Genomic DNA, 71,366 nt, shown 5'->3' on the forward strand with positions numbered 1-71,366 from the left:
GCACATGGGCTTGTGCGTTCCTGTTCAACCACCAAGCAGCTTCAACATGCATATGTGTATTGATTATATATGCATGTGTGCACATGCCTGTTAGCATATACAGCGTATGCACGCCTATGTGTGCGTGACATAGCATGAGTGTGCACCCATGTGTGTGTAAGCACTCATGTCTGTATCTGATTAGATTGGGAAGGTCACCTGATCTGAGGATTTAGCCAACTGATGTGGGACTGAGAGTCCTGTCTTGAGTAAAAGTGGCAAAGACATAGGGATGAGTTTGGGCTGTGCTCGGAAGGGACGATGGTAAGTTCTTTCTTCCAATGGGTCCCTCTGGAACATTTCCTTCCTAGATCTGCCATGTAACACACGCACGCAGCACTGTCTAGATGGTTTCAGAGAGTGACACAGTGCTGTTTGGAGATAGATGCCGCAGCCTGAAAACCTCTCAATTCGTCAGTGAAAATAAAAGGCAAGAAAGACATCAAGCACAGATGGAGTAATTCATTATTCCCGGGAGTCTGACCCCATAGTTGTTAGATGTTATTATAAGCAAGCTCTGTAAAGTTTATCTTAAAAATAAAAAACAACGAAGAGTTATTTATTCCTAGGAGACTGGTCCTCAAGATGGGTAAAAGGATACTTGGGGTTTGCCACAGAGAAGCCAGCTGTCTTTATGGACAATAAAAGAAGGTTCTGATGGGATTTAAAGGAGGAGCTCCAAAGATGAATGCTGTGGCTGTACAGAGAGAAGCCAGGGTACAGGAAACAGCCAAGGCTGGTGGAGGAAAGTATGGTACGGACAGGTGAGGGGGTGGGTAGCAAAGGAACAGGGTAGAGACTTGAGCCATGGTCTTAGTTGTGCCAAGTGGATCTTTCGGGGACGTGGTGTCTCTGAAGTGCCGTATTCGCTAGGAACAGTTCCATCTGCCTGCAAATCGAGGTGACAGAGTCTCGGTGACTCCTGACACCTCCTGTCACTTCTCATTTCCCTGCTTCTCGCAGGGTGGATGGAGCCGAGAGAGAAGGCTGGCCAGAGAGCCCGACCCACACCTGAGCCCTCCCATTCCTCAGGCATGAGGGGCTAGGTGGAGACCTGCATCCATACCTCAGGGCGTCTGTCAGGGGATGCTAAGACTGCTCCTAACCCAGGGGACCCTCCAAGGGGAAAGTAGGTGCCTCAGGTATGGGTCCCAAACTCAGCCTGAGACTGTGAGAACCACCCTCATATAAAATCCAAAGATGTTTCTCCACGTGCCCCATCACTGGTTGCCATGGCAACAACCGGGCAGATCCAGGAATGATGGTCAGGACCCACCATCTTTTCCCTTCTTCACATCATGGCTCCTGTCCACTAGCAAAAGGCTTGCTGAGGCTCTCTGGGCTCCAGGAGAAATGCTAATCCTCTAGCATTTCCTGGTCTGTCTCTGGGATACACCTGTCCTCCGCTGGTCGAGAACATAGGAATTGTTTCCCACTTTAGACCTAACTGAACCACACCTTCCTCTCAACATTCTAAAATGTTGCTCATGAGCCAAGGAGATGGCTCAGTAATAGGGAGTCTTGCCACCAAGCTTGAGGACTTTATTTCAATCCCCAAAACCCACGTGGGAGAAAGAGAGAATCAACATGCGTGTGCGTGCGTGCACGCACACACACACGCACACACACACACACAAACACACACATGGACATGTATGCTTACATCCACATACAATGAAAATGCAAAAAAAAAAAAAAAAAAAGCAAAAAGTAATTTTTTTCCAGATTAGTTTTCACTTTGTGTTCTCAAAATCTGTTTTTCCTTTTAAAATGTATTTCTTTCTCTTCTGGGCTGCCCAGGCTAATGAAAGCAAGGTCAGAAGGCTCTTCTGAATTACACAGACACCTTCTGTGTCCCCAGGTCCCTTGCCTGCCACCAGCCCTTACCCACCACCCATCTGTTCTGTACCCAGCAGGCGCTCAAATCTCACAGCAGTGCAGGAATCCCCCGACTCTGCCTCACACATAATCCTGTGTGGGCAGAAATAGAGAGGCGATCCGTGTAGCACCAGCCATGAGCAGACATGCCTTCCCTGTGCCCCACCCTTGCAGATGCTGCCCTAGGTTCCAAGAGAGCAGACGGTGTGAACCCCGGTAAGACCCTTCTGGGAAGGCAGGTCTGAAATCAGAAGGAGGGGTTAACCAGATTTTTCCAAATGAAAGCAGAGCCATGAAGTATCACACACACACACACACACACACACACACACACACACACACGTTCACAAAAGTAGAAATAAGGCGTGTGGTACAGTGGGTGCCAAGGTCCCAGCCAGCCTCCTCCCTTTTAATCTCCACACTCCTCATCTTTCAGGTAAGAATACAGAGCCTCTAGGAGAAGGGACCTGCCAGAGGACAGACACACAGTCATGTGGTCCTGGAGTAGCAAAGTTGCCTGGTCAGCTGTATGCCCAAGACCGCTGCCTTGAGCCGGCTCCTTTCTATTCACTCTCAGTGCCTTTCCCCTTTGTTCTCCTGGGCAAGAGCAGGGAGGACACAGAGGAGTGGGAGGGGGAGATGGAGTGGCAGCCTTCTCTCCTCAGCAAGCATCTTTATGTCCACCTGCCTGGGGCCAGGCACCTGGCGGGTATGAAGCAGGGCTTGCATGCATGCATGCCTTCCTTGTGCAGCTCCTTTCTCCTTCTCTCCAGAGGGCAGCTCGATCCAGCTTAGGGACCTCTAAGAGACCAGTAACTCTGCCCTCCAGGTCCCTGTGCTCCAGCAGTGACATTGCCATGCCCCTGGTTAGTATCAACTCAGCCGTCCCTTCCCCTTGAAGTTTGTTCCCAATCTGAGAGGTTGGTGCGGGGATGGGGAGAAATATGTTTTGCTTGCAATCTAACTATGCAGGGAACGAGCCTGAGTCTCCTCTGGAGTTGCCACAACTATACCTGTGTGCCCCAAAAGTGCTGGGAGTGGGCGTAAGCAGGAGGATAAATATGGCAATAAGGTTGATCACATAGGGTAGGGGTCCTTGAGATCCAAATACACCAAATCTCTAGCCCAGCATTTCTACTTCCTACTTCTATGATCTTGGCTTAGTCATGTAGACCCACTCCTCTGAGCTGCAATTTTCTCATCTGCGAAAAGGAACTCAGATAGCATGCATTGCATAAAGCTCTGGGGAGAGTTAAATAAGATGACATGAAAACATCTCTCATAGGTCACAGCAATCCAGAGATTGCTACCTTCTTGGCTGAAGAAAAATTAGTACCTTCTAGACAGAAAAGACTAGTACCAGCTACAACACACACACACACACATATGTGTGCACACACATGTACACACACACTTGCACACGCAATCATACACATGTGCACACACACGCGCGCACACACACACACATGCACGAGCACACACATACACATGTGTGCACACACATGTACACACACACTTGCACACGCAATCATACACATGTGCACACACACACATGCACGAGCACACACACACATGCACGAGCACACACACACACACACACATGCACGAGCACACACACACACACATGCACGAGCACACACATACATATGTGTGCACACACATGTACACACACACTTGCACACACAATCATACACATGTGCACACACACACATATACACACACGCACGCACACACACACGCACACACACATATGCACGAGAACACACATACACATGTGTGCACACACATGTACACACACTTGCACACGCAATCATACACATGTGCACACACACACACGCACACACACACGCGCGCACACACATGCACGAGCACACACATGTGCGCACACACATGTACACACACACTTGCACACGCAATCATACACATGTGCACACACGCACACACACACACGCACGAGCACACACATACACATGTGTGCACACACATGTACACACACACTTGCGCACACAATCATACATATGTGCACACACACGCGCGCGCACACACACATGCACAAGCACACACATACATATGTGTGCACACACATGTGCACACATACTTGCACACGCAATCATACACATGTGCACACACACATGCACGAGCACACACATACACATGTGTGCACACACACTTGCACATGCAATCATACACATGTGCACACACACGCACACACGCACACACACACGCATGCACGAGCACACGCACACACACACGCACACACACGCACGAGCACACACATACACATGTGTGCACACACATGTACACACACACTTGCACATGCAATCATACACATGTGCACACACATGCTGAATACATACAACACGGATGCACACATACGCACCATTTCTCCTTGCTTTGATACCTGTTCTCTCTCAGCTTTTAGCCTGAGCATAAAACTATGGAAACTGACAGAAAGGCAGAGATTTAATTGCAAGTATAGATTCTTGGAGGGCTTATATATAGGATGAAGGTAGAAATTTGTCCCAGGACCCTGACATATGAAAGTCTCAGAGATCAAGACAGTGCAGAAGTGGGATTTCAGGCAGAAGGGGATTAAAGCGTCAGGAATAGATAGCATACATCCTGAGCTGTTTAGTCCCCATGGTGTAGGGACTAAAGAGGATGGGCTAGAGAGAGAAAGGCCTTGAATGCCCAGCCCCAGAGTCTGGGATAACTCTCTACACTCTGAAAACACCACAAATGTACATGAGAATTGTCAGGTACCCACCCATGTTGAGCAGGCAGCACTGTGGAGGGGGTCTAAGAAGGTGAGAGCCATCCAAACAGGATTTAGGTATGTGAGATGAGGGACAGATGAGATTGAAGGAGAGATAAGCATGTTTTGTTGTTCTTGTTGTTGTTTAGATCAAAGTGGGGGATGAGAAAGAGACTTGTGAGAGAGCAGGTGATGTTTATCCCCTTAGAAGTTGAATCACCATGTGGGGGAGATTGGTTGTTAACCAGCTGAAAAACATCCTTGAGCAAATGCTGAGAGGAGGTATAAATGTGAGCCGAAAACAAGAGGCAGGGCCTTTGGAGACTTGGGATAGTTCTGGCTGTTCATCTCTCCGCTTCGAGAAGCTCCTAGAGAGAACTGCTTGCGGGAAGGCTTCGGGGCTCCTGGCTCCGGCTGAGGTTCTGGGTTCCAGTTGCTCCAGGTTCCAGCAGAAGAAATCCTACTGATTACGCCAGGAGAATCGTTCCTCGGAACTGATATCCTTACGGCTTCATTATTGTATTCTTTAATCTTCTTTTCCTATTGTTTCGGTTAGTCGGGTTATAAGTAAGGTACTCTCAGTTAATAAGTTCATAATAAAATATATTTGTTAAGAAACTTGAGCCTACATGAGATGATGGGCGAGCAAGAAGGGACATGCGGAAGCTAACACTTAGGAGTTTATTTCAGGTCATTGGAAGATGGTAGAACCATGATTCAAGGGGAGATGTCCAGGGGATAGAAGAGGTTCAAGGACAGGAAAGGGAGGCTCACTGTGAGGTCAGGGGTAGGAGGTATTAGAAGCCAGTGAGCCTTCTGGAAAAGAAGCTGGTTAGACAGCTGTGGCTGAGGATAGAGTCAAAGCAGAGGAGAAAGCAGGTTTAGTGGAGAAGACCAGACAGAGAAGAAGACCGGGGACAGAGTTTACATGATCATCCACTTGGGTGAGGAACAGGAGAGGAACTTATGGATGAGGCAGGGAACAAGTTAGGAGTGGAGGATGTTGAGCCTCATGTGGCTGCAGTGTGAGGAGTGAACCTACTTCAGAGTATGGGGGGGGGTGATGGGGAAGCCCCCCCGGCTGACATCAGGGAGGCGTGGTTAGCGTCTGGGCAAGAAGGGGGGCACTTTCTGTCATAGCTGATTGGATGTCTGAGAAAAGGAAGAAGTGGGGAGGCCTCCTCACTGTCCAGTGGGGGGAGTCTTCCTTAGAGGGAGACTTAAGGAAGGAGTATGTGAGCGGGGAGGGCTGGAAATACTAGTGGATATACAGCTGGAAGAAGATGGATCTGTCTGTGGGGAGTGAAGGGTCAGAGCCAGATATGGAGGCTGGGAAGATCTGCCCTTCCTCTCTAAAGGCCCCGCCAGTACCCTTGGGTCACCTAAGATGCAGAGGAGACCGAGAAAGAATGCGTATCCCGCACCTGTGCCCTGAAGATGCCTGGGATGCAGGAGGCATGGCAAATGAAGAAGTGGCTCTTGTATCAGAGCTGTGTGTCCTGATATCTGCCAGTGGCACGTTCAGGGCATTAAGATCTCCAGAATACTATTTAAACCTCCAGCCATCTGCCAGCCACAATTCTGTTGGAACCTCTTCCGTAGAAGCATTTCTTCCCTGCCTTTCCTTAAGACATCGCCCAGCTCCCCCCTCCTGGATCCTGGGAGACAGTGTCTATAGACTCACGATGCCAGCAGCTTCAACAGACCACTCTGGTTTGAGGCACCCACTGATTTGAAGCGAACCTGAAGGCTATCCTGCCTGGACAGCGCTCTTGAGACTGCCAAGGTCATCCAAAGCCCAGGCACCATGAGAAGCCATCACAGAGGACACTGGCCAGATAAGACAACTCAATGTATTCTGGCACCCTGGGGCAGAAAAAGGATGTTAATGGGGAAACTGGTGAGATCCAAATTAAGTTTGGAGTTTAGCTACCAGACATGTGCCAATGTCAGACAAGGTCTTGGTTCTGACAAAAAACAAACAAACAAACAAAAAAAAACAACAACAAAAAAAATGCTGTAGAAATATAAGATGCTAGCCATGGGAAGAATGAATGGAGGTACGGAAGAACCCCATTCTCTCTGAAACTTGACTGCAAGCTTTAACTTATTCTAAAGTGATCTTTTTATACCGGTGCTATATGCAAGAAGTGTGCCAGTAGCTTAATTTAGATCATTTGCAGGTTCAAGACCTTTGGTGACAGACTTACAGGAAAATTTATAAAAAGTGGGGCAAAGCTGAGCTGCTGCTTCTTCGCTGAGCTGCCAGCGTCTGGTGGGTGCAGACCAGACAGGCAGAGAGAGTACAGCGAGGTGGAGGCGCTTCCGACACCCTCTTCTACCAGAGCTTGCTTGCTAGCCTTACGCCTTCCAGTTGATGACAGCCGACACCATGGACTCCAGGCCTACTCCAGCCCCCGCTGGCACGTTGAGGTTCCTCACGGCTTTCTATTCCTCTGAATCACCCAGTTGCTGCCCTTACAGCAACAGAAGATGGAACCAGACATGTATACCCCATCTAGACACCCTCACTCCAGTACAGGGCATGATGTTAGGCTCAATGCTGGCACAGGAAGTTGGAAGGAGCATCAGAGATATGATTTATTACTTTTGTACCAGTCTAGAAGTACCTGGGCATCAGATGTCCTCCCATTTTACAGGCTGAACCAATGATGCTGTAGTGTTTTCTCCATGGTGAAATTTCCTTCCAAAGAAGAGTGAATCCTCTCATACCCCACCTCTGCCTGTCAGCCAAGGTGATGCAATTTTCCTGATCCTGGGCCATTTTGGCAGTGTCCGCATCATCTTCACCAGAGCAGATTCCATCCAGAGAAACTGCTTTGTTGATCATGAGACAGGAACTCTCCTGCCTCTGGCACCATGCTGAGTTCTTGTCACCTAACTCTGCCTGTCCCACCATAGCTACAGCTAGTGATGTCTCAAACTCAAAGTCATCCATGCAGTGTGGAATGGCTCCTTCCATACTGCAGCTAATGTTACTACTCTGACCTCTTCTGTGAATCCTTAACATCAACAATGGGATTTAGAATTGCTAATGCTTTCTAGAAGGTTCTTAGATGACTTTTCCCGGATCCATGAGCAGTAACACTAGCTGGAGTAGTCATGGCCTCATGGGGGGGGGGGCGGGGAGGGAGGAGGAGTATTCTTAAATAGTAAGACTGAAAGTTGAAATTGCTCCTAGATCTACAAGGCGCAGACTAGATGCTGTGCTGGTGGATAAGAAATTAAAACTAAACAAAACTAAACTAAAACATTACCTTCTAGAGAAGTGATGTGCTTTCCGCAGCGAGCACCAGGATTCCGAGGCAGGAGCATGCACCAGGCGTCACAGCCTTCACAGGTCTTGCCGACAAAATTAGTCTTTTGCGCGGTGCCCTTTGGCCACCTCTGAGTTCCTGTAACTTTCTGGGGGTTTGTGGCCCATGCCTTGGGAGTCCATCTTCTCCGAAGCTGGAGCAGCACTCAGGGAGTCTGCCTGGTCCCAGGCAGGCACAGGCTTGCTGCCCTGCTCCACATGCCCACAGGCCTGCAGTCTGCAGGCCCATCTCAGCATGGGATGCAATTACCATCTGTGTGTAGCTGGTATCTTCACAGAGGCACATTTAAGTTACTGCGGCACTCACGGGAGAAAGCAAATAAATACCCACAGCCCAGCCAAGTGCTGAATCCAGCCTCAAGTCTCACCGTACACACAGACGGGAGGCATTCATGGCATCATGCAAAAAAATGAGGAAGGAGAAAGAAACTGTCTTTTCTTCAGATGTGGCCAAAGGTTCTCTCCATCCCTGAAGGCCACATCCTCAGAAAATGTACAGGAGTGAAAAGTAACCTTCACAAGCTACTTGGGGGACTATAACCCCCACAGGACCCTAAAGGTCAGGGCAGTTTAGCAACAGCTGAGTGGGTAAAGAGGAAAACCTCAGACACAGGTGCTCAAAAGTGTGGATGGGCACTGGCTTCCTCATTTGGGCATAACCTCCTCCCCGACAGTGGACACCACAGAGTGAGCCACCAGCTTTTCTCCAGGGTCCCCATGGTGGTTGGTTGATTCTAGTAGCCAATCACAAGATGGCTGGGGACCAACAGAGATGTCCGCAATCAGAACAAGAGTAAGCAGTTTCTTGAGTTCTTCAGAAGAAATACAGCGTCTATTAGGAACCTGCCAGGGTTCGTGGGAAATGTCATGTTAGACTCACTGAGCCTTAGAAGTTGATGATGCTTCAGACGTGGTGGCTTATCTTGTTGCTAAGACAAAGTATGGGGCAAAAGCAACTCAAAGGGGGAAAAAGGGGGTTATTTTAGCTCACAGTTTCAATGCACCTTTCAGTGGTGAAGAAGCCACGGCAACAGTAACCTGAGGCAGATGTACACATTGTATCTGCTTTAGGTTAGCAGAGAGCACTGAATACAGAGCTTAGCTCACTTCCTCCTTTCTGTATGCCTGTTGTGGCTGGCAGAATGCCATCACCCACACTCAGTGTGTCTTCTCATCTCAAGCTAATCTTGATGATTCTTCATAGCCAGGGCCAGAGACTAGCCTCATCTAGATAACTCTTTACAGGTCTGCCCAGAGACTTGTCTCCTGGGTGATCTAGATCCTCTCAAACTTAAAAGTGTTAACCATCAGACTGGGTCACACCTGTAACCTTTGCACAGTGGTTCTCAATATTCCTAATGCCCTGACCCTTTAACACAGTTAGTTCCTCATGTGTGATGTGACCCCCCTCATCCCCTGCAACCATAAAATGACTTCATTGCTACTTCATAACTAAAACTTTGTTACTGTTATGAATGATAATTTAACTATCTGATAAATGCAGTTATCTGATAGGCAGCCCCTGTGAAAGGGTGATTCTACCCTCAAAGGGGTCGTGACCCACAAGTTGAGAACACTGCCTTAGCATTTGGGAGGCTGAGGGCAAGAGGATTGCTGGCGAATTCAAGTCTAGTTTGGGTTATAGAGCGAGATCCAAACTAGTTTGGCATATGAAGTAAAACTGTCTCAAAAGCCAAATGGATGGATGAATGAGTGAATGAATAAAATATAATGAATATTGAGTGATATATGAATATATGAATGGATATTGTGGGTACACTAAAGATTATTCATCCAATAGCTCTATATGAGAGAAATTCCTCCTAGCTCTCTGGCCTGTAAAGCATACCAAAAAAAAAAAAAAAAAAAGGACAATGAGCCAGCAAAGATGTAAGGCAAAGGTAGTGGTCAATCTCAGGAGGACTGGGAGGGAAGTGGACAGTGGGTGGACCCTCGAGGTGACTTCCCTGCAGGATAGGCCTCCTGGGCAACGTGCCATTTGGAGAGTGAGCAAACACTACAAACCTGGTGGGCCCGGAGAACACTGAGCAGCGTGTGGTATTTCTGGTCATCAGGAAAAGCCCCGGCATGAAATACTTACAAAAATAGATTACATGCTGTGTCTGGTGCTGTTTTGTTTACACACATACTGGCCCAGATTTTGGGTTTGATTCCTTGTCCAGCTGTCCATGCCGGATGCTTCTTTACTGAACTGGCTCAATGGTCTCCAGCATTCACCAAGATTCTAACACAGGATGAGGAGTCTTTCTCAGTGAGTAAAAGGAAACACAATGTGACAGGAAAAAGGAAGGGAGGGCAGGGCAGGGAAAGGAAAGGAAAGAGAAGGAAGGGAAGGGAAGAGGAGAGGAGGGGGAGGGGAGCGGAGGGGAGGGGAACGGAGAGGAGCGGAGAGGAACAGAGAGGAGGGGAGGGGAGGGGACAAGAGGGGAGGGGAACAGAGAGGAGGGAAGGGGAGGGGACAGGAGGGGAGGGGAACAGAGAGGAGGGGAGGGGAGGGGACAGGAGGGGAGGGGAACAGAGAGGAGGGGAGGGGAGGGGACAGGAGGGGAGGGGAGGGGATCGGAGGGGAGGGGAACAGAGAGGGAGGGGAGGGGAGGGGACAGGAGGGGAGGGGAACAGAGAGGAGGGGAGGGGAGGGGACAGGAGGGGAGGGGAACAGAGAGGAGGGGAGGGGAGGGGACAGGAGGGGAAAGGGAAGGAAGGGTACCTAAAGGGAGAGAGAGGGAGAGGGAGTGGGGAGAGAGGGAAAATCCAGGAAATGGTGTTAAGTCAGCAGGCAATGCACACACTTGGGATCTAATGATAAAGTCCACAAAGAAGAGCAGATGGAGTGAACAGGCAAACAGAGAGACAGGAGTAGGGTGAGCTGAGACCATTTTAATCCCCAGCCTCCCAGGGGAATCAGGGTGAACTCAGGAATAGCTGAGTCTGTGTCAACACTGTGGTGGGACCACCCTAGACGTCCTTGAGACACCAGGGTGTCTTTGCCATATGGGGACAGGTGATAGGGAGACATACCAGTGGTCTTAGCTATATGGAAAGATCTGGGCAGAAGGAGGGGCTTGGCATGATTTGAAAGGAACTCTGCTATCAGGCCTGTCCAAGCTGGCTTCTTGTACCCTTATCTGCAGCCAGTGCTAAGGAGGAGCGCTTCGTCCCAGCACAGAAATACCCCTGTCCATTTTGATGCCCACACTGCCTTTCCCACGCCCTTCTCAGCTAACTACTCAACGGGTTCCTCTGTGCGCCTCCTTTCTTTGTGTCAGACCTGGCAGGCAATCCTACCTGTCTTGGCCCGCGGAGACCAGGGGTGTGCTTCCTGGAGTGCTGCACATTGCAGGTGCAGTCAGACAGAAACTTTACCTTAGCGTCCCCTCCATCCTTCATAATAATACTCCGCACAGACAACTCAGTTCCATGTCTCAGTGGTGGCTGCTAGAGGTGGCATTTCTTCCCAAGTGCAGCTGCAGGGGAGTGCTTGGAATTCTGAGGAGCTGTTCTGGAGGGTCCCTGGGGCTGTCCTTGCTGCAGCCTGTGGGCAATCGGCTCCCTTTGTGCATCAAGAACTTCCTCTTTGAAGTGGATGCATGTGAAAGCAGTTTATCTTAACTACGTTGGCTGTTTTCTTTTGTTTTATTTTTGTGTAGCCTTGGCAGTCCAGGACTTGGTGTGTAGACCAGGCTGGCCTCGAACTCACAGAGATCAGCCTGCCTCTGCCTCTGCCTCCCTGATTGCTGCTAACACACCTGGCTTATCTTAACAATTAAGTGAGACAAAGGATATAACAGGGATATGGATGGCTTCACAGGCCTAAGGCCTGTGCAAGACACAAGAATCTGAGCTCCCTGGTGACCTTGCACTTTGTTTTAAAATTATACCTTTGTGTCTTGAAGTTCTAATAATTATTTTTAGCACAGAGCCCACACTTTCCTTTTGCGCTGGACCCTATAAATTATGTAGTCAATCCCACAGAGGGTTTAAACACAAACAATGTTGCAAGAGGGCACAGCCGCAAGTTACTATTGATAACCATTATTAAAGGGTGTGGGGAGGGTACTCTCTTTGCGAGCCTGGAATGCTAGGATAGCACAGAATTCCTGCCTCCCTGTGCTCTTACCTGAGACTCCCAGGGCTCCAGAGAGCTCAGCCTTCAGCCCCAGACCCAAGGTTCTTCTGTGTGAACTTCAGCCAGATCTTTCCTCCTCAGGGTGTGCTGCCACTGCACTGCCAGCAGCTTTCTTCTGGTCCCCTCCTAGGCCCCTCTGAAGCCCTGCACCTGTTGGAAGAGCACTTCTCTGAGTGGCTGAGCAGCTCTGCCCCTAGCGGAAGTTGGAAGTATAAAACTTCCATTCAGGAAGTAGGTTCTTAGAGCCACTGCCACTGGCTCCTGCTGCCTCCTCTTATCCTGTCCTCAACCCCCAAGAGCCTCTCAGCTGTCAGTCCTGGGTGAGAACTGGGCCCACTGTTGTTCCTGGCAGAGCAGGGTAGATGCTGTGACTTGGGGGCTTGGCGAGGGGGAGCGGGGCTTCTCAGTGGGGTAAGCCTTTAAGGTTAGGTCCAGCCTTTATGCAAAGAAGCTCTACATGTATAGACCTGTGTGGCTGTTTTCTCAATCTCTGTCTGAGTCTCTATTTTTGTCTCACTGCCCCCCACCCCCGTCTGTCTGTCTGTCTACACACTATATCAAGAAGCATGTCTGTCACCGTATGTCAGTGTGGGCAGGGTGATAAGCTGCTCGCAGTACCCCGATGTGTAGGGAGATGGTGTGAGTATCTTTGCCATTAGGGTTGTCATTCTGTGGTACTGTCTCAAAGTGTGTGTGTGTGTGTGTGTGTGTGTGTGTGTGTGTGTGTGTGTGTGTTTCTAGCAAGTGCTTCTTTCTGAGTGGATCTGTGGGTGAAGTGAATGAGCCTAGCTCTGTATGGGACAGTAATACAGTGTCTTGGTGTTTACATTAGAGTGGTACAAACTGCGTGGTTGTGTATGTGTGTGCACCTGTCAGTGTCCTAGCTTGTTTCTGAGTGAGTGGAGCAGAGCCCACAGAGTGTGTGAGTGTGGGTGTCTGGTGATTCAGTGTGTATTTGTATCAGCCACTGTGTGTCTGCCACCACTGTCTGCATCTGAGCGTGGCGGCGTCTTGTGAGTGGCAATGCCCAGTGTATTCCTGTGTGCTTCTGGTGTGAGCACCATGGTGCATGCTAGAGCCAGCTGGGCTGCAGTGCTAGGCTGCATCAGAGTGGTGTCAGCGGCTTTGCTTGGCGGCGGTGGCGAGCAGCGCGTGTGACCCCGCGGTGTGTGCGCTGTCTCGCAAGCCAAGACAGATCGCAGCCACTCCCACCCCCAACCCCACCGCACCCCGCTACGAAGCCAAGCCGCTGCGACCCTTCCAGGGAGCCAAAGCCAAACAGCGAGGGGTGCGCGGGAGCCTCTAGGACCCGGCGGAGGCCGGCCGCTGTCCCCGGGCCGCGCGAGTGAGCATGTGCAGACTGGGCGCCCGCTCGCCCGCTCCGCGCCCGCCGCCCGCTGCACTCTGCGCCCGCGGCTCCGCTCGGCGCCTGCCCGCCCCGCCACTGCTCGGTGCGGAAGCCCGCAGCCTGAGGGAGCTGCGTGGTGCGGGCCTGCTAACGTGGGTGCACTTGCCACCGGCTCCGGGGGAGTGCGAGTGTCTGAGCTCCGGGCACTGCGGGGCTGCGGGCTCCGTGCCCCGGAAGGCGGGTGCCCTAGCCAGACGCGATCGCGAGGTGAGTCCTGTCTTTGGGGTCTCCCAGCCAGGACCCTGGCACGAGCTGCGAGCCGGATCTACCCTCGCCGCGGGCAAATAAGTTTGTGTAGACGCAACAGAGAGCGCGCGGGGCTGCACCTGCTGGGGTCTAGGGCGCACCGGTGGGGCTCCTTCCTGGGGCCGGGCGCTTGGCACTCCGGGACTCTGGCGGATGTGTGGGGAGCATCTCGCCAGGTCTGGGCTTAGCTGGGGGTGCACAGGCAGTTGCACCAGCCTCTTCTCCTCCAGGAGGCCGGGGACAACGAGTCCAAGTCCCCGGCCAGGCTGAAAGCAAGATTTGGGGTGCGTACCGCCTTCCTTTTAGGTAGAGAGAGACATTTACCAGGAGACCAGGAGCTGCTCCCCCTCTCCCGGTCCGTTCCCTAGCCAGGCTTCCGGTCAGTGGAAGGTTTTCTCCGTCTCTTGGTGAACTTGAACACAGGCAGAGGCAAAGCCGAAACGTATGTATTTTGTTGGGAGAATTACCCGGTGTCGCGCTTTACATCTTCCTAAGGTGTGGATGGAGACTCGTGGCTGGATGCTGTGTTGTGGTGTTTTTTCTTTGCTAGTCAGAAGCGTCCCTGGCTCGGTCAGCCGCTTCAGGGTAGCCTGTGTAACTGCTTCCCTGGGTGTCTGTGCCCCGCTGATGGCACTTAATTCTAACAGCTAGTCAATAGGAAGTCAGAACGCTGAGAGGACCTCTGCCCCGTTGGCTTATTGGCAGACTGGCAGTTTCCAACCCCCACAAGCCCTACCCTGCGACCCAGCCCTGGACACTCCATCGCAGACTACTTTCCAGACAGAATGGACAAACTCGGAACTCCGCTGGACTTTTGTCACCCTATCTCTCTCTCCCGTTACTGGGACAGCATGCTTCTGTTTAGGGAGACCTCCTCAGACCAGCTTTTATGGGGACCCGTAGGTGGGATCAAGATCACAGCATCAAACACAGGAAGTGAGGGCTGTAGGGACTGAAAGAATTCCAGAAGGCTAGTGCTTGGTGGTCCTTCTGTCTACATTTTCCCGTTTGTTAGCTACCCAACTTAATGGCTTCAAGTGCTGGGCTGAGAGCTGGGGAGAGCTTCCTTGCTGTAGGAGCAGGTTCTGTTTCTTCCAAGCATGACCTCCTACCACACACATCACATTGGCTTAGCTGAAGTCCCCTAAGAAGATGCCTGTGGGGAGAGGCTGCCGAGCCCCCAGATTCTGTGATGAGCAAGACATCTCTCTAGCAGTGGTTGAAGGCAGCTGGCCAGCTGCTGAGCTGGGGGTTGTGGGAGCAGCTGTCTCTTTATCTTCCTGACATCATACCTGCCCCCAGCCATCCCAGAATTGTTCCCATAGAGATTTAGAAGGAACTTATCTTAGGATGAAGGATCTTTTTCTCAGTGACCATTGAAGTCCCGGCATGGACAGTATTGCCCCATGTCCTGACCAGAAGTGGAGAGCAACTTGGATTTAGACGGAAGATGGGACACCTGTCTTTTTCTTCTATCTGCCTCCCCCCAGCAGAGGGCACGTTCCAAGCCATCATTTGGCCCTCTGCTAAATGTGAGCCTCGGCCTGGCCAGTAAGTTCAGTGAGTCTCATGGGTGGTTCTTGTAGAGTCATTGATTAGAACCTGGAAACCCACAGCCTCCAGGCTCAGGCTGAGCCATATGCCAGCAGAGGCCTCTTTGCAGACACTCCCAGCTTGCACTCCCATCTGGCTCCTTCCTGGCCAGTCTCCCTGAGGCCAGCTCCCTGTGAAATCAAGACCAAGTATTTGGGGTTAGTGGGGGTGGTGCAGCTCAGCATTTAAAACTTGGGGATGTGTGCCCATGCGACATGACTGGCATACTCAAGGTGGGGGGTCCTAGTATCTGATCTCAGGCTGGTCTGGAGGTCAGCCCTGCTTATTTGGGGCACATGACCTGATCACTCTCTGGACCTCTTAATCTTACTTTCTCCCTCTCTTTCCTAATTTCTCCACATCTTGACTTTAATAACCACCACATCGACCAGTATCTAAAACACTATCCCTGTGTGTGCCTGTAAGGGGCTGTAGTCAGGGAGGAACTTTACACATGTACCGCCTTCCAGTAGGGTTAGGAGAAGGGATGGCAGTTGGGCTGGAGTAATCTTGCAGATCATACGGTGCTGTGTGTCTCTTTCGTAGCTATTAAGGTTCCTCCCCTCCGCTGGGACCATGAGTGAGGACAGGGGTGTGCAAGGTGTCTTGGGTCATCTCTCATAGCTTGAGGAGCTGGAAAGGAGGCGGAGAAAGGCAGGGATAACTGACTCACCAGCCCAGACTTAGCCAAGTCCCTCAAAGCTGCTGTAATGCCCATGTAACCTGTCACCTTCTGTGTGAGGCCAGAGACCACCTCAGGGACTCGCCATCAGTGGGAGAAGCACAGGGACAGATGAACAAATGAGGGGGGCTGAGTTGAAGGGGTTGTGATTGGCTGTGACACATGGGGCTGGACCCCGGGTCAGCCAAACAGAAAAAGAAAAAACTCTCCGCTGCATATGGACGTCACTCCAGCAGTGTACAGAAGGATCCCCGCCTGATCTCGGGGAGATGAATGCCGCTGTGTGACAGGGCAAGTGATGATGTACACTTGGAATCAGGAAGCTGGGGCTCTGCCTAGCATTATCTCTTTATCTCTGTTCAAGATAATGACTCAAAGTAATGAGCCTGTGGGAAGACCATGTGCTTATCTGCTAACTCATGCCATACACGTGGTATTATCTGGAAGCACCTGTAACCTCTCTTGTGACATCTAAAAGTTTATTGTTCATGTCAACTTCAGCCATGAGCCCACTGAAGGTTGCATGCCCCATTTGCATCGAGTGGAGTTCTGGCCTTAGTAATGCTGTCTTTGGTATTTGTGATTGACAAGTCATAATTGTGTATTTTAACAGGCTGCCACGTGATATTGGACCTATGTGTATAATGTGAAATGAATGAGCTAATTATTATGTTTTATACTTTTTAAAAGAGACTTTGTATGTGGGTGTGGAGTGTGTGTGTGCATACCTGTGTGTGTGCACATCTGTGTGTGTATCACCTGCAGAGACCAGAAGTCCATCCCTGGTGTTTTTCTCTGTTGTTCTCTACATCATTATTGTTGTTTGGGTTTTGTCTCACTTGAGACAGGCTCTTGCTACTTAACCCTGGCTGGCTGGAGCTCATTTTGCAGTCCAGGCTAGCCTCTGCCCTCCAGAGTGGTGAGATTAAAGGCACGTATCACCATGGCTGGCCTCCACATTACTTTACAGGCTAGAGCCTGGGGCTTGCTGCTTCAGCTCTACTGTCTGGTCAACAAGTCTCTAAGTTCTGCCTGAGTTCCCCTCCTCAGCAACATTGAGGTTATGGATACGCTACCCAGCCTGGCTTATGCCTAGGTGCTGGGCATCTGGACTCGGGATCTTATGCTTGCCCAGGGAGCGTTTTGCTCACTGAGCTATCTCCCTAAGCCCCTAGAAGCATTTCTATTTGAATTTTTTTTCTTTTTGAGTTTTGAAGTTTTGCCTCTCCAAAGATGGAGTCCTTACCCCTATTCCTGCAAGGGCCCAGCAGGTTTGTACTTTGTGGGTACCTTGCCCCTCTCCCTTTCCAGCCTCAGTCCAGGAGGGCGGGCAACCCTGGAGTGAAGGCGATATTCCAAGAAGCGTCAGAGACGTTGACTGTGCCTGGGAGTGGCTTGCAGGCTGGGAGAGGATGTGGTGATGTTAACAAGCAGCTGGACTCAAAAGTAGAAACCACTCCCAGCCACCACGGGTCACTGTGCATCCGATCCCTCTGTCCATGCTCCAGGAGTTAAGGAGGCTCTATGGATGAAGTGTTATTGGCTTGAGCCTTGAGGGCGGGAAAGCAGTTCACGCTTGTGAGTTGGACAGAGCATCCCTGGCTGGCTGAAGTACATGCAACCACAAGGAGGCTCAAAACATCTCCTACTGGCCAGGAACAATGGTTGGGACACAGGGCTTTGTAATAAATAGTCTTAAGGAGGGGGCTAGAAGTGATACCAAGACAGGACACTGAGTGACTGAGCATGGAGGGGTTTGGACCAGTTCCTCCATGCCCTGGGGCTCCTGCAAGCCGGAGCATCGCTAATGCCATGCACTAGGATACCTGCTTTCTTGGGATGCAGGGAGGACAAGGTCCCCGAGAGAGGGATGGGGTTCAGATGACAGGCATCGAACAGAGCAGCAGAGGACGGAGAAACGACGGGTGGGAGAACACTGGAGCCTCATTTACAGCGTCACTGAGGTCCCAAAACACAGAGCTACTAGCTTCTGGTTTGTCAGGGGCCTGGGACTCCGAGCAGCTGGGGCATGGGTCCTCGTCTTGATTAGGGAGTAGCCTTCTGAAACCACCAACCCCTCCCACCCACCCTCCAGCCCAGTGCTTTATCCCTTGGGTGCTGCCCTATGTACGCACAGCTTTGAGTCACCCTTTCTTGGTGGCCACAGTGGCTAAGATCCATGTGGGGTGCACTGGTCACTTGCCTTCCCACTAAGGCCTTTCATCTCTAGCCAGAGGGTAGAAGGGAGGTGGAGTCACGTGACTGAACCCTGGGAGCCAGTACTGGCTGGCCTTGGTGATCCCTTCCTCTCCTGTCTTTTCCTTTCCTCTTTTTGCTGCCACTCCTAGGGCTCCAACCCCAACCTAGCCCACAGGTAGGTGCCACCTGCTCCCTTCCGGAGCCCAGGTTTTCTGAGTTCCCCCTCTCTGAGACTCCTAGAGGAGCCTTCCTGGGTGGTGGTGGTGGTGGTGGTGGTGGTGGTGGTGGTGGTGGTGGTGGTATCTCAGGAACTCCTTCCCTAGGCTCTAAAGTAATACCACTGAGTAAGGTGGCAGACAGACATTTGTCCAAGTGGGGCAGAACATCAAATGGAGATTCTGGAAGGGGAGGGTGTTTAACAGACCCTTCACCCAAAGTACTCCATGGCTTCCAAATCAGGGAAAGCAACTGTGAATCAAGCCCGGGGGGGGGGTGGGGTGGTGAGGGTGTGGTTATTGGAGACTTCCAGTAGAGGGGAAAGAGTTCAAAGGCAGCCTTCCAGCCGTCTCATGGCAGTGACTATTAGGTCTGGTTCTGGAAAAGCCAAAACAGGAGGAGCTTCTGCCTGGTATAGTTTCAAACCTGTGATGGAGACCCACTAAAAATTTAAGACTAAATCTTGCTGGGTGCAGAGCCAGAACTTCAGTGAGGAAAGGTGCGGGGAGCTGATGGCCATAGGGTGGCTCCAGGAACATGGTCCGGGTGCAATCAACTAACCGGGTCAACTAGTCAGGTAGGAGGATAGTTCTCAACTGGTAGGAAGCAGGGCCTTCTGCCTCCCCTGAGGATCGAGGGGCCCCCGAGAGGTGCACAGTTCATCTAACCTATTTATGTATACTGCAGGCGCTTAATAAATGGTGTCGTAGAAAATTAAGCAGTTGCCAACAGCAGTTAGATCAACTTCATGCAGGAGGAAGCTGTCCTGGGAGTAGGAGGCTGGGAGGGGAGGAGACAGTTTCCCAGGAACACCTGCTGTGGGCCTGTCCTCCCTCATCTCCCATGCTCCTCTTTGGTATTCATAACAGGTGTGTGCCATAGTCTAGGCAACCAGTCTGTGGAGCTGTAACCATTCGAAGCCATTCACAGGCACGGTGGGGGGGAAGGGGGCGCCTGAGGCTCTGCCCTGGGAGCAGGTTTGCTATAGGAATGCCTGATGGCTTTGGGATACGGTGGGTCGGCCAAGTCTTACACCTCTAAGCTTGCTTGTGAGCTGCATGCATGCTACAGGTCTCCCTGTCCCTGGCTCGGCTACTCTCAAGTTAACAAGTTCTCGCTGTTGCTACAAAACTAGCTATATGCTGGCATCTGGGGATCTGGAGAACGGCCAGGGACGATCTGTGAGCTGGTGGGGCCTCATCAACCAGACAGGTGGAGGTGGCGCTCGGCAAAGTCTGGTGGGGGGCCAGGGCAGGCTTTAAGTGTGGCCCCCTGCTACCCTCACTCAGGGTTCTGGCACAGGAATCAGCCTTGCCTTCTTAAGACATCAGAATAAAAGCCTGGCCTGCGTGTGACTGTCAACGCCACACCGATCAGAAAGACCACTCCTGGGATGGGTCTAGGGGGCTATAGGAGGACTTGAGGGGCCTTGGAGAGCTTAGGTAAGTTTGAATCCCGATGGCTTGATGCTGGCATCTCCCCTCCCCCCCCCATGCCCCCACCACTTGTCTCATGTGTATGGATCTACTCTGTCACATAAGCTGGAAGTCACACCACACCTTGGATGCAGGGGTGGGACTGTCACCCACCTGCCTGTTCTATCGCACCAGAAACTTCCTTTCCACAGTAGATGTGTCACCTTTTGCCTGTTATTTCAGTTTTCTGGATTTTATACCAGTAGGATGCTAACCTTCTGTATCCAGAACCTTTTCACAAACGTACCTGGGAACCTTCTTAATAGCACAGAAAAGACCCAATGTTTAAGTGTCCCTGATAATCCACACGCGCACATTACACGTCAACTCTGTGATGCTGAGACCATTGGCTGAGCACATGTTCCCAGCATCTCGGCAATTCAGGCTTCTTCCCACCTATGGATGAATGGGGTTTGAAGTTTGGCTGCTCTCAGACCCCTCTGGAGCAAGCTTCTGTCATTAGGGTTCTCCTATCCACTTAGCCATCCTTTCATTCATTAAAAAAAAAAAAAAAAAAAAAAATTCTTTTCTGGCAAAGATGACTGAGGTGTCACTTTGTGCCAGGCTTCACGCTGGGGGACTGTGACAAAAGTGAATAGGGGATGGCATCTACTCGGGTTGATCAGTGTCCTTTAGAGATGATCGAAAAGTAGATAGACAATGCTAATCGTGCCAAAGTGGTGCATGCTGGGATAGGCTTTGCACAGGCTGTTGGGGGGCCAGGGAGTCTGTCTATCTCTGTGGGTGGATGTGACAAGGGAAAGCTCCGAGGAAGTGACATTTATGCTAAGCCTTAGGAGTCACACACACAGTCACCGGGAAGAGGGAAGACACAGAAGCTGACACGCTATAAACACAGGAGGCCCTGTTGCTATCATAGGACACGCGTGTGCGAGCATGCTGGAGACACTGAGGCTTAGAGGTTGCGCTTCGATGGGCTGGATCACAAGGAGACCTTGTGTGACATCCTAAGGAGCAGTTTATCCCCAAGCTCTGGGGAGCTATTGAAAGGTTTTAAGCAGGAGAACACCAACTATGATCAAATTCGCGTGTTAAGGAGGCTCACCCTGGTAGCCTGAGCGCTGTGGATTGGAGAAGCCTGGGACGGGGGCAGACAGATCAGTCCGGATTTCGTGGGATTTTCTCTGTGGTTTTCCAAATCTGAGGGTGGCAGGGGTGGGTCTGGCGACACACCAGCTTAGACAGAAAGGAAAGGCTCTGAGACCATCTGCAAAGGCTTCTCTGTTCAGCTGGATTCCACTGTCACTTGCTGGTGAGGACCTGTGTTACCCTAACTTTCTGGAGGCTTCAGACCTCCTAGCTCTCAGAACTTAATCCGGAGGGCCCAGGCTGGTCTGGACCCCTTTGGATGGTCTCCTGGGCCCCCAGTCGCCTTGCAGCCTGGAATGCTGGGCCCCAGAGCCAAAACATTGTCTTTCTTCTCACAGCCAGCAGGCCGTGTCTGTGCACAGAACAGCCATTGAAGCACTGCCCTCACCATGTTAGTTACGGCCAGCGGCTTAGTCACGCTTCCAGGGGCCTTTCTTCTGGGACAAGCCTGCCCTTGTGCTCAGGGCCCTCCTCACACAGCAGCCGAGCTCCTGGCAGCTGCAGAGCCCCCACCAACGCCAATAGCTGCTTTTGAGATGCCGCCGATGGAAACCACAGCTTAACACGAGTAACCATGGCCTAGCCAGTGAAGGGCACCATGCAAACCTGCCCAGCACACCTTCCCTCTTCTCCACACCAGCTCCCCCAGCCTCTTGGTGCTGTCCCGACACCCTGGCAGGAAGTCCACGGAAATCCATCCCTCCCTTGGGCCTCTGTCTTAGAGTCAATGACCAACCAACCTCTGTAGAAGCTGCTCCCGGAATACAGATCACAGCTTCACTGCATCACCGGGTGGCAGTTCATTGTGTGCATTTATTAAGCGCCTTCAGTATACACCTGTCTGTGCAGGGCACACTTGGCGTTACAGTAAAACTGTGCTTCAGGCTGGGCTGTGTTGTAGTTGGGAAAACAGATCTGCAAAGAGGTTTTGGAGTGATTGGTCCTTGTGTTTGCCAGCTGTGGAGTTTCAGGAAATTACTTCTGCTCTCTTTTGCTCGTCTGCGTAGTGAGGACAAGACAGTATCTAGCTCATTAGATTGGTGGGAGTAAAACTGAGGTGGCGGCCTAACTCATCTTGATGGCCGTGTGAGACTACCGAGGGCTCAGTGGAAGCCACGGCCATTTGCCTTCCTTCTACTTATTGCTGTTGCCGTTACTGGACCTTCACTGCCACTGTCCAAAACAGTAGCACCCTCAGGTCACAGATGAGGAAGCCCAGAGAGGTTCAGCAACTTCCCCAGTGTCACACAGCTGGCCATCAGCAGAGCTGGAATCTGTGTCCTTTGCCCAGTGTTCCTGAGTCATTTGTCCAGTTGGAAAATAAGGCTGTGGGGAGTACCCTGGCCCAGGAGGGGGCAGTGGATCCTATGTTGCATCTTAATGTTATTTCTCCACTTTTCTAGGTTCCTGAGACTGAAGACTGCCAAGAGAGCTGAGAGATGGGGGAGATGGTAACCCTCAGGCAGAAGCTACCAACAAGGAGCTTGCCACTGCTGGAGAGAAGTGATGGTGACATTTGAAGCCCACAGAGACAGCAGTCCACAAATGTGCTGACAGGTGTCAGGAGCCAGGATGCTGGGATGACGTTTCTCGAGGCCCTGGTGTCCCTCCTGCCCAGGTGCTAGGAGCCGTCTCCAGGCTCCACCTGGGAGCCCTGCTGCCCAGGGGCATGGCCAAACCTTTCTTCAGACTCCATAAGTTTCTCCGCAGAACACAGTTCCTGCTGCTCTTCCTCACGGCTGCCTACCTGATGACCGGCAGCCTGCTGCTCCTGCAGCGGGCCAGAGTGGCCCTCCCACAGGTCCTCCGGGCTCCTGGCAGCCTACAGGCCTTGCCAGTGGCCACTGTAGCACTGGGTGTGGGCCTGCTGGACAGCAGGAGCCTTCATGATCCCCACAGTAGCCCTGACCTATTACTTGATGTGGACACACTAAGGAGTCCTCTGGCCCGACTTCCACCTGGAATCCGCTGGCCCCGGAGGAACCGCAGCTCACTGCGGCGGCGCTGGCTACACCACCTCACCAGTGACCCCCAGGGGCCATCCACCCTGGGCACTGAGGCCCCTGGACCGGCGAGCCACAGCCGAGGTGAGTGCTCCACCGTTGCCACGAGCCCTTTTCACGGTTACGTGTATCGTCCTTGGCCCATGGCAGGTGAGAGGTGTGATATTGTCCCCCAGAGCTCAGACTTTGATCTTGGCTCAGTCATACCTTCCTGGGTGACACCACAGGGATATTGTGCAGATGTATTGGGATGGCTTTGAACAGTGTCTTGGGGTGTCATGGGGGTGTCCCAGAGCAGCAGTAGCTGCTGTCTTTGCACTGGTGACCAGCAAGCACAGTCTCAGCTCCTCACACATCTAACGAAGAAGATGCTCCTACTTTGGTTGCTGCTAGTCCCCTTATCTACTCTCTAGAGCAGAGGTTCTCACCCTTCCTAATGCTGTGACCCTTTAATACAGTGCCCCATGTTGAGGTGACCCCTGACCATAAAATTATTTTCATTGCTACTTCATTACTGTGATTTTACCACTGTTACATCAATGGTAATGTAAATATCTGATATGCAGGATATGTGACACGTGACCCCTGTGAAAGGGTCATTTGACCCCCCCCCAAAGGGGTTTCGACCCACAGAGGTTGAGAACCACTGCTCTAGGCCATCCTGTTTGCCTCATAAGCCAAGCGCCGCCGCTAGGCAAGGGTTCCTCACAAATTGCTTGGCTCTCCTACTGGAAGCTCTTATTGCTTACAGCATCGCCCTGCTGTGATTCTGCCGTGCCTGACACTATTATGAAGACATTGAGGCCTGGAGTAGTTGAGTGAATGGCAAAGGTCCTCCTCATAGTTTGTGGTTTCTAGAAGCTAACCCTGAAGCCAGAACTCAGAGGTAGACTAGATCTGGGCACTGCACTGACCTCAAGAAACCCTGACTCGGGTGTGACAGGGAGACCAGGGAGGAAAGCTGCCAGGAAAGATGTACTCTGGAGCAGGAGCAGGCTGAGGACCCTGCTTGAGTGGGAGTGGGATGGAGATAAAACAGGACAGACATCTCAGAGCAGCCTGGAGTGGCAGGCCTGGGAGTGGGTGGTGACGGGGATCAGCCTTCACACGGCTGGGAGCCCCCAGTCAAGATGGAGACTCTGACCTGGTCCTCTTTGCACTGAGTTCTGTCAGGTCTCTGTACGGGACCCAAGGCACATGCTGGGTGCCCGAGGAGCACACTGGAAGTGCTGAAGTTGTGCCTGACTGGCACCTGAGCTCAGTTTGCTCTGATCATCCCGTTACCACCTCTTCTTCGGTCCTCTGCCCTAAGCCATTAGAGGAGGTGGTGCTCCTGTCCCTAAAATAAAGTGCATGGGTTACCAAACATAGAGTACTGAGCATAGGCTACAGAGCACCTAGCATAAGTAGCAAGCATAGAGTACTTAGCATAGAGAGCTGAGCATAGCGTACAGAGTATCAAGCATAGGGTGCAGAGTTCTTAGCCTGGAGCGCTAAGTGGAAGACTGTAGGAGGTGAGGCAAGTGGGGCATCAGGCTAAGGGTGGGGAAGGCCTAAGAGAAAGCGCCGTACCTACGATTTGGGATTGATTGATTGGTTGGTTGGTTGATTCATTGATCAACTTACCCATTTTGTGCCATTGGAGTTCAGATCTCAGGCCTTTTGGGATACTAAGCCCATCCTCCTGTTGACTCACAGGCTCAGCCCTTTATTTATTCTGAGAATGATAAACCCCAGCTTCTCTTTGCTTTGGGGAGATGACTCAGTGGGCCCAACAGAGTGACGGCTAGAAGGCTGTGGGTCCTTGTGTTTCAGACACTATCCAGCCGGTGTTCCTCACAGTGGGTTCTTTAGCAGGGCCTGCGTGTAAGGAGACAGAGAGACTGGTGGCATAGCTCATTTTATATGTGTATGTCTTCCGTAATCTCCCCAACACACCAAAAACCTGGGTCTCTATGCAGGCATTAGCAGGGCAAGTAAGTTAGCCTAAAGTGCAAATGACCAGGAGAGGGCCCGTGGGCCGCTTGAGAGGAAGTTCTGTGAGGTGCATCCTTGCTGAAGACAGAGCTGAGCTCCTTTCTTACTGGTGCGGTTTCATGGCTCTGTGGCCTCGGACAAACTGACCTGGAGTCTGCTCTCCATTCTTTTCCATCCTCACTTACTGAAGAGCGTTAGTCTTCGGTATGTGGTCAACATGCATTAGCCTGTGTATGCGCTTTGCACTGGACCCTTGAATGCTCTGTCTGAGGTGGAGTCGGTTATATATCCAAATAACACTGCACAGACCTGCTGAAGGAAGGTTAAGGCATGGCCTGGGGCTTGAGGGAGAGCAGACCTTTTATGGTTGGTCTTCAGAGAAGGGGACTAAAGGGCCTGGAAATCTGGTTCTGGCCATACTTATGTCCAGGAGAACCATTTAGTTACCTCCAAAGACACAGTAGCGATGGAAGGGCCCCACAAAAGCAGGTGAGATCACAGTTAGATGCAAGCGGGACAGTAATACAATGCTGTTCAGCAATATGGTTTTGGGTATGAATAAAGATGGCATACCTCCTTACCTGTTGATAGCCCCTGTCCCTGCCCTCTGGAGTACCCTGATTACCAAACAAAGAAAGGGTTAACTCAGGTTACACTGTGTTACAGCGCAGCATCCAAGGTCCAGTCTTGGTTTTGGGCCTTAGCAATAAGGACTTGGAATGGCCAATGGCGCCATCACTCCATGGGTGATTAAATATTCTGAATCTTCTGCAGAATTTTAAAGACAAAGTTGTCCTCCCTACAGACTCTAAAAGAGCAGTGTCTGAGGAAGGTGTGGTGACAGGCTGGAAGTCTTCAGAGAACACAGAGGGAGGTAGAACACTGGCCTGGGAGCCCCTGCCCCTTCCTCTGATGGGACTCTCTGGCCCTACGTGGTCTAGAGAGTGGCCCACAGTGTAGCCCTCGGCCAGCTGCTGGGACTGCAGACAAAGCAAGTGTCTCTTTGCAGCCCGGGCATCCCGCCATCCCCTGAAAGGGATCCTGCAAGCCACGGAAGCTGCAGGAGTCTCCATCAATCACCGAGCATTTCATTGTACCTTGGACAACATCCATAATGGAATAAAATGTCAGGAAGTTTACTAGGGGAAAAATAGTAACTTCTCCATAGCCAGTTTGTTTTTTATTGATAGTCATTTCCAAAGACATCCCGATATCTCCAAAGCCATCGTTAATGGCCTCACGACTTGTCCATTCCGATGTGCAAATGCACAGATGCAGAGTCACAGGCGGTAATGCATCGCCTCCTTTTCAGCCCAAAGTAATAAATCCGCCTCAGGAGCATCCCAGTCCCAACGCATCCCTCGAAAATTCTTGCTTTTCTGCACATTCCTGCCTCTGTCAGGGATTTAGAAAAGCCATTTGTTACGTTAAGTGACAAAGGGCTCCTCTGCTCCCCCACAACCCAGAGGGACCATCTGTGTCTCAGGCTCTGGCTGCACCCCAAGATAGGACTGCTGGGTGGCACAAGGTGGGGCTGGGGGCTTCCTCTGCAGGCTGTCCAGACACGGAGTCCAGCTTCTGGCCGCTCAGCCACTTCTTTCAGAAAGCCAGCCTGGCTGTTGAAACCATTGCTTTTCTCTCTTCTATTAATGTGCTAATTATTCAGCTAATATTTACTGATCCATTGTCCCACTAGGTCCCAGGTTACGATATAGGATCAGAATAATAATAGATGTTATTTATTTGAGCATCTGTTATGTATGGAGCATCATTTTGTGTACTTGTCCATCTGTCGTCTTGTTTAATTTAATCTTCAGAGAGATTCTACTGATGTGAGTGGTGCTCACGCCTCTTTAACAATGCAGAATCTGAGTTCTGGGAAAGTAAAGTAATTGAGAGTTCTTCGTTATTTAAAATGAACTATTAAACATAAAATCGTCACTCCTGGGTCCCTGACACTCCAAGCCTTTTGTTAGACACTGGATATGTGTTACCCGTGTGGAATTCTCACAATCTCCAACCTTCTGGAATTGGTACCATGTCCCCGTTTTGCAGGTGGGGAAATCTGCATCTTAGAGAGGAGGATCTGCACATCCCAGGTCACAGGGGCCCTGTCCTAGTGGATCAGGGATTCGAACCTCCACCGTCCATTTCTCAGAAACAGCAATGTGCCATTCCAGTATGGGCAAGTCAAGTCTTGATCTGAGTGCCTTTTGAGGTTTGAGTTTCCTTTTCAGCTACAGAATTTGTGTTTGGGATATTTAATTGAAAGCTGCAGTGGGCTTTTGTCTGTGCCGACCAACACATCGGAAATTTCTCAGACGCAGCAGCTTCTTGTTTGCTAAGTAGACAGGCAGAGAATAGTTTATGCCCACTGCTCTGGATAGGTATTTTCTGCAACCATATGGGATGGATCCAGGGGTCCTGAGGCTGCATGCTGGGTGTGGCGCATGCTGGGTGTGGCCACAGGTGTTGATGGGCCTCAGGAGGTATGGAGTTTTAGAAGGGGCCATATTAAAGAAAGTTGCTGTTGACTCCCTCTTCCTGGCATCTTCTGACCTGAGAATCCCCGGAGCCCTGGGTGGTGAAAATACAGTTTCCTGCTGTCCTGGATGTTACCTGTTCCAAGAATTCAGACTTCTGGGGCTTAGAGCCAGGTGTGGTCAGCTGGGCCGCCCTTCTTGTACCAGAGATCCTCTGCTCTTTCACCCGAGACCCTGGAACTACCAGTGTGGTCTGTAGGAGCTGTGACCCGCCGTTTCCAGCCAGGTTGATAACACCGACGTCCTGCCTAATGCTGTGAGTCACTCGGGCTAACCTTGTTATCCCTACCCTCCAGGAGGCTTTAGGCTTAGAAGATTTAAAAAAAAACAACAAGTGGATGGCTGGAACTTGGCTGGCAATCCCAGGCATTAGCTTGCTTGTATTTTTAAGGCAACATCTTAGAGTCTTGAGACCCTGTGGAGAGCTGGAACAACGATGAGGGAAGGATTCTGGGCTCAGGACAGCTGAGAAGCTCTGTCTCGATGGAAGGAGGGCATTGATCCAGAGCAAAGGTGTGTGTGTGCATCCACTTCGACAGTCAGGGAGACTGAGGCATGGATAATTGAGGTGATTCAGCTGAGTCCAAAGTAACCTTTACAGTGGAAGCGCTCACAGAGAAAAAGAGCCCCTCAGGAGTGAATGGTGTGGGGCCTTTCCCCACACTGTGCAGCTGGAGCCCCTGTTCCTTGTGAGGAGTCATGGCCTCAGTCTTCTCTAGCCAGCCCTGTGAAGCCACGAGCTTCTGGAGAGCCAGCCGCCTGCTCCTGGTGCATGCGCACGCTCAAGCTGTGTGCAGCATCAGTGCAGGTGTCCTATCCAGCCCCCAACATAGTGGTTGTGGATGTGCCTTCCCAGTTTGGGCACCATGTGAGAGTGTGTTTGCAAATTCCCAAATGCCATTTCTTCAAAACATTGTGTGTTTTGAATGCGTGCGTGCGCGTGTGTGACATTTACACGCCCGAGGCTGGCTGTGCTTGCGTTCTCCAAGTTTCTCTGCAAGTCTGGGAGGCATTTCCTTCCTGTCTGTGACGGGCAGGGCTACCAGCAACTCCCACTGTGCATGCTTGGGGCAATAGTGACACTACCCTATGGACTCATCCCCAAGCGTTTCTGACTGGGGAAGTGCCGAGGTTATGGCAGAGGGTTCCACGGTCACTCGGTTGCATCATTTCCCACATGGACACCTGTCTTAAAGCTGACAGACTCTGTTTACATGTGCTAGCAATACACTGCATGTTTTTTGTTTTAAAGATGCCCCTTCTTATGGACAACATTGGGTTAACTAATTCTGGACCCCTCTGGATCCCAGCCTCCCTCTGGCTCATGTGAAGGTGGTGGAACGGTGTCCTGGAACCATAGTCGAGGCAGAAGACCTGAGCCTAGGAAGGGGAGAGAGAATATGAGGTCATTAAGCCACAAGGAAGCAAGTGTATAAAAACACCAGCCACCATGATCATTGCACACTTATATTGAATCATCACACTGTACCAGATCAATACGTACAGTGAATAATAATTTAAAATAAAACGCATGTCCAAGCACAGGGAGGAAGGGTGGTGGAGAAAAGCTGCAGTCAGGCTGACTGCCTCCTGGCCACTACCTCTGGGTGCACAGTAGGCCATTAGCCAGGTACATAGTAGGCCATTAACTGAGAAAAGGGGCAGAAAGCTGCCCAGGTGCCAACTTGGCTCTTGTGCTGAGGGGAAGTTGACGAACAGCTTTCCTTCATCTCTACTTTCTAGAAAAGCACATGTGCCGGGTGGGGCTGGAGATCCCGGCTTTTCCCACTGGTGGCAGGCGGGCAGACTTTTCCAGAGAGGAAAGCCAATTGCTGGGGCCTCCCTGACTCCCAGGTCCCACCCCGAAGCCTATGACCTATGACCTCAGTTGTGTTCCCTCCTTGCAGGCAATTACCTGGGATGCTTCAGTGAGGAGGGCCAGGAGAGAACTCTGAAGGCGGCGGTGTTTTATGACTTGAGGAAGATGACCGTGGCCCACTGTCAGGATGCCTGCGCTGAACGGTGAGTGTTGGACTGAGCCGTTGACTGCGTTGGGATGGGGTTAGAAGACAGTCCCACAGCCAAGGGACATCGTTGAGCTGGATGGCCATCCATTTGTCAGGACTCTAATCTCCAGGAGAAAGGGCACCAGCATCCGGCCAGGGGGCTGGCAGGCACTTGGACACTTGGCTTCCATCCCCACTGTGCTAGGGACTCACCCTGTGACCCATGGGAGGAGTTCTTTGAGCAGGCTATAGAAGAGGGTGAGGCCCCATCAAAAGTCACTCCCTGAACTCAGTTTACTGAGTTTAAAATAAAATAAAGGGACCAGTGGACCCCAATTAATATAAAATTGAGGACCAGTCCAGTGGTTTAAAAAAAAAAAAAAAACATTTCTACTTATGTTTACAACAAAATTTGCCTCTCTAGATACTATCAGCTCTCACGGTGGTTGTCAGACATCTATCACGTGCCAGGAGTGGTCTCTAAAGGCAGGACAGTCACAGCTCACTGTGTGTGCATGTTCCTGTTGGAAGACAGGCAGAGCAGCGCTCTTTACTTCTTTGTATCACCTTAGGTTCTTTTACAATTTTTTCTATAAGTAAAGTCCCACCCAGTTCTTGTAGGTGATCATAAACTTTATACCTGGGGAAAGCAAGGGCAGGACCCACCTGTCCATGCTTGGTAGCTCAGAGGAAGGTGAGGCGGAGCATGATGATGTCATCGCCTCATTTCAGCCTCTTCCTGTGTAAGGAAACTGAGGCTCCAGGCAGCAAGTGAGAGCATCTGCCATCCCACAAGCAGCCAAGTGGGGCTCCATCGCTCTGTGGAGTTTTCATTCTGGGCTTTTTCACCCCAGAAAGGGAGCATGAGCACGCGGCCCACTTGCTGTAGCTGCCGCCCTGTACAACTCTGTACAGGTTCTGTTTCCTGGGCCACTGTGTCCATCTCCAGTGGTGACCTGTGGGTGAGGAGCAGGAGAAGGGCCCTGCCAGAGGGGCCCCGTAGTACCATCTGTTGCATGGCTTCAGGCCAGAGCGGTGCTGGTGCTGGGCACAGTTACGTCTTAACCTGTGGCCTGTGATTGGGCACCTGGAGGTCACCTGTGTGAGTGTTTGCACCACAGCAGTTGGCAGACACTGTACACCAGAGCTCTGCACGTCTACTGAGAACCCTGTCCCCACTCATTTCTGGTGTGACCCCTTGTAACTTGAGACCGTAGAGGAAACAAGTTCAATCTCCAAGCTGACGAGACAGACCAATGGGGCTAAATAGTTTATTCCCAGGAAAACACTGCGCCCTGCGCTTAGATGACTTTAGCTCTGGGTGAGGCCTTACTCCCTAGGTCAGTGGTTCTCAACCATCTTAACACTCTGACCCTTCAATACAGTTGGTCATGGTGTAGTGAGCCCAGCCATAAAATTATTTCGTTGCTACTTTAGAACTGCAGTGTTGCTTCTATTACAAATATCTAATATGCCACCCCTGTGAAAGGGTTGTTTGACACGCCTCCCCCAAACGGAGTTACAACCCACAGGTTGAGAACTGCTGCCCTAGGCCATGCCAATGGCCAGGCCCCTCTCTACTCAGGTCGGCTTCAGGTCTGTCCGGAAGGCCCAGCTGCCATCACCTGGCTCTGACCTCCCCATGGCTTGGACTCCAGCCTCAGCTCTGGGCCCAGCCGGGATTCACTCCCATTCTGTGTGTATCTTGCAGGTCCTATGTCTATGCCGGCTTGGAGGCCGGTGCAGAGTGCTACTGTGGGAACCGGCTGCCAGTCACACGTGTCAGCCTGAAGGAGTGCAACTACGAGTGTAAAGGGGAGAAGGGCTCCGTGTGTGGGGCTGTTCACCGGCTCTCTGTGTACAGCGCGGGGCTGCAGCAGCTGGGCTCCAGGAAGCGTGAGTGTGCCAGCCTCATCCCAAGTTTATATGTCAGTCATATCCCTCACCACAGCCACGTCCCATAGGCCGGAGTCTACGCCCTGTTTTCTTGTCACCGACTCCTGACTGCTGCAGAGATAGTGAGGACCATGAAAAGCTAACTGCCTGGGCTCATGACTAGGCACCTCCCTTGTCCCTTGCAGGAGAAGCTGACAGGAAGTCTAGGCATGCTATGTGGTTACAGATGACTCATTTCTCTTCCCTGGGCTCCAGTCTGTAATCTTAACTTCTCTGTGTGGAGCTAGATCTCTAGCGCTAGGGTGGTGGGACCTGAGAACCTGAAACTGGTTTGAGGAGGAGCAAGCAAGACACGAGAACATGTAACTACAGCTCTGCGCCTGTGTGCATTTGGGGGTTCAGCTCTGTGCCACCTGTCTGACCCTATAAGCGCAACACAAAAGTTGGTTCTGGGAGTCCTTAGAGGAGCAAGGAGGAGAGCTATGCCAACCAACCTAGGTGTCGAGGCTTCTCATAGTTGAGTTCTCACCAACGATGAGCTTACAGTTCAAAAATTACACAGACTGAGAAGAAACAGTCCTAAGGGCCAAGGTAGGCCACAGTCACTGTGAATAGGGCTAGAGTACAGGGAGACTCACTGACTCCTCTCTGACTGCTAAGCATGTTCAGGTGTTTCCTGTTCTGGGTAGACGTTCTGGGAGCCAAGAGGTCCAAATGAGCCAGGGGCCTGGGAGGAAGACATTGACAGTATCAAGGATTTGCTAGTGAGAGTGCTGACTCAACAGAAACCCACTGGCACCTAGTATGTGCCAGACACGAGGTCTACGCTGCCCCATGGATGCCTATGGAGGCTTTCTGAGGACTGGACCAGCCACCCTAGCCTCTTGGGTCTTTTATTTCTTTGGCCTCCAGTGATTAGCCTGCTCCCTCACTCCGGAGCCACAGCAGGACCAGGTCTGAGGTGGACATTGGGCCGTCCCTCCAGCTTCCCTCTTTGCTCATTGACTTAACTTAGAGACAGCTGTTTTGCCTCTGCCTCCGATTGGCTGAGGGACAGATGGTCTGGTCACTCAGGCCAGCCTTTGTGAGTGAGTGAGTGTGTGTGTGTGTGTGTGTGTGTGTGTGTGTGTGTGTGTGCCAGAACTGTTGCCATGGTTTGTGTTGGCAGTGGTGTCTGTGGCCAGCTGTGAGGCTGACCTTTACCTTCCACTCCCCTCTCCAGGAGCTACACTAACAGGCTGTCAGAAGTGACCAGGTGACCACCTTTTGTAAATTGCAGCTTTGGCAGCCGCTAGGACATACTCGCCAAGCATGCTTTTGCGTTCCAGTTGGGATCAGGGTCAGTCCTGACACTTTATCAGTGTCTTCCTTTGACAGCGTTCTTGTGCCCTGACTGGCCCCGAGGCTCTCACCTGGAGATAAAGAGTGAGGGCTGCAGACCAGTGGATAACTAATGGCATCATCCACCAACAGTCACATCAGTGATGTGCACAGACCACTTTTGTGGCCTCCCAAGGCTTGTGAGTTGCTTCTCTGTTGTAGGTGATGCCGAGGTCCCGTACCTTACCTCATTCCATTTGTTCACTCGCTCATCACCCCCTTGGCACCGGCTGGGTTTCAGTGTTGAGGCTGGTTGCAGGGAGCCAAGGAGACCACACACGGCCCCCTTCTGAGAGCTCCATCCTGAAGTCTCATGGCCCCCACTGTCCGCCAACCCTGCCATGGCCTAGACTCCCTGAGATACTGGCTACTTTCCTTCTCTGTGCTTTGTCTTCCCCCGATGACCCTCCCTTCCCACCTACCCCTCAGCGTCTGTCCCGTGCCAGTGGTTGAGCTCTGTGGCCTGAGCCGAGTCTTTGTCCTTTGTGGCCTGTGCTTGCCACAGGACAGCACTGAGTCTGGTGGGCAGTATGGCGTTGGCCTTGGCTGTCCAACCATAGTCTAAGCAGCTGTGTGGGCCCGAGGGGACACAGCTGTCTGGAGCTGACATTGGGACACACAGTGCATCCATGACAGTCCTAGGAGCTTGGAGGTTGGAGGTAAGACAGAGTCCTTGAGTCTGTGACACAGGGCTAGTCACAGGTTAGACACCTCAGGTCCTGAGGACTCAAAGCCACCTGTTTTCTCTGCAGCAGGTGGCTTCCTAGTTCTGTGCACTGATTCCCAAACCCCTAGTTCTGTGGTCAATCAGGATGTGCTTCTAGGCCCAGATCTTGGTCAGACTTGACAGTTTATAAGGAAAAATCCTCACCCTGCCCAAGGCTGGTGAGAGTTTATGCCGCTGGCCAGGAGACATGACAGGTAGAACAAACTGAGGGCAGATGCCAAACCTCAGGAGGCCTTATGTGAAGAGGATGAGAATCAGATGTCATCTCAAGAAACTTATCCCTAAACAGTTGGTGCTGGAACATCCCAGAAGGTTTGCTCAGTACCAAGGGAACCAAAAAGCAAGCTGAGCTTTTCCACCAGAAGGCTGAAGAACAATTTGGCAAGAAGATTCCTTTGTGACTCGGGATCGATTGAGTGCTCCTAGAATCCAGGCGGGCAGGCCTGCTGGGAGGCCCGGGAGTACTTTGTCTAGATACCTGAGTTCATGTATTTCTCCGTGCATATTCTCGTGAGTCATAGAACTTCCCAGACCATCAACCTGTCAGACCACCACCTACTGTGGAAGCTAGCATGACCCAAAATGCAAAATGAAGGAAAGAAAAACAAACAGCTACTCACCCCCCTCACCCCCACCCCCACTACCACTTGCAGGAGAAACAAGCCCTTAACTCAGCTCTGCAGCCACTTAAGCTTCGTCAGACACCCTGGTGGCCACAGTAGTTCCATAGGGCATTGTTCTCAGATGCTTGGCTCAGCCCCATCTGGACTCTTTACTCGCCGCCCCCCCCCCCGCCCCCCCGTGATATCTGTCCTCCCCTTCGCCTCCGGTTATATTTGCATAGGTCTCAGGACCCAACACCAACTATAGATGCCACTTCTCATCAGAACCCCATTCCTTCCCTGCAGGACGAGCTGCCACCTACCGAGGGTGCTTTCCACTGCCAGACAACGTCACCCATACTTTCTCCTCCTCCATGACACAGGCCAACATGACTGTGGAGACATGCTCTGGATTTTGTTCCCAGAAAGTAAGAACTATTTTGCCATTGTGTGATGCTTCAGTCTTACAGCGTGCATGGTGGTCTTCAGAGCACACGCTGGGCCACACGCATGGACTCTGACAGCCCGGGTGAGGGCCAAGGAGTAAAGGGCATGGCCAGGCCGTTTATCCAGTGTCACACAGGGTGTGTCGGATAGTTGCCCCAGGGAACACCTACCTGAGTGGGTTTGAGGCTGGATAGGGAAGGCTGTATGGCTGGGAAGAATGCCTGTGTGCCTTTCTGCAAGGAAGCTCTTGGCACAAGTGTCACGTGTTAAGTTGGCCTTATTTGGACTCAGGGAGATGCCAGCTCAGTTCTTAGGGACAGGTGATGGATTTTTCCATTGTCTGTGCAGAGGGCTGTGACTGGCTGCAGGGACAGTGCCACGACCGTCGCTGTGGTTTACTCCAGGCTTCAGAGAGGACTGGAGTTCTGCTAGGGCTGCTGGGCAGGACACCAAAGCCACTGTCCCCATACCACCTACTTGATCTGTGGTAGGATGAGGAGTGGTCAAAGGCAGGTGGGCATTGCAAAGTTCCCAGTCAGGAGTGTTTGAGGTGTGGTAGGGAGCACTGTGTCCACAGAGCACAGAGGCATTAGGCTGGCATTCAGCCATCTCCACATTATGGTGGATGTTGGGTCTTTGCAAGTGACCCTGGGTGACAGCAGGCTGGGAGCTGGGGCTGATGCACTTGTGTTGGGGTTCAGTAGCCTCTTTGCTCTGTGGTATTTGACAGCATAACAGAACAGAACTGAGGGGAGGAGAGGGCATGGCTTGTGATGATGATGATGGTGGCGGTAGTGGTGATGATGATGATGATGGTGACAATGTTTGTGGACAGAAACAGCTGGTTATTCACACTGGTTATACACACTGTACGTGGTGCTATTTCGAGTACTTCCCCTGTGTTAAGTCCACCTTCTTAAGGCCTAATGGGATGGGTGTGGTGATGCTCTGCATTTGGCAGGTGAGGAAAGTGAGACACCTAAGGTAAAGGGCACTCAAGCTGTCTGCAAGGGCTGAGCATGGCCCCTTGTGGCCTGGGGGAAGGGGGAGCGGGGTGATCAGAGCCAGCTTCAATGAAGTGATCCTGACATCCTCTCACCACCCACCCACCCACCCCTGCAATCCCACTGGGTGCTGTCTTCTTCCTGCTTCCTTGGCTGGCTCTCTGGAAATGCTTCCCTTGCAAGGTGGAGTGAGAACAAAGCTTTTACAGGCGGTTTCCTCTCTCCCGAGAACAGCGTTGACGTACTTCTGCTTTGAGTCACCAGCATTTTCAAAGCCACTGCCATCAGGGCCCGCAGGTCACAGTCCAGTCACTTCAGAAGTCACATTGTTGACTTGCAGGCGTCTGGCCTGGGAAATGACTTCTCCTCTCATCCTCATGGTGGGAACAGAATTCAGTGGGAGAGGAGAAAAGGGGGCAGCCACAGAGCTGCTGGCCCTGCCTGTGGCTAGAAGGAAGTACTGCACCCTAAAATTTGAGCCCCACAAATTTCCCCACAAAGGACCCCCAACCCCAGCTTCCTTCAGAATGTAGACTTCCGCTGGCCTAGAGCAAAAGAGAGACTAATCCCCCTGCATTATCAGCTTTAGAGGAGCTGGGGGCTTCCCAGGGACCATCTGCTTTAATCTTCTCAGCAGGGGACCTCCTCCTATCCCCGGTGGCTGAGGGAGGCAGCTCAGGTTTGCAGAGGGATAAGCCAGGACTCCTGAATCTGCCATCTGTGCTTTTAGACTGCACCCTTACCGCCTTGTGACAGAAGGTGAGGGAGAGGTGAGAAAAAAAGAACTGGAAAGAGGGAAAGTGCGTCGCCCTGATTGCAGGCTTGGACACCTCTCGGGATAGCTCTGAATGACATGTTTGTGTAGAACGCAGGTAAAAAAAGTTTTTAAAGGTACCAAGGTAAGGGGGCTGTCTCCTGCCTCTCTTCCAGCCAGCCTCCTCCCTGGGAGGCAGCCGGTTTGCCCTGGCTTCCCACAGCCAGTTTCCGAAACTGAATATTCAATCAGTTGCATCCTAGGCTGGTCGATTACAAACCCCAGGGCTACCCCAGGTAACATAGTGCCTCCACACTGCCTGAGCTGGCCCTGTTCCGCCAGACCGGTGACTCCATATGGGTGTAGAAAGTGAACTCCAGTCTTTCCCAGCCTCACAGATGTCCTATAATTTATTTAACCAGTCCCCTACTGTTCAGCTTTTAGATTGTGTCTAGTCATTTGCTTTTACAAACAGTGCTGCAAAGACTATGTTTAGGTCATTTTGTAAGGAAAAAGGAAAAAAAATTAAAAAACCAAAACTGCTCTCCCGGGTGATGCAGGGTTCAGGAGGTAGCTTTGTTGTTCAGTCTCTGCGGCCAGGCTGCCCTTGGCAAAGGTTGTACTAACTTTACACCACTCATGGAGGTATGGGAGGGGACATAGCCACTCTTGGAGGGTTCTCCTTCTTTGAAGAGGGGGCGTCCTAGGAAAATGTTCCAGTATTCTGGATGTGTCTACCCCTGGACAGCCCACTAGAACCCAGAGAGCTCTGCCTTGTGGTTACAGACAATAAAGATGAGAAACTCTTTGCTATTTTCAGCTCTCCTTCATATTTACTGGCACAAATCCACATCGGTACAGTTTTACAGTGAAGTGTGCCAGAAGATCCCCGCAGGCTCCCCGGTATCATAAGCCATTTTGCACCTTAGCACCTTGTCTGACTTCCCTGCAGATGCATCTCAAGGGCAAGTTACTGGCTTAGCTCTAGTGTTTGCAGCAGGCAAGGCTCATCAGAGCCACATGGAAAAGGTGCCGGAGGTTCTCAGCCATGGACCCTGTCCTCAGAGCATCTGGCGTGGGGACCAGTTCCTCATCTCTTGCCCCAGCCCCCACCCCAATGGATCAGGAAGGGACATTTCCTTGAGTCCCATTGTTGAGAGCTGCAGGGATTTGCAGCTGTGGAAGAGCCACCTTTCACAGCGCTTGAGTTGAAAGTGGCTTTTAGCAAAGCACGTTTAGCAGGATTTAGCCAAATTGCATAGGTTGATATTTACCTACCTCGGTTAAAAAATAAAAAAAAAAAAAAGTGCTGGGTGCTAGCAATGAACGTAGCGCAGCACACTGCAAGTTAGACAGAGCTTATGGCTGGGACGAGCCAAGGTGCCTGGCTGAGTGAGGCTAGTGGCTGAAGGAGAGGAAGATCACTTGGGAGGAGGAGCACAAGTTCTGGGGAGGATCTGGAGCACCTAGGGCAGTGTGAGCAGATGGATAGGGGAAGTGGACAGTCCACTGCAAGGAAAAGGCCCTTAGAGTAGGTATGAAAGGGTGGGTGAGGAAAACTTACAAAGAGCCTTGGATGTCTACTTTAATGTTCAGTGGGGTGTCTTTGTTTGTTTTGAGTTTTCCGCAAGAGGAAACAGGAAACTGCTGACGGTATCGCAGGGGGCAGGGTGTTATGAGGGACATGGCACTCTCCATCTGTAGACAGGATGTTTTGGACTAACAAGAAGGGTAGGGCTGATGGAGAAAGGGGTCAAGCTGAGAGGAACTTTGCCAGCCAGATCCCCTTGAGAGGACGTGCCCCTCCCCCTGGGGAAATGATGAATTCCGATGGATCTGCGAGGTCCAGTCCTCCATAGATTGTCCTAGAAGGCAACATTGCCCACGGTCAGCCTCAGAGACACTTGGCAAAGCTGCTACAGACGTCAGCCTATGATAGGGCTCCAGAGTAACAGATTCCAGCTGTGGCCAGAACAGAGCCAGCAAAATACCGTCAATGCAACAGAGTGCACCTCTGGCCCCCAGGCTGCCATCCTGCCTCCCGTGTCTTCCTCTGAACACGTTGGAGTGATGGGACTTTAGGCCTCAGCCTTCAGGTTGCTGGGTTTGGCTTCGTCGCAGAGCGAGGTCTCAGCCTTGGACTGAGGTTGCAGAATTTATTGTTTCAGGAGCTTTTGTTTGCGCTATAGGATATTTAGCAAGGACCCCCAGCTTCCCCACCCATGGCATGCCAACAGCAACTCTCCTCTCAAGGGTCACAACTCAAACTAAAGACATTGATCCGTGGAAGTTAAGACCCACAGCCCTGGAAAGCCAACAGGAATGTCTCCAGTGCCCTCCCTTCCCCATGGCACTGAATACTAATTTCAGCATGAAGGCCCCGGGTAGGGAATGTGCCGGAAGTTGGCCTGACCATGGCCTCTCTCTGTCTGACTTCTCTCCTGGACAAGGTGAGTGGGTGGCAGCACAGCAGCGATGGAACACCTGACTGTACTTTCTTGTTCCTCGTTCAAGTACTTCCTCCCCTTAGAAAGGCTGGTGGCACTGTCCAGTGCCAACCCCATCATATCTTCACTGGACCAGAAAATAAGCTCAGATGCCACAGGCAGTAGGAATGGCCAAACTCCACCTGACCCATACAGTACACTGTAATACAGACGTCATCGAGAATGTGGCCAGACAAGTTGGGGTGGGGATGGGGGATGCTCACAGTGGAATGGGGTGACTTAAGCCTGAAAGTGTGTGCCCAGAGTAACAGATGTGAGAGATGGTGTTTGGAAACAGAAGAAAGAGGCCCTTCTGGTAGCCCCCTGGCTTCTGAGCTACCTACTACAGTTTCTTTGCAGGCTCATAGATGAAGACCATAGTTTTGCACTAGTTAGCTAGCGTGGATTTAAGAGGCTGCAGGGTTATTAGGGTTGTGTACAGGGTCCTGAGCGAGGGATTGTGTACAGTATCATGGGCTTCTGTGGCTACACCACAGAAGAAAATCATGTGGTTTTTAAAATGATGTGTGCATGAGCCAGGCATGCACAATGAGTGCAGTGCCTACTTAGGCCAGAAGGGGGCATCAGATCCCCTCCTGGACTTCACAGGCAGTTTTGGAGTCACGCAAGTGCGGATGCTGGGAACTGAACTTGGGACTTCTGGAACAGCAGCAAGAGCTCTAAGCTACTCAGCCATCTCTCCAGCTATCTTCCCCGCCCCCGCTCCCCACCCCCCCCCCACCCCCATAATGAATTTTAAAGCCCTGTAAAATGGTCTTGTCTATTCTGATATTCATGTTGGAGACAGAGGGCGGTATCAAGACGCTGATGCAGCCTTCATTCCATGCAGGATGGGCAGTGGCCGGGGTGGAGGAGGTCAGATAATGTGCCTTGTGCCAGTTCTGTCTAGGATAATTAGTTTGAAGACTGGTATTTGTGTGCAAGGGCAGGGACTGTAGTGGGGGTGAGAATTCTAAAACGGGAAGCAGTGAAGTCTGACACCATCTCAGGCAGGTTACTAAGGTGTAGCTGCCCCATTCCCCCCATCCCCAGCCCCCACCCCCCACTTCCTACCCCCCACCCTATCATAATGCCTGGGGAACTGGAAAGGCAAACATGGCCCCGCACCTGTTTGCCCTAGTCTACCTGCTCTGACTAAATTCCCCTGAGTCTCAGTAGCTCCGAGGCATCTACCCCAGGGAGACCCCCAGCAACCATGCAGCGCTCACGTCCTCGCCAATGGTAGGGCCTGTGGGATTCTGGGATCTGTGAGCCTTGGCAGAGAAGGATATTCTTTTTTTTTTTTTAGAAGGATAGTCTTTTGTTGGGCTGTACATGTGTTTTCAGGGAGATGCTTTAGGCCAGACACGATGGCACACACCTGCAGCCCCAGTACTCAGGAGACACAGGGACCAGGTGATTGTGAGTTTACTGCTAGCCTGAATAAGACTTGATCTCATAAGAACAAGGTCAGGGGAGTGTGGCTCACTTAGCCCCTGCTTAGCATGCGTAAGACCCCGGTTCCATCCCTAGTACTGCACATAGCAGAGTCGTACAGAGTCTATACAGAACCTGTGGTGTTGAACAGTGTATGTGCTTTTAAAACACTCATTGTTTCAGAGGGTTGCAAAGGTAAAAAGTTATCCGTTACAGAGAGTCTGAAGATGCAAAAACAGAAATAAATCTTACCTGTAGCTTTACTGCATCCAGAAAAAAAAAAAAAAAAAAGGTAAGCCAGCTAAAAGCAGAAGCAGCCTTTTCTAGGTGTGTGCGCAAGGACTTTGTTTTCTTTCTTTCTTTCTTTTCTTTTCTTTTTTTTTTTTTTTTTTTAAGTATTTTTTAATTTGCTTTACATCCCGACTGCAGCCCTCTACCTCCTCTTCTCTGGTCCCACCTCCAGCCTTTTCCCCCTTCCCTCCTCCTTCTCAGCAAAAGGGAGTTCCCCACCCCCCCATACCAACCCACCCCAGCACACTAAGTCTCATCAGGACTGAGCACATCCCATTCCACCGAGGCCAGGCAAGGCATCCCTGCTAGGAGGAAGTACCTCAATAGCAGGCAACAGAGTCCATATGACCAGCCCAACCTGAGACCTACACCATGGCAGAGAGCCAACCCCTGGACACTATTAATGATTCTTTACCATGCTTGGCAGGTAAGAGCCTAGCATAACCGCCTTCCGAGAGGCTCCACTCAGCAGCAGGTCGAAACAAGATGCTGAGATTTGTAGCCAAACATGGGGCAGAGCTCGAGGAGCCTTGTCAAAGTATAGGGGGGAAGGGTAGAAGGACCTGGAGAGGACAAGAACGCCACAAGAAGACCAACAGAGTCAACTAAGTCCCATGGGGACTTAGACCAAAGCACCAACCGAAGAGCATGCATGGTCTAGACCTAGGCCCTGTACGTATATGTAACTGATGGGCAGTTTGGTCTTCATGGGGGTCCCCTAGCAAGTGGAGAGGGGGCTGCTTCTGACAAGGACTTTGTTTTTTAGTATAAATACTGGGCCATTGCATCTTACATCCATCTTTAATATGGCCTGTACATTTATGTTGCCATGCTGTGATATTTTTGTGGCTATGTGGCTTTTGTCCCTTCCTTTCCCTCCCCTCCCCTCCCCTCCCCTTCCCTCCCCTTCCGTCCCCTCCCCTCCCCTTCCCTTCCCTTCCCTCCCCTCCCCTTCCCTTCCCTTCCCTCCCCTGCCCTCCCCTCGCCTCCCCTCCCCCTCCCCTCCCCTCCCCTTCCTTCCCCTCCCCTCCCATCCCCTCCCCTCCCCTCCCCTTCCCTCCCCTCCCCTTCCCTTCCCTCTCTCTTTCTCTTTCCCTATTCCTCGCCCTCTCTTTTCCTCCATTCATTCCTTTCTTTTGTCTTATGTATATACGTGTGGTGTGAGAGAGCATTGCACACATGCATACACACACACACACACACACACACACACACACACACACACACACACACGGGCTCACATGTGACCTGGAGGCCAACAAACAACCTTGATATCATCGCTCCAGAGCCAACCACCTTGAGTTTTATTAAGACAAAGTCTCTCACACCCCTGGAACTTGTTAAGTAGGCAAGACTTATTGGACTGCAAGCCCCAGGGATCAACCTGACTCTACCTCCCTGTTCTGGAATCACAAGTGTGCACCACCACATTTGTCCCTTTTAAGTGCAGGCTCTGGAACTTACGTCCTCACGCTTGCCAGACGAATGCTTCACTGGTGGGTTGATCCCGTTTCCTTATTTGTCTGGTGTTCCTGATTTTCTTACCTGTGAGCACATCCACAGCTGTTTCCTGGAGCTGTGTTAACAAGGGAGCGAAGGGTTTGTGGCTTCATGTGTATGCATGAAAGGCTTTTGATATGTTTTCCAGCTGTGTCTTGTCCTTCCCAAGTTGGTCCAGAGAAGAACATTTGAGTCCTGGTCCCTGCCTGCTACTTTGTCGTTTGTGATTCTGGCTGGTCCTGTCACCCTCATCTTCCAGCCTTTGTGCTGGATGGGATGAGAATGCCTGCTGGTGGGAAGGTGACATGAATCCAGTGATGTCACGCTTTATGTGAGTGCTGCCTCTTAGGTGCCTCATGGTGTGATGGTGGTAAGTCCGTGTCCCTGCCCCCTTTGCTGGAGGGATGGACTTTTGAGAAGCCGGCTAAAGAGACTGCCTGAGCAGGGTTCCTGACCTGGTTGATGGGCACCAGGTCCCTTGGCTCCCAGTAGTTGGGAGGCTCTTCAGCAGCTCTGTGTGTGACGGTGTGTGGCTTTCATGGAGCTTGTCTGCTTTGTCTATTTCCCGTGAACTCAGGTCTTCTCAAAGCCATGCCACCCCTACTGGTACTATAGGTCCCATAAAGGCTTTTTCCTTGAGTCATCATGTTCAGACTTGTCCGGTGCCCATAGGACAGGCTGCCAACACCCTGAGCCTGGATGTGTGGCATGGCTCTGTGAAGTGAGAGCCTTACACTGAGAAGGTGCCAGAGGTCTTGCAGGCAAAGCCTCTGCCTTGTTCTTTGAGCCTTCCCTGCACACCCACCTTCACAGTGGTTGAGTACTCTCTGAAGGGCACCCTAGAATGGAGATAAACACAGCCACAGGCCACGCTTTGCTCACGGCTCCCTGCAAGCCACAGAGCCCTATTCTGTCTCAAGACCTGGGCCTTGCCTGATGCCCACTCCTACCTGAGTCCCCATCCTGGGCACCTTAGCTCATGCACGGGGGTTCAGGGTCAAGGCCATGCAGTATATCCATCCTTGTCCTGGGACGCAGGAGAGCCTAGCTAGCTCTCCGACTCTGCTTGATTCCAACAGACCCACACTGTGCTCTGCACACTGTGCTCTGGCTTTTGACTTGCCCTTTCTGCCTGGCCTTTTTCAACTCCCACCTCCGTTTTCCTCCGTCTTTTTCTCGCATTGAAGGTTGGAGTGGGGGCAGGGGCATGGGAGAACTAGGGAGTTGGCAGAAAGATAAGATTCATCAATATTTAATGTTTATGGAGATCGTGTCCTCAAAAATCCCACGGGGCTGAAAATTGTTCTGTGTTTTCAGAATCCTGTGATGTCGCCGAGGCGGTTATGTTGTAAATAAAACTGCATTACTGTCTGCAGCTCTCGCATTGCTCTGCAAACACCCGGAAACTTGACGGTTTAATCTACTCAGGGAAACAGAAAGGTTCGGGTCACTGGTGGGGGCAGTGGGCATATGAGATGGGCAGCCCTGGGATATGGGAACGGAAGTCAGCCTCAGCGCCAGTGCCACTGGGGAGAGCCAGGAGCCCACAGGTCTCAGCAGGATGCTCGGGCTATAGAGCTGTTGGCCTCAGCAAGAATCCCAGGATAGCAGGGCCCTGGGAGGGCTTGCCCTGACGTGGCCACTTTCTCCCCCGTCACACCCTCCGATGCTTGTGACCTTGGCCAGCAGACTACGGCACGGTTTGTTGCCACAGCTTTTGATGGTGGTGGAATCTAGAAAGGGTGTCTGTTCATCCATCCATTCCTTTACTTGTTTATTTATCAAGCACTTACTGAAACATGTGCCACGCACTGGACACTGTTTTAGACCCGAGGATGTGGCCACACACAGGACACAAAAATCCCTTCCTTGTTTACATTCTTGTGAATGGGGCAGACAACAAACTAAAATAAAAATAAAATAAAATATACAGTATGCTGTGGGGGTTGGTGAGTACAGCGGTAAAGAGCAATTCAGGAAGGGTAGGTGTTTTTGCACCTGAGAGAGCCAAACCCTTAGATGTTCCAAAGCGGCTTTATTCACAGCAGCTAAAAACTGGAAACAGCTCAGACGGCCATCAAAAAAAAAAGTGTGCTGGTCAGCACATGGCCATCCACGTGTGCGAATCCCGTGTGGTGGTAGAAGGAATGAGCTACCGACGCGTAGAGCAATGAGGACAGATTAAGCAAATGGTTTTCTGAATGGAAGAAGCCAGGCTCAAAAAATTACACACCCGGCGGCTCTATTTATGTGGCACTCGAGAATAGATCCCGCTGATCTGCGGTGATCGGAGGAAGCAGGACAGAGCAGTTGCTCGGGTTGAGGGCGGCAGCGATGTTGGAGGAAGGACTGCTAAGTGGGTGGAAATGCTGCCTGTCTCAATGTGTGCTCATCAGAGCTGACCAAGCTGTGCATTTGGGATCAGAGCATTTCACCGGGAACTTTATTTTAATTTTTAAAATAATTTATTCAGATTACATCCTAATTGTTATCCCCTCACTTGTGTCTTCCCGTTCCCCCTTCCCTCCCTCCCTCTGTCACCCTATTCCCTTCACCTACACATGTGACAGAAGGGAACCTGCTCCCCCACCATATGATCCCTGTCTATCAGGTCTCATCCACCTAGCCTGCTTACCCTTCCTCTGAGTGCCACCAGGCCTCCCCACCAAGGGGAAGTGGTCAGATAGGGGTACCAGAGGTCATGTCAGAGTCGGCCCCTGCTCTCCACACAACTGTGGAGAATGCACTGTCCATTGGCCAGATCTGAATAGGGGTCTAGGTTTACTGCATGTATTGTCCTTGGTTGGTACAGCAGTTTGTGCAGTCCCCCCTGGGGTCCAGATCCGCCAGCCTTAATGGTCTTGTAGGGTTCCTAGACCCTCTGGGTCCTTCTATTTCCCCATTCTTCCATAAAACTCTCACCGGGAGTCCCAGTAGTGAAATCCAGCATCTGTCCCCATCCCCTGATGAGTGAAGGCTCTCAGAGGACATCCATGTTGGACTAGTACCCAATTATAAGTGAGTATATACCATGTGTGTCTTTCTGGGTCTGGGTTAATTTACTCAGCACGATCATTTCTAGTTCCATCCATTTCCCTGCAAATTTCAGGATTTCCTTGTTTTTAATAGCTGAGTAGTATTCCATAGTGTAAGTATACCACAGTTTCTTTATCCATTCTTCAACTGAGGGACATCTAGGTTGTTTTCAGATTATGGCTATTACGAATAAGGCTGTTATGAACATGGTTGAGCATATGTCCTTGTTGTGTGGTGGAACATCTTTCAGGTATATTCCAAGAAGTGGAATAGCTGGGTCTTGAGGTAGCCCTGTTCACAATTTTCTGAGAAAGCACCAGATTGATTTTGAAAGTGGCTGTATAAGTTTGCACTTCCACCAGCAATGGAGGAGTGTTCCGCTTTCTCCACATTCTCACCAGCATGTGCTGTCACTTGAGGTTTTGATCTTAGCCACTCTGATGGGTGTAAGATGGAATCTCAGAGTCGTTTTGATTTGCATTTCTCTGATGAGTAAGGACGTTGAGCATTTCTTTAAGTGTTTCTCAGCCATTCTATATTCCTCTATTGAGAATTCTCTGTTTAGCTCTGGAGCATATCTGTGCCCAGCAAAGGACAAGGTGGGAGGGCAGTGCAGTTTGGAAAGGGGCAGGCAGAGGAGCCTTCCCTGAGATGGTGGCTGGGAAAGTGAGAGAGGGTGTGTGGAGAGGAACACTCAACATTCCAGGCATAGCGGGTGCAAAGGCCCTGGGATCAGAGCCTGACTCAATAGCCTGCTTCAATAGCTGTCCAGGCCACTGCATCAGCACCACAGGCTAGGCAGCTTTTAACCTTCACGTAGGTTTTGAATCTAAAGCTGGGACCACAGGTGGAGGTACCAGCAGCCTTGTTTTCTCCTAAAACCTCTCTCCTTGGCCTGTATCTCCCAGTGTTCTTAGATGCTTGCCATGGCCTGCTGTTCCTCTGAGGACATGAGTCACAATGAAGGACCATCCCAACTTGATGGCTTCCTTTTAGTTAACTCTATAAAGACCCCATTTCTAAGTAAGGTCCCGCTCTGAGACCACCATCACAGCCTGTGTGTCCTAGAATGAGCAACTCAACACCATGCCACTATGTCATCCCAAAGGGCAATGTGGTGGTGGTGGGAGCACGGGAAGAGGCTGGGAGCCCCTGCTGGGATAGAGCACAAGACAGGACACAGTGTGGTGAAGAGAGGATGACTGAAACTTCAGAAGCTGCATCACTTTTCACCAGTTCACACTCACAGGGAATCTTGCTTCCAGAAGAGCTGACAGAGTTGTGGTGAAAGTCAGGCCCCCCAAAGGGACTTATCTGTAAAGCAGTGTGGGAGCCATGTGTGAAATCTACCTATAGACACAGTGGAACCTGTCAGCCCCCTGTGCCAGTGGGTACAGTGCCATTATTATAAAGAAGGGTGGGAGAGGTGGGGGAGTGAGGGGTTCCTGGCTCTGAAGAGATAGTCTACTCAGCTGTGGGGGTCAGCAACCAGCGCTTCTTCCTGCCTGCGTGCCCCAGGTTCCCCTTCACCTCCCCTGACCGCGACACTATCCCTTGTCTAACAGGAGTGCCTAGCTCCTCAGCTTTACCAAGCCACGCACGGAAAACGCTATTGATTTTCCTTATTTATTTATGAGATTTCTTGCTGTGGGCAAAAAATAAAAAAATAAAAAGGTTGGTGGAACGGCTCACTTCTCAGCAAACACCATCCTCCACCCACTCTGCCTTTCTCTGTTACACAGGCTTTGTGCCTAAGAGGCCTACTGCTCCCCTTCGGAGATGTGAGGGTGGGGCTGAGTGTCCCACCTACTGCTTGGCACATAGTGGGTGCTCACAGACTCGTGTGAGGGAAGTGAGTGCATTTTTTTGAATGAGCTGCAGTTAACACTCAGAGGGGTAAGGAAGCTGAAGGTGGCCCGTTCCTATGTGGGATGCCTGCTCGATGCCAGGCGCCAAGCTGAACCACCGGGACATGGCTCATCTAGCCGTCAGCCTCCAGGGTGGATTTTATTGCTTTACCAATGGTGAGGTTCTTAGTGGTTAAGAGTCTTGCCCATTGTTGCACAAGTGAGCCAGAAATCCCAGCCAGGTCTTCAGGATGCTCTTTCCGCTGTATGATATGGACACTCCAAAGATGAACCAGAACCCACTTGAGAGCTGGCTGGGCCCCCAAAAGGGGGTGTGTCCAGTCTGTTTGCCTGGTGGAGACTTTTCAGAAAACCCCAATCGTCTGAGCATGTTTCTCTACTCTTCAACTATGGAGAAAAAAAATACCTGTAGAAATCTGTCCCCACTGCTGTGGGACCTCTAGGCCAAGGAATATACCTGAAAGATGCCCCACCACACAACAAGGACATATGCTCAACCATGTTCATAGCAGCCTTATTCGTAATAGCCATAATCTGAAAACAACCTAGATGTCCCTCAGTTGAAGAATGGCTTTTTGTCCTTTTCCTGGGGGCATAGCTGGGCAAGGGAGTTATGCTCCCTCTCAGGGCTGAAGGTCTGATGTCCGACAATGTGGAACAACACACCCCGAGCTGCCCTGTGGCTGCAGAGCTGGCTTGCTGTCCTCACCCACCTTAACACCTTAACATCCTGGGCTCAGGTCTAGGATCTGCCCAGGTTTCTGTGCTTCCGTCACCTCCTCCATGGTGCATCTCATGCAGTGTGGTGACTGTGGGCCTGTCACCATTCACTCTGTGTAGGGCAGAAGTCACATCTCGCACCTGTGACTATCCCAGGTTTGGACACAGAGTCTGGTGGTCATTCCTGTGTGAGTGGCAGCACCTCCACAGGGACCAACTCGCATCTCAGCTGCAGGGACAAGCCACTCACTCCTTTACCTCACGTTCCATTCCTCCTCTCCTTTCCTGCAGGAGTTTCCTCTGGCCATCCTCCGGGGCTGGGACTGCTACTGTGCCTACCCTACTCCACAGTTCAGCCTTCGGGATGCTGTGGATGGAACATTGTGCAGCCAGGCCCCAGAGGCTCAGGGGCAACCTGGCTACTGTGAGGTCTACCAGACGCCTGTGCAAGGTGAGCTCTGCGTAGCTCCTGGGCTGTGGCACTGGTCTGGGGCAAGAGAGCTCCTAGGGCTAGAAAGGATAGGTATGGCTCATTGGGCAGCCATGGGTACATGTAGAATTCTGATTGTCTCTTTTCAGTGTGTAGGGGAGGAGAGAGGTAGGGTAGGGCCAAGCTCTTTTTTAAAATATGAGCCACTGGGGATGGTAGTGTAAGAGGCAGAGAGGATGAGCTGAGAGAGGGGGGCTCAGGGGAATAAGGGTTAAGCCTCAGAGGCACAGGAAGGCCACTAGATCTCAAAAGCCCCCGTGTGCTGGCAGTCCCCCTGAGGTGAGCATCACCACATTGGCCTCTGCTGGGCTTAGGGACTGATGGTGAGGGCGAGCTCATAGGGAGAAGCATCTCCACTGTGGTCCAGTGCCTCCAGCAGTTGCCCCCTAGCGACTCGTACTTCTGCCAGCAGCCCTGGGGAGGGACATACAAAACACAGTGGCGGGTCCCAAATCAGCCGAGCTGATTTCCCTGCACTGCAGTGGCATGGCTGGGGCCGGACACAGCTCTGTCCACCTCCCCTAGCAGAGTCTGGAGTTCCCTGGGTTATGCCAGGAGGCTTCAGGTGTCTCATAGAGACAGTGTGATAAGCATCCCCAGAACCCCCGATCCCAGCCTCCAGGGATGGACAGCCTTATCACGTGACCAGCAATGGATCTGGGATCGTGGTGCCAGTGACTTCATGGTGACTTGTGGACTTTCCAGACACCCGGTGCACAGACAGGAAGTTTCTGCCCAACAAGTCTAAGGTGTTCGTGGCTCTGTCAAGCTTCCCGGGAGCTGGGAACACATGGGCAAGGCACCTGATCGAGCACGCCACTGGCTTCTACACAGGAAGCTACTACTTCGATGGAACCCTGTACAACAAGGGTAAGCCAGGCTTGCACAGGGAGAAGAGGCAGCCCCGTCCCGTCCCCTCACAAACCAGCCCTCGGAGCGCTAGAATGTCCCCATAACCCCCGCCCCCCCCCCCCCGCCCTGAGTCATTAAGGGCAAAAGTTAATCTGTTTATTCCTCTTTTTTTCCAGGAAAAAGAGTAGCTCATCATCATGATTTTTTTAAAAATCCACTTTTAAAAAAATTGGTCAAGAAATGGCCAAGGAGTTTATGTTTCCTAATCTTTCCCTTGTAGAAATAAGAGGCCTCGTTATGCTGAGTAAACTAGCTTAAACGGCCCAAGCCTGCATGCTGCTGAAGAGTGAAGACCCTCAGACAAGTCAAGTGGCATCTAAATTTGGCAAAAATGTATTTGTCACTTGTCAGGTGGCACAGCATTTGCTTGCTCTGGGCTTCTTTAGCCCAGAGTTTGTTTTGCTAAAAAGCCAGGACTGTCAGAAACAAAAAACAACCTAAAAGGGCAGATGCGCCTGTGTTTGGCAGCAAGTGCTCAGACTGGTTGTGCATAAGTGTCCCAGCCCATCTTCTAGATATGTTAAGGCACCTGCAGATGTGGGCGGGGCGGCAGTCAGTGCCAGCTAAGCACACGATCTTGCTTTCTCTGGCTGGCCCCTGTGTCCAGGGCTGCAGTGACCTACAATGTTTGCCTACAAGCCTTGTACCAGCTGCCTGTGTATACATGCAGATAGGTGGCCAATGAGGGGACTAGCCAGTTTCAGTGCTGCAGCCTGACATTCATTTAGTCGTTGTTTGAATCATCCCTTCCTAGGTGCCTTTTCATGGCACCTTCCATAGCTTGTTTGGTAAGATCAACCAATGCAAAGGCTTGTGGTATTTGGCAGTAGCGAGCTTTGGTGGGTAACCCCCACTTCTGGGTTTGAACGTTGCATTTTCCAGGCACTGGGGAAGTACTGCTGCCACTGCAGATAAGGATGTTTTTGCAACCACAGCCAGAGGGGGCATCTGGACTCTAGTTTCCAAAACTCTAAGACGAGCTTGTGGAGATTTACGGAGCCTGTTCTCTGGGCTGGGTGTCCTGGGTGAGGCTGACCTGTGGGCTAGGCACTCCAGGCAGCATCTTCCCAGAAAGAAAGCCTTCCAAAGCATCCCACTTTGTGGTCTCTTCAGCTCTGCTCCCTTGAGCTCCTGGGCTCTGCACTTGGGCCACGCCATCTTCTACTATGCAGCCTCTAAGTCAGGGTCTGCCCTTTACTGCTGCCCTGTATATTCTTCCTGTTGCTGGGACAAAACAACCTGGCAGAAGCAACCCAAGGAAGGAAGGGTTTATCTGGCTCACAGTTGGAGGTGGAGTCCATCAGGGAAGTCAAGGGAGCAGGAGACTGGGGTACCCACCCCATTCATGCTCTATCCATCTGTGGTCAGGAAGAACAGAAGCAATGAGTGCGTGTACTCAGCCACCTTCCTCCTTTTACGTGGTTCAGGACTCCAGTTCAGGGAATGGTGCTGCCTTCAAAGACAATCCACCACAGGCATAGCCAGGGGCTCAGTAACCCCTCATGGATGTGCACCTCCCTTGTCTCCTAGCTGAGTTCAATCTGTGGAGTTGACAATGCCAGCCATCAAATGAGCCAAAGTCCCACACAAGGAGCCACAAGGACTTAAGGAATCCTGTGCCTCTGGGGACCAATGAGTCCAGTCTGGTCTCATCAACCAGTCATCACTTGGGTTCTGAGTGCATGGTGCTTTGCCAAGGAGCCAAGGGAGGAGGATGCAGGGAGCAGAGATGCTGGTCTGGGGCACAACTCTCCATTCATGGAAACAGGGTTGTCCTCAAATGCTGTGGCTGAGGCAAGGCCTTCACCAGAACTGCCCTGGAGCCTGTAGAAGAGACTCTCTATTCATCTAATTGTCCAGGGGCCCATGATAGGGCTCTTGTCTCCACTGGAGAGGTGCTAGAAGATAGGGCTTTACGGGAACACTCCAGGGCACGTGAACAGAGCTCTGTAGTTCTGAGGATGATGTGTGATATTGTGTAGGCTGCACACCCACTCTGAGCCTCAGGGGGCCAAGATTCTTTACAATACTCGTCCGCAGTGATCTCCCTGGAAAGTCTGACATGTTTGTCACCTTCCGGGTCTATAGTCAGGACCCTGCCATTTGACCCCTGTGGGCTGCAGTACAGTTTGCCTCTTGTAAATGTGGACATTATTGTCCCCACTGGTAGACACCTTCAGACACTTTCCCTGAGGCAAGAGTCACTCCTGTGGAGGCCTCTCCTGTCCCCCCATCCATATATTCCGCTTGGAAACCCTTCAGATGTCGTGAGTCCCTGTGTTGTTGTGGAAATGGGAAGAGAGCGAGGGCGCCTTCCTCCACAGAGACCCTCTCGTTCCCCCTGAGCAGGCTTCAGGGGTGAGAAGGACCATTGGCGGAGCCGGCGTACCATCTGTGTGAAGACCCACGAGAGTGGCCGGAGGGAAATTGAGATGTTTGATTCCGCCATCCTGCTGATCCGGAACCCCTACCGGTCCCTGGTTGCTGAATTCAACCGGAAATGCGCTGGACACCTGGGCTATGCCCCTGACCGAAACTGGAAGAGCAAAGGTGAGTGTTGGATAGGCCAAGCAGCGGACTGACATGTGTGGCCACGTGAGGCAGAGTCAGAACACACATCCCTGGCTGTGGAAGGGCCTGGCTGCACTCAATTCTTCCTCATATTCCCTAAGCTTGCCCAGTCCACACAGTGTGGTGTTTTATATGACTGCCATGCAGATGGCTGGCCAAGAATCTCCTCGATCCGCCCGAAGGTGGGTGATGGGGTCATCACCTAGAGCCTGCACAGACCCGAGACAGTGCTAGATGCACATGGCCCTGTCGGCCCCTCTGCAGGAGTCAACTAGATCTTCCTTTATAAAATGAGGCCATACTCGCATGCCTTTCAGAGATGGGGCATGCCTGCTCTGTGCTCAAGAGTTCAGTACGACAGTCCTGTCTAGGCTGCCCTTGCCGACTCTGACGTATCTTGAAAGGGGAAATCACTGATTCTTTTATCTTGCTATGTCACCATGCCCTGGGCCCCACAGGCTCGCCCACGTTTCTCTCTGTCCAGGATAGGTCCCAAGGGTCAAAGAACTCACAGCGTGCAGGAGAGATCCAGTTTTTCACTTGGCACATGGCAGGCTGTGTTTACCTTAATTTAGTACCAAAGTTCGCTGTGTTCCAGGCAGCCTAAGACTCTTCTGAGTCTAGCCCGATAGCAGCCCTTTATTCACACTGGACTCCCCAGCGGGTCAGCCACGGGCTAGGAGGGGTCTAAAGCTGGCAGCACCCCTGCCCCCCGCCCAGGCAGGCCCTACAGAACCAGCAGCCCAGGAGGCAACCCTGACTCAAGGACTTCTCTCCCTGCTCCAGAGTGGCCGGACTTTGTGAATAGCTATGCCTCCTGGTGGTCCTCACACGTCCTAGACTGGCTTAAGTACGGGAAGCGGCTGCTGGTGGTGCATTACGAGGAGCTGCGACGCAGCCTGGTGCCCACGCTGCGGGAGATGGTGGCCTTCCTCAATGTGTCCGTGAGTGAGGACCGGCTTCTCTGTGTGGAGAACAACAAGGAGGGCAGCTTCAGGCGGCGTGGCCGGCGCCCGCGTGACCAGGAGCCCTTCACCCCTGAGATGAAGGACTTGATCAGCGGCTACATCAGGACAGTGGACCAGGCCTTGCGTGATCACAACTGGACAGGGCTGCCCAGGGAGTATGTGCCCAGATGATAGGCCCGCCCCGGCTCCCTGCTTCTGCCGAGATGCACTTACACCAGCGGGCTGAACACTGCTCCAGTGCACGGATCCACGGACCCCTGGGATGCACGGGGGCTGGCACACAGTCAGCAGGGTAGTTCTTGCTCGTGCTGCTTCATGTGCAGGGAATGCTGGGCAGCACAAAGCCCACCCAGAGAGATGCACATCACAGGGCACTCCCTGCTGGACACATCCTCAGACACACTTAGACATCACCCCCACACTCAGTGCCCATTTTAATGTGCCTAGGCCACTTGAGTAGGATGGGCCAAACACTCCCAGCTTTGCACACACAGTCAGAAATGGACACATGCACACAGGTACCAGGATGTATGCTGACAGAGACTGGCTATCTTGCCTCACACATACACATGTGCAACACACTCAAGGCTCCGGGAGGCCCTAGGCTTCCTGGGTCCAGCTGGGCCCAAACTGGCTTTTTTGGGACCCTTGGATCTGGAATACCGTGCTGCGCAGACATCGTGGATCTGAGCAGTACACTGGGACTGTGGGGATGGAAGTTCACAGACTGGCTGATGGTTACTGTACAACCCTGGCTGCTTGTCAGACATCCCATAAACATGTGTGCGGTGACATCCCAGCACTGGAAACACTGTGTCCCTGCCTCTCTCTTCTCCATAGATGGGGACTGGTAACACTGTGGCAGCATGGAGCCCACTGCTGCTCCTACCCCACCTCTTCAAGCTCACGTGCTGACGTTAGGATAGCCACCACTGTTCAGTCCTGTTACTGCTTCTGCCTAAACGATATCAGGGCAGCTAGCTCAGTGTTTCACTTTCTGCTTTGTCCGACTCTCTTGGGAAGCTGGGACATCTCAAACCCTGCCTGCAAGGAGGATGGAATGGAGGCTTGGCCTCCAGGGTATCTCCAGACCCAAAGGATGCCATGTGCCAGCAGGAGGGGTTTGTGGTGGGCATGAGAGGCCCTAGGTGGTGTTTCTCAGGGACCGCTAGGACCAGTTGCTGCACACATTAGTAGGCCCCTGCTTCATGGAGGTCACACAGACCAGACATAGAGAAACCCACCTACAGTCTCAGGGCTTGAGCGGTGGGAGCAGTAGGACCTAATGCTCAAGGTCATCTTCAGCTATGTGGTGGATTTGAGGCTAAACTGGGCTACACCAAAACCATACTATGTGTCCCTTGGAGAGACTTGGCAAAACCCCTGCCTGTCCCCTGATGACAGAGCCCTCCCCGATACTGCATTTACGCTGGCACTGCTGGCATGTCACTGCCTTGGCCACGCCCTCTGTTTTTTATTTCTGTAGCCGACTTTGTTTTCCATTCTCAGTGCTTTTCTTTCACCAGAGGCCAGTAGGATGCTGACATAATCTTCCCCAGTCACCCCACTCTGCCTTCTGTGCTGCTCACAGGGAGAAGATGGGTTTGAGAACTCTCCCTTGCTCCCTTCCTGCCCATCTCACCACTTGTGGGGCTGTCCCAGGGGGCATGGAAAACAAGAAACAGGAATGTATGTCTCTCAAAAAGGCTTGGCTACATCTCCAGGGTCTTCAGGGAATGCTTCCTGGCAGCCTTGAGGTGGTTTAGGATGAGAATGCCCCCCACCCCTATCCCGCTAAGAAGGGAAGGACAACTGGGTAGAGAGCTGCACATGCCCAAGTGCGGAGGTTCAGAGGCCTAGAGACCCTGGTGTGCTTGTAAAGTGATGGGCTAGCCCTAAGTGCAGGCTCCTTTATCTATGCGGTGGGAGGAAGGAGTGGAAGGTGAAAACAGAGGAGGCATGTAGAAATGGACTCTGTTCTCACAGCCCTTTAGTGTCCAGCCCAGCCTCCCAGCCTGAGACCAGAACGAATGCTTATGCTCGCGGCCTTCTTGGGTTACCTGTGCTGCATGCCTCATGCTCAGAGGTAGGTATAGTTTGGGAGCAAGATACAGGAGAGGGAGTAAGCAGTAGGGATTGGTGGGCCCTGGAAAGGATGAAGAGCAAGGTGGTCTGAACGCTGGAGGGCTTCTCCATGCAGGGCGACCCTGGCAGGATGTAGGGTATTGCCCCAGGAAGGCCGTCAGGGTAACATGCTCAACCCAAGCAAAGTTGTATAGAAGCAGAAGCAGTGTGGACAGTTGAGAGGATATCATAGGAAGGCCCCAACCTGCTCCCTGGCTAGACCATGGGTTTGGGGTCCCCTATCTGGGGCCATGAGGTGGTAGTGTTAACACGGAACTGCCTCCCCCTGCTGCACATCTGCTCATGAACTTCCATGTCCTTCCTGAAGAAACTACTCTTTTTTAATCGCACCCCCACCTCCTGCCTACAAGTCCTGTTCCCACATCCGTGTCTTTTTATTTTGTTTTGAGCCCACTAAGTTTAATCAGGGCCATCTGTGAAACCACAGGTTAATACGATTTGTTGGGGTGTGATGAGCTCACCAGTGAGTACACAACTGAAGAGATGTCTGCAGTCTCCCCAGAATCCATCAGTATCCCATTGTTCGGCAGGGAAGAGTAGAGTGGAGCCATTAGGACCCCCCCCCCCCCATTTATGATCGACTATTTACAGGCCTGGTCTTACACAGGCCCATTGTAAGCAACCACTGCTGCTGTGAGATCAGGATTCCATTGTCCGGGTCATGGCCAGAAGACAGTATTTTATAACTCTATAGTTCTTCTACCCATTTGAAGTTCTTATATTCTTACGATTTCTTCTTCTGAATTGTTCTCTGATCTTTAGAGATGGTGGCTTGAGCGTCTTCCTTAGGACTGAGCAAATAACCATCACTTATCTCAATATCCCGAGCAGCCATAAGTCTCTTTATTCGTCACCTTTCAGAGGTGATTTCCCCCCAATCCAAACTGGGAGTAGCCCTTGTATAGGAGTACAGACACATTTAGAAAGCAGTCATCTTCTGCCTCAACCTCACAGCAGCACTAGTAAGTTCTGCAGCTTCAGACCTCCCTAGTCATGACCTTCAACCGTACCCCGTTAGGAGTCTGTATCTGCTCACTGTTTTTGGAGAGGTCCGTTTGACTTATCTGTAGCTCTCAGCTTCTCAGTAGGGAGGATGCTGCCATACCCACCAGCTAAATCAGAAAATCCAATCTGTCTGGAAAGCAGGCGTGTGACAACTGCATCAGGACCCAATTAGAACGGAACAGCAAAACCCTGTCTACAGATCCCAACTCTAGTAGCAAGGCTGTGAAGTGGCACAAACCTGTGTTTAAAACATGTAATTTTCATGGATTTTTATCTCCTGTTGTGGATCAATTTGGAAAAACCAAAATATATCATTTTAAAGAACTAAAACACATTCTGATAATCTTAGTGATGTGTAAATGAGAGAGAAGAATAGACAGGCTCCCGGGCCCTGGGAAGAAAACTGCTTAATTATGTGAACATCTTAAAATGAAGCTTCATGCAGCTAAAATTAGATTTTGAGTGCATGAATATGCAAGCATGTTTGCACATCAGAATGCAGTTTTTCCTCTTAAAAGTAGCGAGAGCTCCTTGGTTCTTATGGAGTCCCCAAGAGCAGGGGGCGGGGGGTGGAGAACTGAAGGTTATCCTTGTGGCTGCCAAAATCCTTAGAGATGGCCCAGCTTTCCCTTAGACTCAGAAATTGAGGGGGGTTTTAAAATCCAATGTAACCAAAGCAGTCCGTGGAGAGCTTAGGGAGGAGCTGATTGCCCCGAGTTCACGTTGATTGCCGCTGGTGTTGGGTGTGTTGATCTGAACAAGGCACAAGTGGAGGGGTTTCTGCTAATGGGGAGTGAGACGGCTGGGACCATTTGTGAACTTTTCCATCTCTGGTCTCAGTCTCTCATCTAAAAAAAGTGAGAGGTGTGGTAGATGTTGTTTTCGTCCCCAGTGTCTGCTCACCCCTTCTCCTGTCCCCTTGGCCTCTCATTTCTTCTGGATTTTCCATTCTGATCTGATCCCCACCACCATCAGGTGGAACACTGGCCTGGCCTTATGTCAACAACACGGTCCAGATCTCTGGGTACAGTGACTGGTCCTTGAACAACCACGTGAGGTAAGTTCTTAGACCTTCCTGGGAGTACTGGGACGCACTTACCAGCCCGGGCTCTGTGTATAAGAGGAGGCAAGTAACCCTGGGTCTCCAGAGCAGCCAGATGACTTGAGACCATGGTGGAATCACTCTGCAGAAGGGCAGGAAGAAAGCTGCTTGGATTGGAAGGTCACTTTCTTCGGGGTGAAAGACATTGGGAATCTATGCCAAGACAAGTGACATGCTTAAGTCAGTGTGTGAAGGTGACCTGGATAGCTTTAGGAAAGAATTCCTACTGGAAACGTGGCCTAGACTGCCCATTGTCTCAGTCAGTCCTCAATCAACCCTTTGGCGTAGTTACAACTTGATTACTATCTCTGCCTGGCAGAGAGGAAGACCAGGAAAACGGCTGTAATGACTGTGAAAGCCTGGCCCTGGTGTGTTTCCCATAATACTCTGTGGAGAAAATCATGCGGTGTTAGAGGGTATTCTCGGTAATCAACGTAGATTGCGGGTAAGGCCCACTAAAAGAAATAACAGGCGACAGTGACAGCACACATCATAACCCGCCTTACAGAGGGAGGAAGGTGTGATAGTTGAAACTGACTGTGAGGCTGACAGGATCTAAAACCACCTTGGAGACAAACTGTGAGGAATGTTCCCAACTGGGTTCACTGGGTGGGAAGACCCCACCTGACTGTAAGCAGTACCGTTCCATGGCTTGGGATGTCAGACTGAGTGAAGGGGCAAAGGTGAGCTGAGCACCAACACTCATCTTTCTTTGTTTCCGAAGTGCTGGTGTGATGTGACCAGCTGCCTCAGGCTCCAGCTGCTGTGCTTTGGACAGTGGACTCTATCCTCAAGCTGCTAGCCAAAGTATACAGGATACATTTCCTTCCTTAAACTACTTTAGACAGACATGTTGTCATAGCGAAAGAAAACAATGATTGTGGAAGGTGTGGTGAACCACCCAGCTTTGTTTTGGGGGCCTTGAAGGTGTGGTGAACCACCCAGCTTTGTTTTGGGGGCCTTGAAGGTGTGGTGAACCACCCAGCTTTGTTTTGGGGGCCTTGTTGTTTTGTTTTGACAAATGGAATATGAAAGTTTGGGGCACAGCAGAAGTGGTATCATAGGAGGGGACGGGGGTGAAGTCACTAGAACCCTCTCTTCTGCCCCACCTCCTGTAGCCCCATTGTGGACTAAAAATTGGAGAGGCAAAGCGACATCTTGTCCCTTTTCTTTGAGCTATTCTTGGAATGTCTTAATGTCCTATAGTACGTCAGGGTGGATGTCTTTTCAGTGTGTAGAGGAAGGGCAAGGATCTCAGGAGGTCAACGTGAGTATGTTTGTTCACAGTTACCTGCTTTGGGGTTGAAGCTAGATTTCCCAGGCCTTCCCGAGACTACCCACTCATCAGAAGCATTATAGAATGTTCCTGTACAGCTCCTACAATGGGAATGTGAGCAAATCTACCCTAAATTGTAAACGCATTTGCTTCTATACAGTGAGGACCCTTGGTATCAAACACAAGTGACAATAATTTGAACTGAGCCCGTAAGCATAACAGGAGCTGAATGAACTAATTTCCCAAGGGCCTCTCAGTACCCGGGAGCTCCTCTATTCAGGCTCAGGTATCAATGATGACATCCTTGGCTTGAAGGTGGAGTCACTGATAACGGCATTAGTGGTCCAAAGGGTCACAAGGTTCTCGCTGTGAGTGAAGGAGATAGACGATGTTTCCGTGTGGGGAACGAGAAACTCTTGCTTCTGAGATTAACCAAAGTGTAGACATTTTATCTTTAGATGAGAAAGGTGAGGTTCAGGATGGCTGTTGTAGAAGGCGAGGCTACGTGGGCTGCAGTGAGGACTGGAAGATGGTCCTTTCCTCTAGATCACTCCATTGACTCCACACCACATCCCTGACACTTTTCAAGAAGTTAATGGAGGTCCAGCAAGATCGTTTCGTGGGTAAAGGTGCTTATTGCCAAGCCTACAACCTAAGTGTGATACCTGGAACTCACATGGTAGAAGGAGAGAACCAACTCCCAAGAATCAACCTCTGCCACACATGTACACACACACACACACACAGACACACACACACAAATACAAAAATAAATTGTAATAACTCAATGAAAATTAAATAAATGTGCTTATCGGTCCATTTGGAAGCAACACTGTTTATTCACTGCTGATCCTTTGCCAAGATACTTTACAGCGAGCACTTGAATTCCCTTCTTAAGGCCATTGATCAAGCATCCTTACTATTTGGAAAGCTGCTCAGGGGAAGTATTCTGGGCCACCTCCAGACACACGCTAGATGTGTGTCCTTCCTTCCAAAGTGGGAGTGAACCACTGTATCATCTGGGCATGGCAGCTATGTCTACTGGGGGAAGAATGATCAAGTCAGCTAATACCAAAGCCCCCGGTGACTCTTGGAAGGAAGCATGTGCTTTCTTGGCCTACTGCCATATATATCATGTGTGTCTGTGTGTGTGTGTCTGTGTGTGTGTCTCTGTATGTGTGTGTAAAATAGATACTTAGTGATTAATCTATTGCCAAGCCTGTCTACTAAAGCTCTCAGACATCCTAGGGGCCTCATACAGATGCTGACTCAGACTAAAAAGACCTGGGATACCATCTGGGAGGATAATTTACTTGTTACAAGGCCTTGGGCAAGTATCTCCTCTTTCTGAATCTCAATTTCTTCTTTTTAAAAACAATTAAAGTTTAAGAATTGTCTAAATACTCATCCAGCTTATGGATTCTACATAATATGGCTTAGCTCATCCACATAATCATGTGAAAAGGGTGATTCTTGTAGCCCACTCAAAACAGGGCCTCACCAATGACATCACAGCGCATGGACTCTCATTCCCTTAGCTTCTTAATTTTGATTATGGTCCCCCAAATGGAGAGTGTCCTGGGCAAAATAAAATACTAATGATAATGTTTCTTTATCTCTTCCACCCTTTATCTTATATGTTTGCTTTAATTCAATAAAATGCCCTCCAACACTCCTCATTCTCTCGAAAAGCTGCATTCATGTATTTGCATCAGGAGACTATTAAGCCATGTGACGCAAGCACAGTATGATATTTTTGTATTTATCTTTGTAGCCACTAGTACAAGACCTGATTTACACAGGAGGCCCAGGGAATGTACATAGAGTAAAAAGAATAAAAGAAAAAACCAATGGAAGTTCAAGATCACCTGGGTTTTAGGAGTTTTCTAAGAAGATAATACTGTCCTGGGAAATACAACTGTGCATTTGTTGTGTGGGAGATGCTGCAGAAGACAATTGGCAGAGTGTCGCCACCAGCAGCCTGTTAAATATTCAGAGATGGGCCAGAGCTGTGACTGCTCAGAGCAGCAGGTGCGAAGAGGAGGGAAATATGGCACACACCAAATTCTGTTGGAGCACTGTTTTGAGCCACCACACTAGTTTGTGGCCAACCATCTGTTCCTAGCTCTTGGAGAAGAACAGGACACAAATTGGCAAAATCCCTGTCCATGGATGTTCAGAAAGACAGCTTAATGACAGGCTCCATCCCTGGGCTCTGCACCATGTGCTGTGCTTACTTGCCTTCAGACAGGCGGGGAATGGCAGCTTCCCTACCTCTCACGGTGCTACAGTTCCTTATCTAAATCAGCCACTAAGTATACAGTAGGACTTTTTTCTTTTGATGGAAGTCTCCCTTCTGGGGCTTGGGGTGTACTTAGGTTGTGTAAAAACCGTAAGCTTAGCATTCACAAATCCGTGGGTTCAATCCATAACATCTAGGGGCAGTGAGCAAGCCACCACCCACCACCTTCTGTAGCAAACTCTTAGAAGTGGCAACACATCACTTGGATCATTTGGGTCTTCGCTGTACCCATCAGAAGCAAGTCACCCAGCCCAGTCCAGGAGTAACCACGGACTTATTTCAGACAGAACACCTTAACATTTGCTACTGCAGTGGCCAGGCTGGCCACCCCATGTCAGTTTTTATTGCCTCTGACTCCCATCCCACTGTCAAACATGCTGGGATAGCAAACGTGCTACTACGCATGTCTTTACAGAAGTGGGGGGCATGTTCTAAACTCATGTCTTCATGTTTGCACAGCAAGCACTTTTTCCACTGAGCTGCCTTTCCTACCCTGCCATCACTTCTTCCATGGTCTCTGCCGCAACCTGTCAGGGAACCAGCAAGAAAGAACCACTCTTGCTAGACTCTCTAGTAGATGGCCACTCTACTGGCCCACCATGAAAGCTGTTCTTAGCAAAATCCATTAGTCCCTTCTATGCCGAGGTTTCCCCCATACCATGGCCGCATTAACCTCCATCGGATAATTATGGGCTTGGCTTACCATGAGAGACCTCAAATGTCACCTTTCTGCCACGCAATACATCTTTAAATGACACGGAATCTAATGAGACGTTCAAATATAGAAAACTGAATGACTCCTTGGTTTCATGTGACATTTATTCAGCCAGAGTGATCTGACTCCACCACTACATTACTTTCGATATCTACCTGACCTTGGGTGGTGGAGGGTAATCTTTAAGGAAACTATCCACTCAATCTCCCCTCGCCTTATTACCGTTTAATTGCTCTGACAAATTTCCAAATGTACAAAGGATGTTAAGATTATAATTCAATTTTCCTCTTAAACAGCCCAGTAGCCAAGGGCACTGGAGCCATCTCTGACACAGCTGAGTTCTCGTTAGGGCAGCATCCTGGGCCTGGTGCTGCCTTCGGCTCCTTTGGTTACCCAGAGTTATGATACCAATATCCGCTCCGCAGGTGCCACCACGGACCCCCCTCCACCCTCGCCCTCCTCTTCTCAGTGGGCTGACTTGGCTGTGCGCTTCACACTCGTGAGGTGTATGAAGATCCAGGTGACGCTACATAGGACCAGGAAGAGGCCAACTCATGCTTGGGGAGCTAGAGGGCAAACCTTCCAGTGTGAAGTCCACCTTGGTCCCAAGATGCCATATGCAAATTTGTGGATATTTTCAATTGCAGAAGAATAATGGATGGAAATGAGACAGTGACGTCATGAGTTGGCCCTTACTTACTTGTGCTATTCCTAGTGAGGGCAGAGGCAACATCTCCGCCAACACTTGCTCATACTCTTCCCTTTACATGCAGTGAAGGGTCCCAATCTTAGGCAGTCCTTTGTCCTGCCAGGGCAGCACAGCTTAGTAATTTGAGAATAGACCCTACTCCTTGTACTGATTTCTGTCCCAGTTTGCTTTCCATTGCTCTGATAAACCATCACCAAAAGCAACTTGAGGGGAAAAAAGGTTTATTTGACTTATATACCCTAACATTAGTCCTCACTGAGCTCAGGCACAAGCAGAAGCCGGAACCATGGAGGGATGCTGCCTACTGGCTTGTTTTCTTTCTTTTTTAAAAAAGATTTATTTATTTATTAAATATACAATGTTTTGCCTGCCTGTACACCTGCGTACTAGAAGAGGGCACCAGATCTCATGATAGATGGCTGTGAGCCACCATGTGGTTGTTGGGAAGTGAACTCAGGACCTTTGGAAGAGCAGGCAGTGTTCTTAACCTCTGAGCCACCTCTCCAGCCCCTGACTTGTTTTTAACGTCTTGCTCAGCTTATTTATTATACAGCCCAAGAGCACCTCTGGCCCCACTCACAGTAGACTGAGCCTTCCCACATGAATAATGAATCAAGACAATGTTTCACAGGCACGCCCACAGGCTAATCTGATAGAGGCAGTTCCTCAACTGAGCACCCCATTTCCCAGTGTGTGTGTGTGTGTGTGTGTGTGTGTGTGTGTGTGTGTGTGTTGGGGAGGGTGGTGAGAAAAACCAACCAGCACAGACATCATTACTGACTTTTACTCTTAAAAAAAAAAAAAAAAGTAGTATATTTGCCCTATGAGCTATTTCCTCATTTTCCCAGAGATGCCTCGTATCAATTTCTCTTGCTTGCCCTGACCTCATCAATCAATGAGCAGGCTTTTCTCAGGGTCACCAGCCCTGGGAAGTGGGAGATGAAGCAACTCCAATGAGTGGGGAAATTCCCCACTTGGGGTTCCAGAGACTTGGGCTTTAGAACTGATTTTTACCACTAATTGGCCAAGCACCTGTGGACACACCCTGCCTTTCCCATGGTACAAGGCTGACATGCTTGTGAGCAGACACTGGATTTGTCCTCATGACTCGTTTCCCTGGGCAGAGTTCTCGGACCATTGGAGCTCTAAAACCTAGCCTGAAGCAATTGGAATCTACTTTTGGCAGCTTGGGCTTGGACATGAGAGACCATCACCTGTTTCCTGGCTGTGTGAAATGAACACAGGAGAATATAGGGTCCAAGGATCCCATCACACGGTTACTCTGTGGTCTCTGCAGGACATTGGTGTCACTGTGCTGAGAGGAGACATTACCTACAATCCTAAAATAACAATCTAAATACAAGACAAGCACTGTTACCTCGTGTATTCATGCTGGTTTTTTTATTCCTGCTCATGCTAATTTATTTTTTTATATAGATGAGGTAAAATGCCTCATGGATGTTTTGTTTTGTGACATAGTTAAAGTCTGAAAATCAGGCTGGTCTTGGATTTGCCATTATTGGAGCCCAGGCTGGCCTTGAATGTGGCAATCTTCCTGCCTCAGCCTCCAAAGTGCTGGGATCAAAGGCACGAGTCTTTTTAGCCATAAATTCTAATTCTTTTCATTTAGAATCCTTTTCTCCTTAGCTTCCTGATGGAGTACGCAGGAGTGAGGCCCAGTCCATTTTCTGCACTCATAAACTTACACAACATCTAAGTGTTAACCAAAGTCTGCATATGTCTCTGTCTATGAATACAAGCAGTTAGGGGACAGCATTTATTTCCAGAAAAAAATATGATCATACAACACACAGATTTGTTTTTGGTTTTTTTTTGGTTTTTTTTTTTTTTTTTTTTTTTTTTTTTTTTTGCTGAATTATGTGTTCTGTTCACTCCTTTAGAATGCAGCATGATCTCCAGATGAGATTTCTGATATGGGTGACTCCACCCCAGTGACACGGAGAAATATCTTTAGACTTTGACTCTTATTTATTTTTAACTCAACTCTTTAAAATTTCTGGTTTGTGTTTGTTTATCCTGTACAGAAGATAATACGTCCACGTAAATATTTGAATTTTGAAGGGGTGCGTTCTCATTAAATAGCAATAAAAAATGCTGGCCTGAGACCACAAGTCTGCAGAATCAACGAAGGATTTAGTCACCTGCCTCCTCTATTTGGGTGCACATCCAGACTGCTTCTTGATGAAAACGAGACTCACCGCAAAAGAGGCCACAGCCAGCATCACTCCACAGAGGTTGTTTTTGTAGGCTGGAGTCCTCAAGTAAGCCACGGACTCAATGGGTACCATTTTCATATCAATCAAGATCTGGCCTATTCCCTGACATGTCTGAAACAACTCATATCTCTGCCGTCAGTGGAGATATGGACATCATTGACATCCATAGCCCCAGGCAGACCTCGTGGCTTTTTAACTTTTAACCTTGGCCTGTCCAGCGGGAGGGCGGTGAAGCAGATCCTACCTGAGAGACTCTTTAAAATCATCCTCACATGCAAGGGTGAGTACTGGGCAAGATGGCGTTCAAACCCCTTCTACTAGAGTGTAGATGGTTCCACCACCAGCTCTGGGGATACCCTGTTAGTGGTGCGCATTCAGTCTCTCCTTTACTGGCAGCTGTGAGTCCTGGAGACATTTTGAGGAAAGTTGACAGAAACTAACAAACCAAAGGCTAGAATAAAAGTCGAGTCTGATCCCGAAGATGGTTTTGCCTATACTGTTCAGCTTGTAAAAACCTAGCAGGCCAAATCCCTGTGACCTCACCCAGAACAGATACTGGAAAGCAGGGTGTCATATTTCTAGCGCAAGGGCATTCATAGGAAATATTTCAAGATCAGTGACTGCAAAGGACTTGGTTTTCCACGGAGGTTCACTTTTCAAATGGTTCTGTATTAAAAGTGCTATCTCAATAAATATTCACGGAGAGAGTGGTTAAAGTTTTTTTGTTTTGTTTTTGTTTTTACTGTTTATAGCTCACATTTCAAAGGTCCAAGAGAGGGGGAAAGACACATGATATGCTTCTTGGCCTCTTAGAGGAAATGCTGCAAAATACCTGATGTGCCATGGTCTCCTCTGGCTGTGAGCTCCTGGTAGGGGCCTGCCCTCTTCACTTCCTCTCTCCTGCAGCACATCCTCCTCCTCAGAGCACAGCTGAGGGAGAGTGTGGACGCAGGAGATTAGAAGGCATGTGTGCCCAGTCTTTGTTAACAACTGCTGTTTAGTAAGGATTTGCGGTATACCCAGCATCCTAATGGAACCTTCCTGTAGCTCTGTGAAACTGCCGCCAGGGTTAGTCTCTTTTGGCAGATGAGAAAACCGGGCTTAAAAAAAAAAAAAAAGTGGAGCTACTTGTCCCCTATGTTACAAGAGCAGTTAGAGGGCAGGAAAAAGACTGAGACTTTGGCCCACGTGGCTCTAACTTCTCCTATAATTCATCTCTTGTAACTCGGTTTCTTACCTGTAATTTCCTCTCCCCCCCCCCCCCCCGAGCAGAGGCACCCCCCAGAGCTGGAGAAAATAGGAGAAAGCTTGAGAGATGCTAAATTATTTCTTTTTCATGGTCCCTGGTAAGCTCAAGTTGGCTGCCTGCTCTGGGCACGCGGGTCCCAACAGCCCTTGAAAGGTCATCCCTCTCGACCCTCAGCCGGCAGCAACCCACACAGCCAAGGAACTGAAAAGCTGGCCTCTTGGTCCTGCAAATATTTCTCAGTATTTATTTTTTACAAGGACAGATTTCACCATTGGCAGTGACCAGAACCCTTTGCTTGAGGTGTTACAGCCGCTGCCCATGACCTGTGGAATAAGACACAGAGGCCCACTTGGCTTGTCACTGGAGACCTTCTGCAACACGCCTACACAACCCTCCTTTTCGTGTCTCTCATTTCTCATGTATGCCTCAGTCAGTCTAGATGGCATCTCCCCCATCTGCTTAGAATGCCTTTCTTTTCCCTCTTGGACCATTCAACTCTTAGACAGCCTGAACTGAACGGACCTGCCTCTCCCAGGAGCATCGTCTTCTCTCTCCTGTGGTATCCCCATGGCCTCATTTTCATCATTCTGCCTCTGGCTCCATATCTGCCTCGGCAACTAGACTCTGAAATCCTTATGGGTGGGACCCATGCCGTTCACCCCCACTGTCACTCAGTAGCAGTGACAACATTAATGGCGGTGATAACAGATGGCATTTATGGTGCCAGGATGTGGTTGTCCTCAGTCCTCTGCACAATCCCGTGAGGCAGATAGCACACTGACTCTGACTTAACTGGTAAGGAAAGGAGCTCCCCAAGGACCCATTGCAAATGGATAGTAACCACCGCCTTCATTTGGTGGCATTAACCATTTTGTGAATAAAGACACATGTTAACTATCAAATAAGTAATAAGAAAAAAAGCCAGCAGCTAGTGAAGCTGTCTACTCCACTGACTATAGTGAGATCTTTCCTAGACTCCAAGCAGTGAAAGCAAGTGAGCCCTCTCTTTGATTAGTAGCAGTACCACCAAGGCACTTACTGTGACAGCCACAACTGCGGGTGTCACTTCAACAACCTCCGAGGCATATGGAGAGGGGTGTTCCATCCTTTAGGGCCCAGAGCAAACTCTGACCATCCTCGGGAGGAGGCACTGCAGCAGCACAGGCAGGTCACCTGGCCTCCCTCATGCTGTGATACACTATCCTCCAGGACAAACTTCTCCCGAAGCTACATTGTCATTCATAGCACAGCGCGGTCAGGAAGCCAATGGCACACAGAGAACATAGGTGCTGCTGGAAGTCAGGGTGCTGATGCAACAATTAGGGAAATAAAACTGTAACCACAATCTGTAAAACTGTAAGTCCCTCAGAAAACTGCGGCATACATACGTAGATCGCAGAGAGGACACAGGACCTGGGGCTCATCCAAAGACAACACAAACACAAGGGCTCCTGATACTCAGGGGAAGAGCCCAAGAGCATCCCTTATGTGCTCTCTGTCACACTTACCTTATACAGGGAGAATTCTGGTGGCAAGTAATGAAGAAACACCAAGGGACAAACATAAAGACACGCACTCTCACCTTTAGTGCCACACACAAACTTACAAGTTCATACAACTCACATTCACATATAAGTAGACACATGCACATACATTAGTGTAGCACATACAAAGATACATGCACACAATTCTGCCTGTAGACATGTATTCACATACATACATTTACACCTAAGAAGACACAACCTCGCTTGTGTCCATGCATTCACAGATGCCTGCACACATACCTTTATCCCATAGAGAGAGGAGGCGGGAGAGAGAGCAGAGGGTGGGGGAAGAGGCATCTAGCACTTCAAAGCGTTAGTTAATGGACAGATATCATTTCCAAATGCTATCTGGCTCCCAAGGCCAGTGAATTGGTCCCTTCCTTCTGAGGGGTTTTCTGTTAGCAACTCCACTCCCTTACCCTGGCCCTGGACATGATGGAAAAGTATATCTTGAGTCCAGCAGAGCCCCCTTCCCATCTCTCTCTCTCTCTCTCTCTCTCTCTCTCTCTCTCTCTCTCTCTCTCTCTCTCTCTCTCACACACACACACACACACACACACACACATTTCTTGTGGAGAATCTAATTTTCAGTTAGTAATATATAAATCACTTCTTGAAGTGTTTTTGGAAACACATGAAAGCATCTTGATGTTGTTGCTGCTGCCGCTGCTGCTGCTGCCACTGCTGTTGTTTTTATTGTTTTTCTGAACATGAGAGGCTGTCAACTAGCTCCCAGCCTGCTCAACAGTGGGGTTCTTTTTCCAGAAGAGTAGAGAAGCAGTGGCAATAGGTTTGAAGTCTCTGCTAGAATCTCAGGGGATAGGGTTTGAGAAGTCTCATCCTGCCTAAATGTGTCTATGTAGCCATCACGCAACCTCCATTCATCCACTTGCCAGTCTTTGGTCCTTCAGTCATACAGTTAAACGGTTAGTCTTCTCCTGCCTTTGGCTTAGTCTGCAGTTCCAGGTCTCCCGAAAGGACTTCCAGAGGCCTCTGGAGGATCATGAAAGCAGAGAGTTTGTGGCTGTTTTGCTAGTTCAAACAAAAGCCAAGAGATAAAAGCTTTCAGGTGTGCTATTCCTCTGGCTTGAAAACAATGTGGTAGTGAGTGCTGGGCCTGGCCCAGGTACCAGGCTCTGATTCGGGATAATGGATACCACCTGTTCAAATGCCCTTGCTGAACCCCATACTCTGTGTCTTTGAAAGTCTTTGATGATGGAAGCGAGGCTGAACATTTATGCAAGAGTGTTTTTTGCAATGCTTTTATGGGTGTATTCTGAAGGAAGCAAACATATGCCTATTAAGCATGGGGAGAATTATCAGTGAATGTTTTTAAATGACCAATAAAAATGAAATTATCATTGCTCATTGTTTTTATGGATCATAATGTCTTTTTTTTCTTATGGAAAATATCTAACAAACTCCCTTCCTCGACGAGGCCGCTAATTATGTAGTTAACACACAGTTATCCATGCAAGTGGGTTCTTGCCTGTCATAATTTATCTTCATAAATGTAATTGGTCCGATGAAAGAGACCACAAAATAATTCTGCAAAGAGTTGGATTCAACAAACATGGATTCTCCTTTCTCTCTTCCAAAAGTACAAGCTTGGGATAGGAGGTTTTCCCCGACTGCCTCTCTACCCTAATTTGACGGCTGAGTATTTACTGATTCATTAAAAATCTACTCAATTTGAATCACTGGCTAAATTCTGGAGGTACATCAATATTTGAAACAAATTCCAAGTGCATGGCCCTGGAAATCCATGGAGCAAGTGAGCGGGTGAGCAGCAGACAGAGATGACAGTGGCACAGGCTGAGAGTGGCCAGGGCTCCCAGAGGGACAGAGGTGACCTCAGTTTAGAGGAAAGAGTAGCTTCCTGGTGGGAAATCTGAGAAGGTTTCCATACAGAGTAGCATTGAGATGAGCCTTGAATGAAGAAAGGGGTGGGGCTCCTAGGAAAGCAGACAGCCATTTTAAAAGCTAGGCTCATTCAGACTAAAACGGGAGTGACTTTATTAGAGACGCAGTCCTAACCAGGATGCAGAAAGCACAGATAAAATCTGCAGCTCTGTTTTGTGCTTGCTTTCCTCTTTACACAAAGAATGAAGAGGCATGGAAGCATCAGTGCAGCGCACCAGCTTGCCAGGCCCTGGTTGGGTCCTTGTGGGAAACCCAGGTGACTCAGGCTCAGCGCCACCCAGAAGGAATTAGAGATGGCACTGAAGCTAACGGCTGGCTTGAACTTGCATGAGCACTTCAGTTCGGGTTGAAGGTGGGTATCACTGTTTCCACGTGGCGGTTAGTCCAGATGAGTTCACTACATCCCACCTCATAGTGCTCACAGGTCAGCATGGAGCCCAGGTTGCTTCTAAGGCAAAGGCGCTTGGACCACTGACTGCCGAGTGCGTCATTTTCTCTCATTCAGTCACCAACATTTCCTTCTTGAAAAGCTGAATGAGCCCAGAAAGGATGCTAAGAAGAAATGATCAGGGAGACAGAAGATCACAAATGTGTGCCAGGAGATGGGATCCAAGAACATAGGGCATTTCAGAAAGTGACTGGCTGATGGTGTCACAGATGACAGACAATCCAAACCAAAGTAAGTCTGCTGAGCATCCAGGTTGGATGGCATCATCTGGGGCTGGGGCTGAGGAATTAGCAGGAGAGGTGGGCTGGCCTGGAGTATGCGGAGTCTCAGAGCTGGGGTGGGTATCTCTGCAATGCCCAATATTCACCTCTGCTCTCTGTTTCTCTCATCAACAGACCTAGTGACTCAGGAAGTTGTAATTCTGGATGTTTTTAATGAGTACATTTTATGCTTCTGCCGCAGTTTTACATTGAGGGGTCTTCATGATGGTTTAGGCTGGGTCTACTGGAGGTGGTCTTGATCACCTGTGATATTAAGACCCCTAACTTCGTAACCTGTAACCTAGGAGATGCTTCCCCACTCTCCTCACTCTAGACACCTCTTTATTCGCTCTGCCATCTCATTTTTCTACACCCTACTCTTTATCTCTAGGGGTTCCTTTGTGGTATATTACAATCCTCTCTCCTGTCTGTTTGTCTGTCTGTCTGTCTCTCTGTCTGTCTGTCTGTCTGTCTGTCTGTCTCTCTCTCTCTCTCTCTCTCTCTCTCTCTCTCTCTCTCTCTCTCTCTCTCTCTCTCTCTCTCTCTCTCTCTCTGTGTGTGTGTGTGTGTGTGTGTATGCCTGGTGTCTTCTTCAATCACACACCACCTTATTTTTTGAGACAAGTTTGCTCACTGAATCAGAAGCTCATAGGTTTTTTTTTGTTTTGTTTTGTTTTTGTTTGTTTGTTTGGTTTGTTTTGTTTTGCTACATTGGCTAATCAACAAGCCCCAGTGGTCCTCCAGTCTCTTTCCAGGGTTACAAGTATATGGTGCCCCACTGGCTCTAGGGAGAACCAACTCAGGTCTTCATGTTTGGATAACAAGCACTCTGCTTAGTGAGCCATCTCTCCAGCCTCTTCTCTGTCTCGTAGAGTTTTACTTTCACACCCAACCCATGACTTATAGAATACTCTTTTCTGGCTTGACTTTCGGAGTCTGTACAGTTTGTTTACACAAGTGAGAAGCTGGTGAACATAGTGCAATCAGAGCTGTGAAATACCTGGAGGCAGCTGAAAAAAAAATTTTTTTTGGTCCATGTTCTAATGACCCACTAAAGAGCATCTGCCAGTGAAGCATTATCACTCACATTAGACCCTAGAAGAAATACGCAGACTAGGCCTGAATCTGGCGTGGACCCTGGAGCCAACGCAACTGAGCAACAAGGTAAAGCAGATGCACCTAGCCAAGCCCAGTTACGCCAGGCAACAACTCCATCAACCTGTAGATCCATTATGCTTACAGATACCCTTGCTTTATTTACATCAGCAAGTTTAGGGGTTGTTTGCTGCACAGCACTACTAACACTTCTAGAACTAACACAACCTGACTACCTCAGGCGCTTACGTCCTCACTTCTTTCCAAGTCCAAACGTCAACACAGACTGATAAACAACAGCAGACAGCAACCACAAACAAGGAGAACTTTCCCTTCAGGGTGTTGAAATCGTTCCTCTAGAAACTCTCTTCCCTCCTTCCTTCATCTGTTCATACCTTTGGTGAAGAGTAGGGCACCTTAGGCATGGCTACAAGCAGGGGTGAGGCACAGTCTATCTCTGTAAATGAGAGCAAAAGATGTGTACGCAAATAAAGGCATTCCAAGGTGCCGTCCATGTTTCCTACCCTAAAGCAAACCGAGTACAGATGAGACAATCTCTCTTGCAACTGTCCTTGTTTATAGTCAAAAGCAATTATCTGTGGGTGTGTTAAAAAAATCTATGGTAATTACAAGCTTGCCTTTTTATCTCTTTC

At 50.4% G+C, this 71,366-nt stretch overlaps 1 protein-coding gene across 1 annotated transcript; it reads left to right on the plus strand.

The window, feature by feature from the left end:
• Positions 1-13,557: 13,557 nt before the first annotated feature.
• Wscd1 (WSC domain containing 1) lies at positions 13,558-53,647 on the plus strand. Its single transcript, XM_051167541.1, has 9 exons — positions 13,558-13,771; positions 22,489-23,172; positions 29,516-29,630; positions 31,326-31,510; positions 34,526-34,647; positions 48,054-48,213; positions 48,958-49,122; positions 51,514-51,714; positions 52,522-53,647. The coding sequence occupies exons 2-9, from the start codon at positions 22,755-22,757 to the stop codon at positions 52,872-52,874; spliced, it is 1,719 nt and encodes a 572-aa protein (XP_051023498.1). The 5' UTR covers positions 13,558-13,771; positions 22,489-22,754; the 3' UTR covers positions 52,875-53,647.
• Positions 53,648-71,366: the final 17,719 nt, after the last annotated feature.

The sequence above is a fragment of the Acomys russatus genome, chromosome 25, assembly GCF_903995435.1.
Source record: "Acomys russatus chromosome 25, mAcoRus1.1, whole genome shotgun sequence".
Taxonomy (NCBI): domain Eukaryota; kingdom Metazoa; phylum Chordata; class Mammalia; order Rodentia; family Muridae; genus Acomys; species Acomys russatus.

Excerpts from the sequence above, each read along its gene's own strand:
- Wscd1 (XM_051167541.1), top strand. The coding sequence starts at position 22,755 with ATGGCCAAACCTTTCTTCAGACTCCATAAGTTTCTCCGCAGAACACAG. Across the intron at positions 29,631-31,325 it reads CAGGATGCCTGCGCTGAACG|GTCCTATGTCTATGCCGGCT; the intron begins GTGAGTGTTGGA and ends TGTATCTTGCAG. Across the intron at positions 51,715-52,521 it reads CCGAAACTGGAAGAGCAAAG|AGTGGCCGGACTTTGTGAAT; the intron begins GTGAGTGTTGGA and ends TCCCTGCTCCAG.